Source organism: Gorilla gorilla, chromosome X (genome assembly GCF_029281585.2).
Source record: "Gorilla gorilla gorilla isolate KB3781 chromosome X, NHGRI_mGorGor1-v2.1_pri, whole genome shotgun sequence".
Classification (NCBI taxonomy): Eukaryota; Metazoa; Chordata; class Mammalia; order Primates; family Hominidae; genus Gorilla; species Gorilla gorilla.
Genome location: NC_073247.2, coordinates 58,362,850 through 58,434,338, shown reverse-complemented (window position 1 = coordinate 58,434,338; position 71,489 = coordinate 58,362,850). Strand labels below are relative to the sequence as shown.

Here is a 71,489-nt window from a genome sequence, read left to right as displayed (position 1 = left end):
TGTGTTAGTAGGAATGACCAGCTCAAATAGCCAACAGTGTGGTTCCCATCATCCCCAGATGCCCTGTGTCATGTGTTACCCCATGGGGTATATGTGAAATACTATTTCCAGACATACCTTGGTCAGCAGTAGGGTGTAGATGATCAGGGTAGGGTGTTCCATCAGTGGATGTGTACTTGACACTGGTGAGGGTACGAGCTTCTCAGGTAAGAAAAGGGCACAGCAACAGAGTAGAGGTTAAAGTCAGAGGTCACCTGTGGCCAGGAGTAGGGATTAGAGTGTCCTTTGGGTATGGCTCAAGTGGTATTAGTGGTTCAGAGGTGATGAGTGCATGTCCTGGGTGTGGGGAACAGGTCCAGGTGTGTCCCACGGTACCTTCAGTGGAGGACATGGGCGGCGGATGAGGGCGTCTCTCTCTGCAGATGGTGGCAGGTGGTTTGCTGCTCCACCGGGTGAGGAGACACAGGCTGAGGATGGTTCTAGTGGGTGGTCCTTGTCAGATCCTCATTGGGATTGAAGGGAAGTGGCTCGGCCCTGCACTCTCCAGGAGGCAGAAGGTAAATATGAAAGTACCAGCTGAAAGTTCCTTTGCTGTGGGAACTACGTCAAGGCTCCTGAGTCTTGTGAAAGCCGGTAACTATCTCTGGTGTGGGCGTGTACACCGGCAGGGGTGGCAGTGTCCTGTTGGCAGTCTCCTCATTTATCCTGAATTTCAATATGGTGTAGTTATGGCATAGGCATGTGAAATAATGATCAGGCCTATGGGCAGTATTTTTTTTACCACTTGGTGGGCCATTTTCCTACAGGTTCTCTCAATAGTCCTTGTTTTAAAAGCCCACTGTGGGTGGAGCACGTTGGCTCGTGCTTGTAATCCCAGAACTTTCAGAGGCTGAAGTGGGAGGATCACTTGAGCCTAGCTGGTCAAGACCAGCCTAGGCAACATAGCAAGACCTCATCTACAACTCTTTTTTTTTTTTTTTTTTTTTCTTGAGACAGAGTCTTGCTGTGTCCCCCAGGCTAGAGTACAGTGGTGTGATCTCGGCTCACTGCAACCTCTGTCTCTTGGGTTCAAGCGATTCTCCTGCCTTAGCCTCCCACGTAGCTGGGACTACAGGTGTGCGCCACCACACCTGGCTAGTTTTTGTATCTTTAGTAGAGATGGGGTTTCACCATGTTGGCCAGGCTGGTTGCAAACTCCTGACCTCAGGTGATCCACCTGCATCGGCCTCCCAAAGTGCTGGTATTACAGTCGTGAACCACCGTTCCCGGCCTCCAATTCTAAAAAAAAAAAAATCCCATCATGTCTCTCTGTGATACCTGCCTCTTTAGGGTGATGGGGTAGGTGGAAAACCCAAGTAATGTGATTTTGTAACATCCACTGCTGCATTTGTTTGCGGTGAAGTAGGAACCTTGATCTGATCATACACCTTGTGGCAAATCCAAATGCTGTAAAAGCTGATGTGCTAACCCTGCAATAACGTAAATAGAGGCTGCTACCTTGCATGGGTAAGCCAATAGATGCCTGTGTAGGCATCCACCGCTGTTCAGGCATATTTCACGGTTCCAGCCGCTGCAGGGAGATGCCCAATGGAGTCGAATTGCCAGTTTTAATGTAGCCCTTCTCCTCTCTAAGTGTTTCCTCCCACGAGGTGGTCCCAATGTCTGGATTGCTGACACCTGGTACGGTCCCTGTGACTTTGTTTAAATGTCCCTCCACTGGATCAACTCCTCTCTTAACAACATATTTTCACAACCTCATGGTGCCCAAGTGCCTTGACCTCATGTGTCCATTTGTAGAAGGGGTCGGGTGGCTTGTCTCCAGGGTCTGAGGACTCGCCCTCCTTCGCAGCCCTGCCTGCTTGGCTGGTTGGGTTAGCTCATCTTCAGCATGGTATCGCACCTCCTACACATCTTGTTTAATGTGAGCGGAGGTATGGTACACAACCATGGGCAGAGCAGGGTGAATTTGGCAATTTCCACCCCCGCCCCCGACCCCATCTCTTTATCCCAAATGTCTGGGCCTTGTATTTTCAGCCTTGATTCTGCTAACGCCCCAACTATGTAGTCAGCCCATTAGCCTCTGACCTGGAGTCAGTGAAACACCTTGGGAAAATATTTGCCAAGAGCATGGTCTGTTGCTAGGAGTATTGCACGCAGCTCAGCCTGCCGGCACTGGGGCCCCTCCCCGACAAGGAAAGTGGACTGGTGGCCTGGGGTGTGGGGCTGCGGGTGTCTGGCTCTCGTATTCCCCATGTTCGCTCCATCTGTGAAAAAAGAGCATTGCTTTTCCTGTCTTGAGAGTGCTGTGGCCTTCCTCCCTTTGGCTCCCCTCGAGCAAGGGGTGGAGGCATTTCTAGGGTTTCTCAAGTTCGCGTCACAATCAGGGCACGTGGCAGTTTGCTCATGGAGGTTGTGGCACTCCAGGAGGGCCGAGTTTAGCTGGAGCCAGTGGAGCTCATTTCTATTTTGATCAGGGTTTTAGGGGGAGCTTCTCCCACTGCACGGGGCATACTAGGAATCTCAGCGTGTAGGGTGATCGGCTGTGTCCCAGGAAGGGCTTCCATTTCCAGAAGTGCCCAGGGCGCTGCCAGGTGGTGCCTTTCTCATGGCGAATACCTTTGGGCTGAGGCTGCAGCCGCCTACAGCTGAAGCCCATGGGTAGGTGCTCGCTTGTGCATTTGGGGCAGATGCTCCAGGAAGCAAATTTGGAGGCGGCTGGACCTTCTCACTGTGAGTCCTGCCCTCGGGGCAGGTCAGGGAGCTGAGGTAACAGCCTGCATGCGTTTATGTGGCCTCTGTTGCTCAGGTCCCACTGGGGAGTGGAAGAGGTAAGGGAGACTCCACAGATAGCGCCCAGCAAATATTGGAAGTGGGGGATGTGGTGGCGCCAGAATCCAAATACACCTGCTGCAGTTGGGCGTGTGGGAGGCTGCAGCTCTGGGAGCTTGTCTTTTTTTTTTTTTTTTTTTTTTTTTTGAGATGGAGTTTCTCTCTGTTGCCCAGGCTGGAGTGCAGTGGTGTGGTCTCGGCTCACTGCAAGCTCCACCTCCTGGGTTCAAGCGATTCTCCTGCCTCAGCCTCCCAAGTAGCTGGGATTACAGGCGCCTGCCACCACACCTGGCTAATTTTTTGTATTTTTAGTAGCGATGGGGTTTCACCACATTGGCCAGGCTGGTCTCAAACTCCTGACCTCGTGATCCACCCACCTCGGCCTCCCGAGTAGCTGGGATTACAGGCATGAGCCACTGCGCCCAGCCAGAGCTTGTCTTTTACAGGATCAGGTACAGTTTGCCCTTCTGAGTTCTACACGTTGCCCCCGAATCCAACAGACCCAGAGGGGCCGTGGACCTTTTAGAGGGGCAGTTGTCCATCCCCTCGCAGTGAGGTGCTTGCTCAAGACTGCGACCACCTGTGGGACAGCGCCTTGGTCCCTTTCAGTGACGAGGATGTTGCCAATGTGATGGCAAAGCCGAGCTCTGACGGGGGTGAGGCAGCACTCAGGTCCTGTGTGCAAAGCCCGTGTGCAAATCAAGTGTGCAATCGTGGTGGGGGGCAGCTACTGAACCACCCCAGAGTCGACCAGTACAAGGTGTCTTGTTGGCCCTGAAGGAGAAGGCGATTGTGGTGAGTCTCCTGGGACATTTTCATGGAACAGAACATGTCAGCAGACTCTTCAACTCCAAATTATTTAGCCAGGTTGTTTTGAATGTCGTCTTAAGGCAAAGATGTCTGGTAGAAGTGCTCTAAGCCAGCGGACAGCCTTGTTTAAGGCTCCGTAGTCTGGAGTTAGCCTCACACGTTAGTAGTGGCTTTCAGCACAGCTCGTACTGGGGAGCTGGAAGGTGAGATGGTAGGAGTTCGTTCCCTTTCCCTAACCAAGTGAGCGCAGCAGGACTTGCCTCCGCTGCTATGGGGTGTGTGGAACCCCACACCAGCAGGGGAAGGAGCTTGGTTAACCGGCTCCCACCTGTCAGTGGCAGCAATAGCACAGGACCCTTAGGCCGTTCTCTGAGGTCACCCGCTGACTGAGAGGGCCCGTTCCAGCGATGGGAAAGGGGGTAGATTGGGGACAACAACCAGGACAGAAACGTCTTTTAGCAACCCTGGGCCAACCTGAATAGGGAAGAGGGTGATGATGCTTTCCTGGTTCCTTCTCCCAAGCGGGCCACCTCCTGGGGAGGGCCCTTTAAAGCTTGAATGTTGCCCAGGATGAGGGAGATTCCAGCACCTGTGTTGGCCTGTGGTGTTGATTTGCTAGAGGGCAAACCACAGTTAATATGGAAAAGGCTGATTGTCTGCCAGAGGGACCTGCTTCCATGACCACGGGATCTGGGTGGGGTGGGTCCCTGTCACTGGCAGAGATCAAGGCAGGTGCTGAAGGTGAGGCTGCCTTGGAAGCAGAGGCCTGCCATGGCTGTCCCCTCACCCTGGCTCGTATTGTGTTGTTGCACTGATTTATCAGAGCACATCCAATTTGGGATCCTCTTGTCCCTTGGGGCTCTATACAACCTGTGATGGTGAATTTTACGTGTCAACTTGCCTGGGCTACAGGGTGCCTAAACAATGGATCAAACTGTCCTGGGTGTGGCTGTGTGTTTCTGGGTGAGCTTAACCTTTCTCTGGAAGACTAAGTGAAGCTGATCTCCGTCCTAGATGTGGGGGGCCCCACCCAGCCAGTTGAAAGCCTGAGGCAAACAGGCTGACCCTCCGTGAGTCAGAGAGGACTCCTCCTGCCTGAATGCTGGGGCTGGGACATCAGTTTATTCCCGCCTTGGAGCATGAACTAAAACGTCAGCTCTTCATTGGCCTCAAGTCTGCCGGCTGTCACACTGGACCTGCACCACCCGCTCTCCTGGGTTCCCAGCTTGCCAACTACAGGTCTTGGGATCTGTGGGCCTCTGGGCCCATGTGGGCCAATTCCTTATAATAAATCCCGCATATCTCCACATAGACGTAGACATATCGCCTCCTATTGGTTCTGTTGCTCTGCAGAACCCTGACTAATAGATGACCTCTTCCGTGCATCTCAGGGTTCCCGCTCAACTGGGGGCCTGGCTGGTGGTGGTTTATTTGCACTACGAGGGGGCGGCCTTGCCGGTGATGTTCCTTGTGATTTAGGCCAGGTGGGGCATTGTTTTCATAACTGCAGGCAACACTAGGCTGTGAGTTTGTCCTCCATGAGATTCTATTCCATCCAGGGCAGCCATGGCCTGGTGGATTGTTTAGCCTTAGCCATCGCTGACAGAAATCAGGACTTGTACTTGTCAGGTGCTCCCTGAGAAACTACTGTGTGGGCTCAGCACTCCATTCAGCCTCCTCAGACTATAGAGTCCTCATGCCGTGCCATCTGTCACCAGATAATCCCACTGGAATGTGCAGAGCTGATGGAGGACATCTTTGGCCTTAACTAACGTTTTCCACCGCCATTCTGCCCAGGGGGTTGTGAGGCCTCGTGTAGGGTGGGCAGCTTTCCAAGCCACCAAAATTCACAAAAATGCAAAATTCATACTGACCAGGTGTACATGGACTGCAGTGCAAAGCCTCCTGGGAGTCACTCTCAGCTTCTGCACTAACTGTGCAGAATCCTTTAGTAGGGAAGCCACTTTTCCATACCGTCCTGGGGCAGCCAAGTGCTTCACTTCAGCCCCTGTCAGGTGGAGCTTGCTGTGCTCTGTTCGATACATTGTCTGTAGCTTTTTTCTTTTTTCTTTTCTTTCCTTTTGACGGAGTCTCACTCTGTCGCCCAGGCTGGAGTGCAGTGGCGTGATCTCGGCTCACTGCAAGCTCCGCCTCCCGGGTTCATGCCATTCTCCTGCCTCAGCCTCCCCAGTAGCTGGGACTACAGGCGCCCGCCACCACGCCCGGCTAATTTCTTTTTGTATTTTTAGTAGAGACGGGGTTTCATCGTGTTAGCCAGGATGGTCTCGATCTCCTGACCTCATGATCCGCCCGCCTCGGCCTCCCAAAGTGCTGGGATTACAGGCGTGAGCCAGCACGCCCGGCCATCCGTAGCTTTTTCATTTGGTTCCCTGGCTAGGTCCTTACGGACAGGCAGGGGCTCCGGGTGAGACAGAGGGTGTCTCCTCCTCCAAATGAGAAATGGCCTCTCCTTCTTGACCCTCCCCTGTTGTCTCTTCTGTCTTTTTGACTTTGCTGTTGGTGACTGGCAAAGGAGAAGGTGAAGTTCCTCACTCTCTCATGGTGGTATTGTGCCGCGTCATCCTCTAGAGGGCGCCAGTCCTCTTCTCCGGGGTCTTCTACGCCTTCTGGTCTCCTCTGATGAAAGAAGATTATATGACCACAAGGTGGCGTAGCACAATAAGGGTTATTATTATTCTATGCCCCGATCATAGACTAGAGTAGACAGCCAGGCTTAATGTGGCTACTATGAATAAGAGACCTACCCTCTGGGCCGTGTCCTGGCGAGAAGCGCGCAAGCCCAACATGGGTCCCCTGGTTTGGATTCAAGAGGACAGCCACCTCCTTTGGAGTCCTGGTTGGGACAGCAATATAAACGTCTTTAGTCACGTGAAGTAACAGTTTTGCCCCAACTCAACAAATTTGGGGTCTTGATATTGCTCCGGAAAGGAACAGAAATTATGTCATCTGTAATAGCAAATTCAAATGCGACAAGAACGGAGGCATGCTAGCTGTTTACAAAAGCGCCTCCCCCAGCTGTGCTTAGGGGATCCACGTCAGCCCGACATCGCTGCTTTATAGCCATGTTCACGTGTCATATGCGTCTCAGGGTACCCCAAATCACAGGGCCAACTCACGGGGCTCCTCCTACTCTAGCCAGTCATGGGGTCAGGATAGCCCACCCTCAGTCCAGAGATGTGTACTCCCCCAACCTTTTGTGTTCAGACCCACAGGCCTTATAGTGCCCTGTGCGTGCCCCAGCAGTTCCGTGCCTAGTGGGGCTCCAGGCGGGCAGGGTGACCTCCTTCCCCAGGCAGTTCCATACCTGATCCCAAAAGTCAGTTCTAATGAAGTGGATTCATTCAAATACTGGTGTTACTGCTTGGCCAGGCTATGTGAGGCACAGAGAAAACCCACAAATGTAGAGTATGTGACACAGCACAAAGCAGTCCCATGCCAAACTGATGCAATGGCATTCCAAGTTTAGAGTTCCACCGCTTGAGACCATCCAGGATTGTTTTACCAATTACTTGTCCCACTGTCTCCTATCTATTTCATGATTACCAGAAATCCTTCCCTTTTCCTCTTTGTCACTTACAGGGAGTTTGAGCGATTTAGGGCGCTGATGAAGGAAATAAATGACCACAAGGTGGCGTAGCACAATAAGGGTTATGGGGTGATTCTGTGACAGGTTTGCATGAAGTCCCTCACAGCAGGAGCCTGTACAGAGGTTATGGCCACTGGTCAACTATTCGGAAGGGCAGAACGACAAGGGAAGTGCTGGGGCATCAAGACGGGGGCTTATTTGTCTAGGTGATGTCATTCAGCAGCAAAGAGAAAAGTCTCTGGGTCAGAGAACTCTGAAGGGCAGCAGCAGCAGCTTTGGGTATTTTATGGCCTGGGGCCTAACTTATCTATTCCCCAAAGATGAAAGATGTAGTACCAGGTTTTCTGGGGTATGTAAAGCAGGAAGACTCTCAGTGGCTAAAAATCTATGTGTTTGGGCTATTTATGAAATATTTGGGTATGTAAAAATTTGTTTGGTGCCAGCAAACTTTTGAGTTAAGGGGTCTCAGCCTTCAGTGAAGAAATAAACAACCTGGGGGTCAAACATAGAAGCCATCTTTGGCTTACTTATATAACAGTAAAGGCGTAATTCATTCTATCTGGTCCTTAGAAATTCTGGCATAAAAGTTTAAGGGTAGAGAGTTATAGTAACAAGATAAGGATGCCTACTTTTGTCACTTCTATTAAAGATTGTACTCAAAGTTCTAGCCAGATAAATTTTCAGGCAAAAGAAAGAAATAAGAGATGCCCAAATTAGAAAGAAAGTAAAACTATTTCTATTCCCAGATGGTATGATTTATATATATATGGAAAATCCTAAATAATCTGCCAAAAAAACAACTGTTAGAACTCATAAACAAATCCTGCTAAATGGCAGGATGCAAGATCAACATACAACTATCAATTGCTTTTCTATACACTATCAATGAAAAAGCCAAAACGGAAATTAAGACAACAATTTTGTTTACGATAGGATAAAAAGAATAAAATACTGAGAAATAAAGTTAGCCAAGCAGATGCAAGACCTGTACAAAACATTGCTGAAAGAAAGTAAAGAAGGCCAGGTGTGGTGGCTCACGCCTGTAATCCCAGCACTTTGTGAGGCCGAGGCGGGTGGATAACCTGAGGTCAGGAGTTCGAGACCATCCTGGCCAACATGGTGAAACCCCGTCTCTACTAAAAATACAAAAAAAATTAGCCAGGCATAGTGGCGGGTGCCTGTAATCCCAACTACTCAGGAAGCTAAGGCAGGAGAATTGCTTGAACCTGGGAGGCGGAGGTTACAGTAAGCCAAGATCACACCACTGCACTCCAGCCTGGGTGACAGAGCGAGACTCCATTAAAAAAAAAAAAAAAAGTAAGGAAAACTAGATAAAAGGAAAAACTAAATAAAAAATAAAACTAAATAAAAGGAAAGTGTTCGTGGATAATTAAGGAAAACTTAACATTGTTAAGATGCCAATACTCCCCAAAGCAACCTACAAATTCAATGTAATCTCTAACAAAATCCCAAATCCCTTTTGTGCATAAAGGGGAAAGCTAATCCTAAAATTTATATGGAGTTGCAAGGGTCCCTGGATAGCCAAAACAATCTTGCAAAAGAAGAACAAATTTGGAAGACTCACACTTCCCTATTTCAAAACTTACTGCAAAGGTACAGTAATCAAAACAGTGTGGTGCTGGCACCGGGATAAACATATAGATCAATGGAATAGAATTGAAAGTCCAGGAAAAAAACCCATGCAGCTCAAATGATTTTTGATTAGGGTGCCAAGACCATTTAATGGGGAAAGAATAGTCCCTTCAACAGATGCACTGGAAAAATAGATATCCACATGTAAAAGAATGAAGTTGTACCATGACCCCATACCATATATAAAAGTTAACTCAAAATGGATAAAAGACCTAAATACAAGAACTAAAACTGTAAAATAACTAGAAGAAAATGAAGGAATAAATCTTCACGACTTTGGACTTGGCAATTGTTTCTTAGATATGATACCAAAAGCATAAGTAACAGAAGAAAAATGAATAATTGGACTTAATAAAAATGAAAACTTTTGTGTATCAAATGACATTATCAGGAGAATGAAAAGACAACCCAGAGAATGGGAAAATTATAATCTGATAAGGGTATCCAGAATATATAAAGAACTCTTACAATCTAATAACCAAAAAATCCCCAGTTAACACTGGGCAAAGACTTGAACAGATATTTTTCCAAATAAGATATACATGATATACACATGGCCAATAAGCTCATGAAAAGATTTGTCATTAGTTATCAGGGAAATTCAAATCAAAACCACAATTAGATACCACTTTACATCTGCTAGGATGGCTACAATAAAAACCAACAAAACAACAAGTGTTAGAGAGGATGTGGAGAAATTGGAACCCTAATACACTGCTGGTTGGAAAGTAAAATGGTGCAGCCACTGTAGGAAACAGTTTGGTGGTTCCTCAAAAAGTTAAACATAGAAATACCACATGATCCAGCAATTCCACTCCTAGTTATATACTTAATAAAATGGGAAACAGGTAGGTATTCAAACAAAAACTTACACACCAATGTTCATAGCAGCACTATTCATAATAGCCAAAAGGTAGAAACAGCTCAAATATCTATCAACTGATGAGTGGATAAACCAAATATGGTATAGTATATCCATACAATGGAATATTATTCAGCCACAGAAAGGAATGAAGTACTGTTACTGATTAACCTTGAAGACATTATGCTACGTTAAAGAAGCCGGACACAAAAGACCACAAAGTGTATGATTCTACTTATATGAAATATCCATAATAGGCAAATCTATAGCACCAGAAAGCAGATTAAGTGGTAGCCAGGGGCTGGGGGGAAAGGGGAATAGGGAATGATTGTTTAATGGGGATGAGATTTCCTTTTGGGGTGGTGAAGACAGTCTGGAATTAAATAGTGGTAATGGTTGCACAATACTGTGAATGTCCTAAATGGCACTGAATTGTGCAATGTAAAATAGTTAAAATAGTAAGTTTCATGTTATGTGTATTTTACCACAATAAAAAGAAAGGTGTTTATATGGGGTACAAGATGCGTGAATGGTGGCCATGAAGCAGAATGAATGAAAGAAAATGGCAGTGTGACTGAATGGCGGGAAATTGGGGGCACCGTGGGAGAGAATACATGTTAATGATTGGTAGAGTGGGAAGGAGTAGGAGCCATGAGGGGCAGAGTGAGCTGGAAGGGGAGTGATGCTGTTACTTTATATCTGAGTGGGTCCTGTGCTCCTGGAAAGCAGTCATGGTTACAAAATTCTCACTGCCCCTGGCTCCCTTTGGGGTTCCAGCAAAGGGCTAACTGCAAAAGTCCCTGGATTACCTGCTTGGGCTGCCATAATAAAATGCCACAGACTGGACGGGTTAAACCAGAAGTTTATCTGGCATAGTCTGGAGGCTGGGAGAAGTCCAACATGAAGGGGCCAGCTGATTTGGTTCCTGGTGAGGGTTCTCTATAAAGAAAGCCATAAGGCTTGCAGACAACTGCCTTCTTACTGTGTTTTCACATCACCTCTTTTTTGTGCAAATGGAGAGAGAGTGAGCAAATTCTTGGACGTCTGTTTTTATAAGGGCACTAATCCCATTAGACCAAGGCCCCACCCTCATGACCTCATATAGCCTTAATTACCTCCCAAAGGCTCCATCCTCAAATACCATCACATTGACAGTTTGGGCTTCAACGTATGAATGGGCGGGGGGGGGGGGGGGGGGGGGAAGGGGCGCAATTCAGTCTATAGTAGTCCCTAATGTATTTACACATTCTGAGATAAGACCTATCTCTATCTGTCCTGATGACTCAAGGATGACTCTTTTGCTTACCTGCCTCTATACAACCCGAGGTCTCTTTCCTTGTCTTTGGGATGTTCCTCATTAAGAAAAGTTTTCCCTATTGCAATAGCCTGAAAGGGCTCACCTGTGCATTTTCTTTCAGGTGATCAATTGGTAGAATATGATTAATAGGGCAGAGTGTTTGAGGTCCGGAACCTGATCACTGTCTGTCTCCTGCTTATTCCCCTAGGCCTCAGGGAGGCCTCATAGGACTGGGACCCTGGAATCTCCGCCCTCTCAAATCTCTCTGCAACAGTTTCCCAGGAGGAGGATGGAATGTAGTCCTGGTGGGGTCACGATCAGATCTGTCTTCTCACCTAGTCTCCGACTAATATTCCACCTCACCTGGGCCCCTTTATCCCTGGGCTTATGTCTCCAACTCTCCCTGCGCCTATGTTTACCAATGTCACTTTCTTCACGTTTCTTTCTCCGAGGGCAGATTGCACCACACCTCCCTATTTGCACCAGTGGTATCTCCCACAACGGACTGTACCAACCTGAGCCTTCGCCACCGCTAGCTTAATAGTATCTATCTCCCTACTGTTATTTTCTTGAGAGGACTACCAGCTCCAAACGTTCTCCCCATCTCCCCACTGATACAGACCGGTGGAGGAATGTATTATCACCGGCTCTGCATCCTTTTTCCCCGGTAATAGGTACCAGGGAGGTCCGTACCATTTCAGGCCTCCCCCGTCTCCGCAGTGGTATCTCCCGGCGGAGGGGTCTGTGGTCCTGAACTCAACATTTTTACATACCCGTTCTCTTGAAACCCCCCCTAAACACGCCCATAATTTGCCCGTCACTAGCTTTGCACAAAGGATCCCACTTTTATCGCCAAGTTTTCAAAGTCCTCTCGGAGTTCTATCTTTTCCGAACTTTAAAAGGCATATTACTCTCCTGTACGGAATGGTAAGGGCTGTAAAGATGCCTGCTCCCTTGACAAGCTGGTTTACTGGCACGGCCATTTTTCTTGCCAGCCAAATACGTACAATCATTGCAGTTAAGGAACAAAAAAGTTTTGGTGTTCTATAGCACTGCTTAATAACTATAGTTAGCAATAATTTATTGTACATTTTCAAATACCTAGAAGAGAGGATTTTGAATATTCCCAACGCAAAGAAATGATAAATATTTGAGGTGATGCACATGCTAATTACCCTGATTTGATCATTACACATTGTATGCATGTATTGAAATACCACTCTGCACCCTACAAATATGTACAATTAAAAAAATTTAATCATTAAATTAAAGAAAACCACAAAACAACTTTGGCTGCTAGAGCCGACGGCTTTGGGAACGGTACTGCGCATGAGCAAGTATAGTGACTGGCAGTACCTAATGCAGGATAAAGGTCGGAAAAAGGTGGCTGTCAGAGGAAGTTGTGACTGATTTTGGAAACACAAGGGGACCTTGCCTGAATAAGCATTCGGATCTTAACATCAGAGCAGGGTATGAGGCGGGGCAGAGAGTTTACATCGAACGGAAGTGAGAGGGCTGGTGGTCTGCGGACAGAGTCGTCATTTAACCTCTTTGTGCCTTAGTTTCTCTAACTGTAAAATAGGGATGATGATGTTAATGATAATAATAATAATACCTGCCTTGTATGGTTGTTGTGTAGATCAATTGAGTCAATATAAGTGTTTACAACAATGCCTAGCACATACGTAAGTCTTATATATGAGTTTAATATTATTATTATATTATTATTAATACCATAAAATCGATACATATAAACACATAAAAAGGAATAGGGAAGTAGAGCAAAACCAAGGCCAGGTTCAAATGTCTATATGTAGATCATAGGATTCTACATAATTATGTTGAGCTACAGTTATTTTTCTGAGCTTCCTAGAAGCCACAACATAGAGGGGGAAAAAAGCTCATTTGCTTTATTTATCTCACCCATACAGAGAAAGTAAGCCACTTCCTCAGAAGCAAAGATTTCTTTGATAAGACAGTTCTCTGATGCGTCAGCCAAGTCCCTTATCAGTAATCTTGTGATAAATACAGAGATAGGATTGCTCTGCTGTGACTTAAAATATGTCTGCATGTCAACCAAAGGTGTCCTGCTAAAGCAGAACTAAAAATATGTGACTCTTCAGGAAATCAAAGCCATGTCTGCACAAATAGCTCTTATGTTCTGGCTCAATATATGGACCTTGATCATCAGGAAGAATCAGTAAACCTCATGCCCTTCAAATTCTTTTCTGATCTATATGTAGTTTTTCCACATCTGGGGTTTCCAAACAGCCTGAGCAACCCAAAGGTCTGCCCTTTTCCTTTTTAGGCTCAGAATTCATGATGTCCCTAAGCATGTTCAGTACTTTCCCTTCTGCCCTTTTTAAGAAATTCTATATTATTTTGTCATTTTTTTCTCTTCCTACAGAAGTGATTTAGAAGTGGCACACCAAAAATCCAAACTCTTGAGGAATATACAATCTGAAAGGGGAAATTCACTTATAATCTCATATCACCACTCATTCCAAATAACCAATTTCTGATGAATTTGGTTAATTTCCACCTATACACCTCTCTCTCCCCCTTGTTCTTTGTCTTTATATTTACATACACATATAAATATATACGTATGTAAATGTCTTCCTTTTGCTAAAATCTGCTCATTATGTAAAACTGTTTTGCCATTCCATTTACCCTTTCCAGAATAATATTAATAATGCTCATAGTAGTAATGATAATGATAATACAAATGATAATAACAAAAGTGACACAACAAGAGCTGACATGTAGTGAGCTCACACTGCACCTGACACCATACTAAGCATTATATATGCATGATCACTTTTAATTCTCACAATGACCTTAGGAAGTAGGTACCATTTTTATCTACCTCTTACAGATAAGGAAGCTGAGTACCAGAGTGGATAAGCAGATTGCATGGGCTTGCACAGCTGCTCACTGGCATAGCTGGAATAGCCCCTACTTAATGAACACTTGTTGATGGAAGGTATTTCAGTATCAGGACATAGAGATATTTTTAAGAGATGCTTTTTTTTCTTGTATGCATGTACTACGATTTATTAATCAGCCCCATATTGAAGGACTTCTGTGTAATTTCTGCTACAGTGTGGCAGTGATCTCTCTTGTCGTCTTTTTCTTTAACTTTTATTTTAGGTTCAGGGGTACATGTGCAAGTTGGTTATATAGGTAAACTCATGTCACGGGGGTTTGTTGCACAGATTATTTCATCACCAAGGTACTAAACCCAGTGGTTATTTTTTTTTTCATCGTCTCCCTCCTCCCACCCTCCACCTTCAAGTAGGCCCCAGTGTCTGTTGTTCCTCTCTTTGTGTCCATTAGTTCTCATCATTTAGCTCCCACTTATAAGTGAGAACATGCAGTATTTAGTTTTCTGTTCCTGTGTTAGTGTGTTAAGGATAAAGGCCTCCAGCTCTATTCATGTTGCTGGCCTCCAGCTCTATTCATGTTGCTGCAAAGGACATGATCTTGTTCTTTTTAAAATTGTTATTATTATTTTTTTGTAGAGACGAGGTCTACAGATGAGGTCTTGTTATGTTGTCCAGGCTGGTCTTGAACTCCTGGGCTCACATGATCCTCCCACCTTGGCCTCTCAAAGTGCTGGGATTACAGGCATGAGCCACTGCACCTGGCCTGATCTCATTCTTTTTGATGGCTGCATAGTATTCCATGGTGTATATGTACCACATTTTCTTTGTCCAGACTACCATTGATGGGCATTTAGGCTGATTCCATGTCTTTGCTATTGTGAATAGTGCTGCAATGAACATATGCATGCATGCGTCTTTGTGGTAGAACAATTTGTATTCCTTTGGCTGTATACCCAGTAATGAGATTGCTGGGTTGAATGGTAATTCTCTCTTTAGCTCTTTGAGGAATTGCCACGCTGCTTTTCACAATGGTTGAGTTAATTTACATTCCCACCAACAGTGTATAAGCATTCCCTTTTCTCTACAACCTCAGCAGTATCTGTTTTTTTTTTTATCTTGTCATCTATCTTTGTACACAGTGGTGAGCATTTCTAGAATGTCTGGTTCAAAAGGTGGGCACGTTTTGAACTTTCATAGACATTGCCAAATTGCCTTTTGAAAAGTTAGTACAAGTTGACACCCCCCACTAATAATGAATGAAAATACCCTTTCTAATCTTCTTGTCATGGTTTTAATCCTTGCCATTTTTTTAAAAATTTTTTTAGTATTTATTGATCATTCTTGGGTGTTTCTCGGAGAGGGGATTTGGCAGGGTCATAGGACAATAGTGGAGGGAAGGTCAGCAGATAAACAAGTGAACAAAGGTCTCTGGTTTTCCTAGGCAGAGGGCCCTGCCGCCTTCCGCAGTGTTTGTGTCCCTGGGTACTTGAGATTAGGGAGTGGTGATGACTCTTAACGAGTATGCTGCCTTCAAGCATCTGTTTAACAAAGCACATCTTGCACCGCCCTTAATCCATTTAACCCTTACTGGACATAGCACATGTTTCAGAGAGCACTGGGTTGAGGGTAAGGTTATAGATTAACAGCATCCCAAGGCAGAAGAATTTTTCTTAGTACAGAACAAAATGGAGTCTCCTATGTCTACTTTTTTCTACACAGACACAGTAACAATCTGATCTCTCTTTCTTTTCCCCACATTTCCCCCTTTTCTATTTGACAAAACCGCCATCGTCATCATGGCCTGTTCTCAATGAGCTGTTGGGTACACCTCCCAGACGGGGTGGCGTCTGGGCAGAGGGGCTCCTCACTTCCCAGATGGGGTGGCCGGGCAGAGGCGCCCCCCACCTCCCAGACGGGGTGGCGGCCTGGTGGGGGCTGCCCCCCACCTCCCTGACGGGGCGGCTGGCCGGGCGGGGGCTGCCCCCCCCCCCCACCTCCCGGACGGGGCGGCTGCCGGGCGGAGACGCTCCTCTTTTCCCAGTCGGGGCGGCTGCCGGGCGGAGGGGCTCCTCACTTCCCGGACGGGGCAGCTGCTGGGTGGAGGGGCTCCTCACTTCTCATACGGGGCGGCCAGTCAGAGACGCTCCTCACCTCCCAGACGGGGTGGCGGCGGGGCAGAGACACTCCTCAGTTCCCAGACGGGGTTGCGGCCAGGCAGAGGCACTCTTCACATCTCAGATGGGGCAGCGGGGCAGAGGCACTCCCCACATCCCAGACGATGGGCAGCCAGGCAGAGACGCTCCTCACTTCCTAGACGGGATGACGGCCAGGAAGAGGCGCTCCTCACTTCCCAGACTGGGCAGCCGGGCAGAGGGGCTCCTCACATCCCAGACGATGGGCAGCCAGGCAGAGACGCTCCTCACTTCCTAGACGGGGTGGCGGCCGGGCACAGGCTGCAATCTCGGCACTTTCGGAGGCCAAGGCAGGCGGCTGGGAGGTGGAGGTTGTAGCGAGCCGAGATCACACCACTGCACTCCAGCCTGGGCAACATTGAGCACTGAGTGAGCGAGACTCCGTCTGCAATCCCGGCACGTCGGGAGGCCCAGGCTGGCAGATCACTCACGGTTAGGAGCTGGAGACCAGCCCGGCCAACACGGCAAAACCCCGTCTCCACCAAAAAATACGAAAACCAGTCAGGTGTGGCGGCGCATGCCTGCAATCCCAGGCACTCAGCAGGCTGAGGCAGGAGAATCAGGCAGGGAGGTTGCAGTGAGCCGAGATGGCAGCAGTACAGTCCAGCCTTGGCTCTGCATCAGAGGGAGACGGTGCAAAGGTGAGAGGGAGAGGGAGAGGGAGGGGGAGGCGGAGGGGGAGAGGGAGAGGGAGAGGGATGAGGGAGAGGGAGACGGAGAGGGAGAGGGAGAGCTAATCCTTGCCATTTGATAGTTGAAAATATCTCATTTCTTTTGTGTGTGTTTGTCAATGAAATTGAGTATCTTTTCATATGTTTTTCTTTTTATATTTCTTTTGTGAATCATTCTTTCACAAATGCTACTCTTTTTCCTGTGGGATTTTTACATCTTTCTCTTACTTTTTTTTTTTTTTTTTTGAGACAGAGTTTAGCTCTTGTTGCCCAGGCTGGAGTGCAATGGCATGATCTCAGCTCACTACAACCTCCCCCTCCCAGGTTCAAGTGATTCTCCTGCCTCAGCCTATGAAGTAGCTGGGGTTACAGGCATGCGCCACCACACCCAGCTAATATTTTTTGGATTTTTAATAGAGATGGGGTTTCACCACGTTGGCCGGGCTGGTCTCGAACTTCTGACCTCAGGTGATCCACCTGCCTTGGCCTCCCAAAGTGCTGAGATTATAAGCGTGAGCCCCATGCCCGGCCTTTTTCCTTTTTTTTTCTTTTTTTCTTTTTTTCTTTTTTTTTTTTTTGAGACAGAGTCTCGCTCTGTTACCCAGGCTGGAGTGCAGTGGCGCAATCTTGGCTCACTGCAACCTTTGCCTCCGGGTTCAAGCCATTCTCCTGCCTCAGACTACTGAGTAGCTGGGATTATAGGTACGTGCCATCATGCCCTGCTAATTTTTGTATTTTTAGTAGAGATGGGGTTTCACCATGTTGGCCAGGCTGGTTTCGAACTCCTGGCCTCATGTGATCCACCTGCCTCAGCCTCCCAAAGTGCTGGGATTACAGGCGTGAGCCACTGTGCCCGGCCCTCTTACTGTTTTTTAAAACCTTGTATGGAAAACTAACTTAGTTAAAAATGTTTTGGGTCAGACCTTTTATTGAAGCAGAACATACAGAGAAAAGTGTATAAAGTATATGGTTTAACGAACTTCTGCCAAGTGAAAACACCTTTGTAACCCATACCTGTATCAAAAAGCAGGAAATGACAAGCCACCCAGAAGCCTTCATCATGCCACTTCCAATCACTATCTCTTGATTCACAGCTAACGACTTTCTGATTTCTATCACCATAGATTATTTTTGCCAGTTCTTGAATGTCATATAAATGGAATTATACATTATTATTCTTTTGGGTCTGGCTTCTTTTACTTACCATAATGTTTTTGAGATCCATCCTTGTTACCTTATGTGTCAGTAGTTTGTTCTTTTTCCATACTATTCACTATTCCTTTTGTATAAATATAACACAGTTGTTAATCCATTCCCCTGCTGGTGGATATTCCATTTTAGCTATTACAAATAATGCTTCTGTGAGTATTCTTGTGCATGTGTTGGTGAACATATGTGTGCATTTCCATTGGATATATACCTAAGAGTGGAGTTGCTGGATCCTAGGTTAGGTGTATCATCTACCTCTTGCAGATGAGATAAGTTAGATAAACTAACTTAGATGTTAATTTAGATGTTCAGCTTTAGTAGATTCTACCAATCTGTTAAGTGCCTACACCATTTTACTTCCACCAACAATGTATGAGAGCTTCAGTTGCTCTACATCCGGCCAACACTTGGAAGGAAATTGGAAGGGTAGCAGATCCAGGATTTAGGGGGAGAAAGACTCAAATAGAATGCAAATAGCTGGGCCTGGTGGGGTGGCTCACGCCTGTAATCCCAGTACTTTGGGAGGCCGAGGTGGGTGGATCACCAGGTCAGGAGTTTGAGACCAGCCTGACCAACATGGTGAAACTCCGACTCTACTAAAAATACAAAAATTAGCCGGGTGTGGTGTCGGGCGCCTGTAATCCCAGCTGCTTTGGAGGCTGAGGCAGGAGAATCTCTTGAAACTGGAAGGCGGAGGTTGCAGTGAGCCGAGATCGTGCCACTGCACTCCAACCTGTGTGATGGGAGCAAAACTCCATCTCAAAAAAAAAAAAAAAAGAATTCAAAGAGCCTTTCAGGAAAGCTGAAGGTTGTTGGTCTTAATTTCAGTTTTCTGTTGGCATATAGTGGTATCTCACTGTGGTTTAAGTTTGCCTTTCTCTGATGACTAATGATGGTGAGCACCTTTTCATACATTTATTGGCCATTTGGATATCCTCTTTTGTGAATTACCTGTTCAAATCTTTTTTTTCTGGTTTTTCTACTGGATTATCTATCTATATTTATCTTATTGTTTGTAGGAGTTCTTTATAGTTTCTATAGTATAAAAGTCCTTTGCTATATATAGGTATTGCGAATATCTCAGAAAAGCCCTTTTTGAAATGGTTAAAGAGTAGCTTCTCTCTGAAGAATATTTTCTTTATTTTAAAAAGTATTATCATTTTAATTTTTATCCAACCAATTGAATAGAAGCATTCAGTTACAGGGATCATGTCATTTGATGATGTGTCTTGCGGATTTCACCCAGGAGCGGTGGAATTGACTGGATTCTCCTCAGAGGACCGTGTGATGCTAGAGAAATATAGAGAGATATAGAAATGTGATACTACAGAACTATAGCCATCTGGTCTCTGTGGGTGAGGATGGCTTCTCTGAGTAATTCATGGTATATCCAGTAGAATAACTTTCCACCTCTGAAGTGCTTCAATATTTTGACCTCAGGTTCTAGGGATTAAAGATTCTTAATCCCTCCTAGACTGAACAAGGTGTTTCTATTTTCATCTCCTATGTGAAATTTAGCCTCATGAATATGTGCCTTCCTAACTTTTTGAGGTCCCAAAGCCCACACAGACGTGCCCAAGTCTTGTATCATTTTCCGTTACAGGGTATCCCGTGACCAAACCAGATGTGATTGCCTCTTTGGAGGAAGGAGGACTTTGGATCACAGAGAGAGAAGTCCCAAGTTTGAGTTGTACAGATAAGAAAGAAATGAGCAGGCCAGGCACAGTGGCTCACGCCTGTAATCCCAGAACTTCGGAAAGCCAAGGCGTGTGAATCATTTGAGGTCAGGAGTTTGAGACCAGCTAGGCCAACATGGTGAAACCCCTTCTCTACTAAAAATGCAAACATTAGCTGGGTATGGTGGCCATGCCTGTAGTCCCAGCTTCTTGGGAGGGTAAGGCACAAGAATTGCTTGAACCCGGGAGGCGGAGGTTGCAGTGAGCCGAGATCGCACCTCTGCACTCCAGCCTAGGTGACAGAGTGAGACCTTGTCAAAAAGAAAGAAAGAGAGAAAGAAAGGAAGGAAGGAAGGAAGGAAGGAAGGAAGGAAAGAAAAAAGGAAAGAAAGAAAGAAGGAAAGAAGCAGATGGGAAGTGATGAGAAGGATACTGCAGTGGGTCAGTGAGGGCTGGACATCTTTGAAATATCTTCTTTTTTTTTTTTTTTTTTTTTTGAGACGGAGACTCACTCTGTCGCCCCAGGCTGGAGTGCAGTGGCGGGATCTCAGCTCACTGTAAGCTCCGCCTCCCGGGTTCACGCCATACTCCTGCCTCAGCCTCCCGAGTAGCTGGGACTACAGGTGCCCGCCACCACGCCCAGCTAGTTTTTTGTATTTTTAGTAGAGACGGGGTTTCAACATGTTAGCCAGGATGGTCTCGATCTCCTGACCTCATGATCCGCCCACCTCGGCCTCCCAAAGTGCTGGGATTACAGGCGTGAGCCATTGCACCCGGCCAGAAATATCTTCTTAAAGGATATGAACTTCTGTTGCTAACTGTAAATTGTTAGTTTTGTGAGCTATTCTCTCACAGTAATGTTGGAGTGAGATGGTGAAGAGCTAGCCTCACCACAATCTGGCCTCATCCTTCTGCTTATTCTCTTGGTCACCTCATTTGTTTCCAGCTTTCCTAAAAGGCTCTTTGGGTTCTATTTGAGTCCTTCTCCCCACAAATCGTGGATCTGCTACCCTTCTAATCTCCCTTTCCCCTGCTCATGGCTCCCTAAACCTATTTTTACCTTGTCTCCCCTATTTTATTTTTATTTATTTATGTATTTTTGAGACACAATTTCACTCTGTTGCCCAAGCTGGAGTGTAGTGGCATAATCTTGGATCACTGCAACCTCCGCCTCTTGGGTTAAAGTGATTCTCATGCCTCAGCCTCCTGAGTAGCTGGGATTACAGGTGTGTGCTACCACGCATGGCTATTTGTGTGTGTGTGTGTGTGTGTGTGTGTGTGTGTGTGAGTTATTAGTAGAGATGGGTTTTTGTCATGTTGGCCAGGCTGGTCTCAAACTCCTGACTTCAAGTGATCCACCCGCCTTGGCCTCCCAAAGTGCTTGGATTAGAGGCATGAGCCACCGTGCCCAGCCTCTCCCCAGTTTTAAAGTATTTTTCTTAAACACTCAAATTCACTTATATTTATCATCACTTTCCCATTCCAATTTCTATTAGAGCAACTTGGGTTTGTTTGTTTGTTTGTTTGTTTTCTCAAGCTCAGGGTGTAGGAAAGAAATGTACTCGGAATTTCTTTCTGACTGGTATATAGGCTTGAAAGAAAAGTCAGTCCCACCAGAGACCTACTTCTGACAAAGCTGTATTCACAGGCTAGAGTGTGGATTATTATTATTCTTTCTAGAAGCCTGGCAAGCTGATGACCAGCTAAAGAGGCACCTTTTGTGGCCTTGAAGGTATGAGGGCTGTCAGTTGGAAGCCAAACCTCACCATAAATCTAGATGCAGGTATTAAAGGAAACCCAATTTAATTAATTAAATAAGCATAGTCCTTGGAAATGATACTCAGGAAAAATGTCTCCAGATTTAATACCAAACTCTCATAGAAAAATTAATAAAATCTACTATTATTAAAAATCGCTATTTTGTCATAATGGAGAATAAGTGCCATACAAGAACAAAAGGGTTTATCAAATTATAGGAAGTTACAGATTTAAAGATAGCCATTAAAAAACAACAATTAAAAATATACTTTAGGCCGGGTGCAGTGGCTCACGCCTGTAATCCCAGCATTTTGGGAGACTGAGGTGGGTGGATCACCTGAAGTCAGGAGTTCAAGACCAGCCTGCCCAACATGGTGAAACCCCGTCTTTACTAAAAATACAAAAATTACCCAGGCGTGGTAGTGGGCGCCTGTAATCCCAGCTACTCGGGAAGCTGAGGCAGGAGAATCGCTTAAACCCGGGAGGCAGAGGTTGCAGTGAGCCACCGCACTCCAGCCTGGGTAACAGAGCGAGACTCCATTTCAAAAAAAAAAAAAAAAAAGAAAAGAAAAAAGAAAGGAAAGAAGGAAAGAAAATAAGAAAAAACAAGAAATCAGTACCCAAAGTGTTGGCACCCTTTATGGACCCACAGGGAGATGTGAGATTTGATTACCTAGGCTGGTTGGGGTGCAAGGCGGGGGAAATCCAGTTGGCATTAAGGAAGGGGGCTCCGGCGTTCCTTGGCATGCAGTGGCAGCTAGCTGTTTTCAAGCTCATCTGTGATTATCTTGGTTGAAGTGAACACTTCAAGGTCTCAGGTGCTTGAGTATCCACCCCAATCAAAGAGTACAAAGAACATGAGGGACTGCTTCCTTATGGGGGTGGCTGCTTCCAAAGGTGCTGGCCATTGCAAAGAACGGCAAATTGAAATTCCTAAATTCTCTGATCAAGACACAAAGTGACGCTCTTTCCACAGTCTCCCTCTGATGCCAAGCCGAAGCTGGACTGTACTGCTGCCATCTTGGCTCACTGCAACCTCCCTGCCTGATTCTCCTGCCTCAGCCTGCCCAGTGCCTGCGATTGCAGGCGCGTGCCGCCACGCCTGACTGGTTTTCGTATTTTTTTGGTGGAGACGGGGTTTCGCTGTGTTGGCCGGGCTGGTCTCCAGCTCCTAACCGTGAGTGATCCGCCAGCCTCCGCCTCCCGAGCTACCAGGATTGCAGATGGAGTCTCGTTCACTCAGTGCTCAATGGTGCCCAGGCTGGAGTGCAGTGGCGTGATCTCGGCTCGCTACAACCACCTCCCAGCCACCTGCCTTGGCCTCCCAAAGAGCCGAGACTGCAGCCTCTGCCTGGCCCCCACCCCGTCTGGGAAGTGAGGAGCATCTCTGCCTGGCCGCCCATCGTATGGGATGTGAGGAGCCCCTCTGCCTGGCTGCCCAGTCTGGAAAGTGAGGAGCGTCTCTGCCCGGCCGCCATCCCATCTAGGAAGTGAGGAGCGTCTCTGCCCGGCCGCCCATCGTCTGAGATGTGGGGAGCGCCTCTGCCCCGCCGCCCCGTCTGGGATGTGAGGAGCGTCTCTGCCCGGCCGCCCCGTCTGAGAAGTGAGGAGACCCTCTGCCTGGCAACCGCCCCGTCTGAGAAGTGAGGAGTCCCTCCGCCCAGCAGCCACCCCGTCTGGGAAGTGAGGAGTGTCTCCGCCCGGCGGCCACCCCGTCCGGGAGGGAGGTGGGGGTCAGCCCCTGCCCGGCCAGCCGACCCATCCGGCAGGGAGGTGGGGGGGGTCAGCCCCCCGCCCGGCCAGCCGCCCCGTCCAGGAGGTGAGGGGCGCCTCTGCCCGGCCGCCTCTACTGGGAAGTGAGGAGCCCCTCTGCCAGGCCAGCCGCCCCGTCCGGGAGGGAGGTGGGGGGTCAGCCCCCCGCCCGGCCAGCCGCCCCGTCCGGGAGGGAGGTGGGGGGGTCAGCCCCCCGCCCGGCCAGCCGCCCCGTCCGGGAGGTGAGGAGCGCTTCTGCCCGGCCGCCCCTACTGGGAAGTGAGGAGCCCCTCTGCCCGGCCAGCCGCCCCGTCCGGGAGGGAGGTGGGGGGGTCAGCCCCCCGCCCGGCCAGCCGCCCCGTCCGGGAGGGAGGTGGGGGGTCAGCCCCCCACCCGGCCAGCCGCCCCGTCCGGGAGGTGAGGGGCGCCTCTGCCCGGCCGCCCCTACTGGGAAGTGAGGAGCCCCTCTGCCCGGCCGCCACCCCGTCTGGGAGGTGTACCCAACAGCTCATTGAGAACGGGCCATGATGACAATGGCGGTTTTGTGGACTAGAAAGGGGGGAAAGGTGGGGAAAAGATTGAGAAATCGGATGGTTGCCGTGTCTGTGTAGAAAGAAGTAGACATGGGAGACTTTTCATTTTGTTCTGTACTAAGAGAAATTCTTCTGCCTTGGGATCCGGTTGATCTGTGACCTTACCCCCAACCCTGTGCTCTCTGAAACATGTGCTGTGTCCACTCAGGGTTAAATGGATTAAGGGCGGTGCAAGATGTGCTTTCTTAAACAGATGCTTGAAGGCAGCATGCTCGTTAAGAGTCATCACCACTCCCTTATCTTAAGTACCCAGGGACACAAACACTGCGGAAGGCCGCAGGGTCCTCTGCCTAGGAAAACCAGAGACCTTTGTTCACTTGTTTATCTGCTGACCTTCCCTCCACTATTGTCCTATGACCCTGCCAAATCCCCCTCTGTGAGAAACACCCAAGAATGATCAATAAAAAAAAAAAAAAAAAAAAAAAAAAAAGACACAAACTGACACTCAGGCACTCTGTAAGAAGAAATTATTACCATGTGTGTCCATTGAATGTTTTGCCTACATTCCTGCTCTGTCATTTTAAACTTCAGACTTTGATCATGAAAGAGGGGCTGGGGGCTGGAAGAATGGTGTTATGTGAGAGGATGTGGGGAAATGTACCTTTAACTCCTGATTCCCACTGAGCTTCCTGTGTAAGCACAATCCTATTGGATTCATTCTCCCCTGAAGAGACTGTATCTGCCTTAAATAAAGACCCTTTTTTTTTTTTTTTTTTTTTGAGACGGAGTCTCGCTCTGTTACCCTGGCTGGAGTGCAGTGGTGTGATCTTGGCTCACTGCAACCTCCGCCTCCTGGGTTCAAGCGATTCTTCTGCCTCAGCCTCCTGAGTAGCTGGGACTACAGGTGCATGTCATCACACCCGGCTAAATTTTTTTTTTGTATTTTTAGTAGAGATGGGGTTTCACCATATTGGCCAGGCTGGTCTCGAACTCCTGACCTCATGATCCACCTGGCTTGGCCTCCCAAAGTGCTGGGATTACAGGCATGAGCCACTGCACCCCACCGAGAGTGATTCTTTTTAAGGGAAGCCAATTTTCATCTCTCCCATCCCACTCCTCTATCTCCAAACCTACAACTGTCTTACGTACCAAGCACTTTATGCGTTTTACAAATATTAATTCATTTAATCCTCCCAATAACCCCATCAAGTAGTTACTATTATTATCATCCTTATTTAACAGATGAGGAAACTGAGGCTCAGAGAATTTAAGTATCTCTTCCAAGGCAACACAGCTAGTAGGTGGTAGAGATGGCTTCTGAACCCAGGAGAACAACATGCTCTTGATTCACAACACTATCCTCCCTTCCTTCCCCACTCTGAGTGATCTGGTATTTCTTAATTAGAGCTTTGAATATATGGAGGAAGTGAGGGAATGAGGGTACCTCCAGGCATTGAATAAATGAAGAGAGTCAGACATCAGAGCATCTTTTGCATTGTTTATAGATACCATCCTTTATTAAATGCACAAGAGAAAGAAATGAAAGGAAGATAAAATCTGTCTCTTCGAATCTGAGTCATGGATGAATTTTTGGATCAATTTTCACATGCATATCACACCCCTTGAGCCATTCAGATAAATCATGGCCAGAACAGTGTAGCCTCCAAGAAGTCCTGGGAAATGAAGGAAAGGAGAGAGGATGAAGTGGACAGGTTGATGGGGTGGCAGTGACACTATCCCTGGCTGCCCATGGTCTGGGCCATCCCCATGAACTTACCAGGCAGACAGCCCATTCTGTGAGGACACAATCTGCTTAGCACACCTGATGTCATCCAGAATATGGCGATTGAGCAGGTCTGAGGGGGAAGAGAGGGACATGGTGATCTGGTGCATTGGGGATAGGATAACAGTGAATGGAGGGCCCAAGGGTTTTGGGTTCCTTGGGGCCTGAAGAACCTCAACCACTATGTTGACTGATTCTTGATGACCTTGATTCTCTTGTCAGTTGGTTATGAATGATCTTAATCACCATGTTAACTGGTTCTGTACAACCTTAACTCATGTTGACTGATCCTGGATGATCTAGATTGTCATGTTGGCTAGTTATGAATAACCCCAACCTCCATACTGTCTGGTCCTGGACAACCTCAACCTCCATTTGGGCTGGCCCCAAATAACCTCAGTCTCCATTTTTTCCTGTCTTGGACAACCTCAACCACCATTTTGGCCAACACTGAACAACTTTAACGGCTATTCTATTTTGTCCTCAACAACACCAGTCTTATCTGGAAAGTTCTGTCATTTCTGCATGGAGGTTATCTGTTTCTGTTTCTAGAACCAGACACTCTGCTTCTTTCCTCGGGGCCTGGGTAACCTCAACCCCAAATCAGGACAGTTTCTAACTCTGTTCCACATGGAGGTAAGTTTCCTGTTTCCTGAGTCTAAGAAAACTGCAGTGTCCATTCTGGGTGAGGATTGGGAGCTCTGAGCTCTTCTGTCCTAAACAACCTCTCAGGATAGTCTGGGTAGGGATAGAGGATGGTGTCTTTAATAGCTCAGGCAACTTTTCTCCTTTTCCCATCATTTTTCTCTTGTTGCAGGAGATTATGGCTTAAACAACCTTGCCCTCCATGTGTGGGAGAGTAGGGCCCAGCAGGTCTTCAGTGGGTCCCCAGTGCTGACTTACCATGACAATCCATGTGGCAGAGGTTCTTGGTGGGTGTAATGCCATTGTCACACCACCAGGCAGAATTCAGTTGGAAAATGCCATATTCACTGCTGCCATCAGGATTGTGGTCCACGAAGGCGGTGTCAAAGCCACTCTCATAATGAGCCATGCACAGCCCTGGGGCAGGGAGAAGGGAGGCAGGGAGTAGGTATAGAGCCTGGGAATAGGGAAGGATAGGATGGGGGGAGGACAGGGATGGTTGTCATCTCAGTTGTGAGGGTGGTGATCTTGGTTTAGTGGTGGTGATGTTGGTGATTCTGGTGAGACATCAGTGATGGTGGTAGCGATGGTATTCATGATGGTGACAGTGGTGATGATATTGATTGTAGTGATGGTGTTGATGGCAGAGATGGAGGTGATGGTTGTGAAGGCAATAATGGTGGTGGTGTTAGAGTTAGTTAAACTACTCAGCATAGTCAGTCAGGGAGTGACTCAAGGGATCATGCCCAGGCCTGGAGAAGTGATAAAGGACAAGAGGGGGCCTGGGTCTGAATGTGGTGGGTGGCTCAGGGTTTGGATGGGATTTGGGGCAACTGGATTCTCACAGTCTCCAACGCCGTAGCCCTTGTAGCCGTTCAGCCCTGCTCTCTCCAGTCTTGCCGCCAGCTCGCAGCGTTCATAGATCTTGGCATCCACAGTGACAACCATCAGCGTGGCCAAGGTCACTACCACAGTGCCCCAGGCCTTCATTATGGCACCTGTAAGCCCTCCCAGGTGACTTGCTCCAGACTCACCCTGTGGTGTTCGGAATTAGGGGCATTCTGGAACTCTGGGCTCTATGAGCAAAGGTCTAAGTGGTAGATTCTGGAACACGCAACACAGAAGCCTAAACATCACCCAACACTGTTGCATTGGGGATTAAAGGCCCCACCTCCCAACACTGTTGCATTGGGGATTAAAGGCCCCACCTCCCAACACTGTTGCATTGGGGATTAAGTTTCTGACATCCGAATTTTGGAAGGCACACATTCAAACCACAGCACTCATCCTTGGTACCTTGTTCACCTCTCTGCACTTAAAGTGCTGTTCCATCCTAATTTACTGGAATGTGCCCCACATTTCATATTACAAATGGCATATTACCTATACATCCTTATGCTTGACTGCTTTTTCAACTTCATTCTCATTCTGCCTTTTGTTCCTCCATTCACTTACACTGCCTTTCAGCCACTTATATTCACCCATACTGGGCCTCATATTATCGCAATTCCCCACAGTCTGCTTAGCATTACCCAAATTCTTTCATGTCATATTCCTTTTTCACCCCACTCACTCTCACTCAGACTCATTTCCTATCTTTGCCTCTATTTCCCGCCCCTGCATCAAATGACTCTGGCTTACTCGCACGTGGCCCAGCCTTCAGCTTCTTTCATTGACCCGGGGCCTCATTATTTCCCCCCTTCACTCCCCTTCTGCCCCTCCTTCACCTCTATTCTCTCAGATGCTGTCCCAGGAACACCCCCATTTCCTGGAGCTCTGTCCCTATTACTCCCAAACACTAGCTGAAGTTACCCACATATACTTAGCCTACGCTAAGTGAGCCAAGATCGCACCACTGCACTCTAGTCACTGTTCTTTCTCAGTTTTCTCTTCATTGTTTCCATTTACTCTTACTCTGCCTCTCACTACCTCATTCATTTAAATCTATTCCCATTGTAACCCCTATCACCCTCTTCTTGCTCATATTCTGCTCCTGATTCATGGCTGCCATTCTGCCTCCCAGTACCCGCATTCTGTCACACTGTGCCTCAAATTCGTTACTTTTGCTCACATCGGGCTCCCCATGTTTCCTCGCTTTACTCACCCGAGGCCATGAAGCCTTCATCCACTCTCTGCCTCACAATACCCACATTCACCCATCCTCTGCTCTTCACTTTCATTCCCTCTCACTCTGCCCAACATCACCTCCATTCATGCACACTCTTCAGCTCATTCACATTTGCCGATTCCCACTGGGATCCCTGTGCACCCACATTCCTGGGCTACTACCCTGTATAACGCCCATCTAATCCCAGTCATCTCTAGTCATCCTTCTCCCTCGTAGCACCCACACTCAAACTCGGCCTGCTTCACATTCTACCATGTATCCATCTCCACTCTTTTATTCTGTCCCTCCCGCACCCCATTCTTCCCTTTCCATCCCACATTACCCCCATTCACTCCTACTGTCTCCCTAAATTCCCCTCTCTTCATTCATCTTGTGCCTCATAAAACCACCATTCACTCACACTCTAATCCTTAGTACTCACATAAACTCCACTCACATTCACCCCCTTCAGTTGCCCCATTCATTCAGAGTCTGCTCCCACTTTCACCTTTTTTCCGCTGAGACTGTGCCTCATTTCCCATCATTTACTTAATCTCATCATAATCTCAAATTCATTCATAATTGAATGCATGCATAGTCATTCCCTCACTTTGGCCCACATCCACTCCACTCTGGTGTTCATTCACCTCCATTCCATTGCCCTTTGCCTCTCCTTGCTCCCATTTACTCCCAATTTGCCCTTCAGTCACCATTATTCATGCCCCTCACCCACCAGTCCCATGTATCTCCTGTTCGCTGACACTCACATTGGCCAACACAGAAGCATCTGATGGATTGCTCAGGATTTGATTTGGCTGCACGCACCAACCCCACCACAAACACCAGTGGCTTCAAGAGGAGGGAAGCAGATTCCTCTTTTGGAGGCAGGTAATCCAGGGCTAGTGTGGTAGCTCCAAGGTCACCAGAGACCTGGCTCCTTCTGTGCTGTTGCTCTGTCAACCTCACCTGCTGCTTCTGGTCCAAAATGACTGCTCACAATTGGCAAGGCTTTTGTGGTCTTGATAAAATGTATCATAAGAGCAATTGTAATGATGACTCGCCAGCCACGTGGGGGCTTCTCTCATTGTCTTTGGGTGGGAATGTCATATCGTGCAGACTCTGTGGTGGGACCAGCCACCTGTCAGCTTCTCACTCTCCTTCACCTAGCCACCTGCTGCTTAGGTTACTGTATGAGGAGGTCACACCTGTAGGGAATGATGGTAGAGGATACCCAGGACAGAGAGTGGGAGTCCTCGCTCTGCAGCAGCAAAGTTAGCCTCACATAGCTTGTGCATGCACACTGTGGGCCCTCGGATAGTTTCTGAGGGGCTGTATCACTGGCTCCTCTGCCCCCCAACTCCCACCGACCCTAAAAGATTTCCTCCTTTGTGTAGGTGTGTGTGTACAAGGTGGTTGGAGATGACGTTTAGGTGCTAGAAGGGGCGACACTTGATGGGCCCTAAAGGACCAGCCCTTTCTATTTTCTACCTCCTAATGCATTGAGAGAGTGGATAAATTGTATACCCAGGAGGTGCTGATGTGTCAGGGAGCAACAGATGTGAGTTCCTTTTTTACTTTCTTTCTTTCTTTGTCTTGTCTACTGGGAAGCTCCATTCCTTTTGTTGTTGTTGTTGTTTGTTTGTTTTTTGTTTTTGAGATGGAGTCTCACTGTGTTGCCCAGGCTGGAGTGCAGTGGTGTGATCTTGGCTCACTGCAACCTCTGCCTCCCGGGTTCAAGCGATTCTCGTGCCTCAGCCTCCAGAGTAGCTGGGATCACAGGCGTGCTACCAAGCCCGGCTAATTTTTGGTGTTTTTAGTAGAGACGGGGTTTCACCATGTTGGCCAGGCTGGTCTTGAACTCCTGACCTCAGGTGATCCGCCTACCTTGGCGTCCCAAAGTACTGAGATTACAGGCGCACGCCACCGCACCCAGCCCAATATATGTGTATTTTTAACGTTACTATATAATGCTAGATTGCTTCAGACTGGTCTTTACAAATCGGATCCTTCTTATGGTTTCCCATATGTCCAGAATGAAATATGAGCTCCCTGGCCAATGAGGCCCTACAGCACCTGGCCCCAGCCTACACCCCCTACACTCCCAACACACTGACACTGTCTACTCATCCAGAAAAAGCAACCTGTTAGCCACCACTTAATATACCCCTTCACCCCCGGTGTGTGTGTCCCACATCGCCATTTATTTTTCAGCTTGTTTGTCTGCATACCGACCCACCGTCCTTCAAACGCTACAACGTAAACTCCCAGTCCTGGCCACTGGATGAAGCCAGTGGCTTTTCCCTACCTCCTACTCTTTGTGCACGCAGAGCAATTTAGCCACGCATCCCGCCTTCCCGTTATTTTACACCTGCAACCCTGTTGCTGCCCTCCAAGTTCAAAGTGCGAAATTGCCGCCTGCTAGAATCTTTTCCTTAGTTGGGCACTTCCCCTCCCCGCCCTGCCGTAAGAAAACTGGTGTCTGAAGTCTTAGGAGTGCCTGCCTCTGCATAACTAAGTAAACAACCGCTTTGCGACGCAGCCCCAGCAGCAAAAAGACACGGTGGGCACGGCCATCTCGCCTGGAGCAGTGACGTCACCGGCAAGGCTACCTTCTCTCTGCGCCTGCGCGGCGGCCCCATGTTGACTATTGGCGGACGGGGGTCTCAAAGGCGCCACTGAGCGTGCGCAGAACCGACCCCTGCAGCCCTTTAGGCTGCGGTGCCAAAGAGTCGGTCCCGAAGCGGAAGTGCTTGTTGGGGCCAGGCTTTGTAACGGTCTCCTGAGCAGCGAGCAGAAAATCTGTTATCGAGAGAGAGTGACGTTGAGGGGGCAAGTGCTAGGGGTCGTGGGCTGAGTGATGGGGAGTTCTGTGGGATGAGTGAAGTGGGAGTTGGGGGTTGAGTGATGGGGGACCGAGAGGTCAGTGGACGAGGTTCTAGGGGCTCACTGGTGAACAAAGTTATGGGGGCTAAGCAGGATTAAATGGGGCTTATTAAACTTTGACTTTTACACATTTTCCAGCACAGTGACCTGCCCCTAAGGGTTCATGCGCATCCCTCAGACCCCTCTTTAGACGCGCCCCGCTTCTCCCTCTGCCCTCTCCCCTTGCCCAAGCTCCGAGGTGGGGGCCTGGTGTGAATGCTCCGGCCGAAGTGAACCTGCACCCCCGCACCCGAAGGCCTCTTTCCGGCTCCTGGGCAAGGCGGCCCCGGTGAGGTGAGCAGAAGGAAGGAGAGGCACCTGCGAGGTCTCACCTGACCCCGGGCCTCGCCCAGAGTTGGGGGCCTGGGAGGAGGGGTAGGTGCGGGGTCTGAGGGAGATGGGGGTAAAATGTAATTGGGATAATAGTTTTAGAGTGTAGTTTTTTTTGGCATTTAATAAATAACATTTGAATTATAGATTAATTCTGAAATAGAGAAAAAGAAAATCAAAAGGAACTAATTCTTCCCCCACACATTTAAATGTCCGTTTTTAGACATTTTTGGTGTGTATAGGGGTATGCCTTTTAAACATTTAACATATAACTTTAAAATGGATTCCCGCAGTTTTAAAACCTACTTTGTAATTCACCTTAAGATTTTTTTGTACACCTTTTAAAAACGTTTAGTTGAGATACATATACCACAAAGTGCATAGATACTGTACAGTTCCATATAACGCTTTTAACAGCTTTGTAGCATTTTATCTTTTATATTTTGTTATTATTAATCACTTATGGGTCATAGAGGATCGTTTAAGTTTGGCATTATTGAAATCAATGCTGAGACGTGGGTACGTGCAGAGAAATTATGATACATTATGATAAATTATTTCCTTAAGGAAAATACCTACAAATACACTTTATGGGTCAGTACACAATTTAATATACGTGTATATAAAACCTTTTGTGTTCAATGTTCACATGAAGAGTGAATAATACACAGATTGTTAAAATCACATGGTTGCCCAGACTCTTCCAGAGAGCAGTCTGATGGCCAGCTGATGTGAGGGGATTGCTAGGCAGCTAATTCTGGGCACTGAAAGTCTGATGGGGTCTCCTCATCTGCTGTACTCTTCTCCACTTGTTCCAGCTCGGCCGTCACACATCTCTGCTTTTTCCAAGAAGAGCAGGAAATGGCCAAACCCCAGGTGAGTATGTTGTCTGTTTCTTCATTCCTCTATTTTACTGTGGATGTGACGAAATATGTGGAAATCCCTGCCATAAAATAGGAAAGTATTTATAAATAAGGATTAGGATCAGGCAAAATAAGAGACAACAGATCAAGACCAAGTTAGAATGTAGAGGTGTGCAGGACTCAGGGTGTGACAGATATTGATGTTGGGCTGTCAGTTTCTCTTTGAGCCTTCTGGTAGCCAAAGGGAAACATAACCAGTATCTTGGCTCACCTTACTCATCAGGAGAGAGCACACAGCCTTCATGGGAAGTCAAGGTTGCCTGGAATTGTGTTTAAAGGTATTTCTTTGCTGGGTCTTCATGTGAATAGTGCAGTTGCCCTCAACCACAGCCTGGTGACAAATGCTTTCCTGCAGATATGTGCTATAGCTTTCCTCAGTGAGCTGGAGACATCATGTCAAAATGTAACTTGGGAATGAAATCTCTTAGGGAACCTGCTTGTCTTTCCAATGATTTTCCTGAAGCAATTTTCTTAGTCGGACTTTGAATTATCTTTTGTCCAAGAGACAAAAATTTTTCCGATACCTGCAGCCCACCATATTTTTTCTTTCACTTTAAACATTTTTATTTTTTAAATTAACATACAGTGAAATTGGTTTTTGTTAGATTGGTGTAACTAATCTATAGGATAGATAATAGTTTCATCACCCCAAAAAAACTCCTTCATGCTACTCTGTTAATAGTCATATCTTCCCCAACCTGTAACCTCAGGCAGCGGTAGGTCTGTTCTGTGTCACTGTAGTTTTGTCTTTTCAAGGATGTCATATAAGTGAGGTGTCATGTATTATGTAACCTTTTCTTTCTGAGATGATTGATTTACATGCAATTGAAAGAATAATACAGAGAAATCCTGTGTACTCTTTTCCTAGGTTCCCCCAATGATAACATCCTGCAAAAACCATAGTACAATATCAAAGTCAGGATGTTGACATTGATATGGTCAAGCCCCATCATCGCAAGGATCCCTCAAATTGTCCCTTATAGCCACAGCCACTGCCCTTCCTCCCCCATACCCATTCCTAAACTCTTGGCAGCTACAAATCTGTTTTCTGTTTTGGGAATTTTGTCATTTCAGGAATGTAATAGAAATGGATCGTATGGTATGTGACCTTTTGGGATTTTTTTGTTTGTTTGTTTCCACTCAGCACAATTCCCTGGAGATTCATCAAAGTTGTGTGTGTCAGTAGTTGTTTCTTTGTTATTGCTGAATAGTAGTCCATGGTATAAATGTACCACAGTGTATTTATCCATTCACCTGTTGAAAGACATTTGCGTTATTTCCAGTTTTTGGCAATTATGAGTAGAGCTACTTTAAACAATCATGCACAGGGTTTTGTGTGAACATAGGTTTTCATTTCTGTGGAGTAAATATTGGATTACTAGGTCATATGGTAAGTGTGTGTTTAACTTTTTAGGAATCTGCCAAATTATTTTCTAGAGTGGTTGAACCATTTTTCATTTCTCCCAGCAATGTATGAGTTCCAATTGTTCCATATTTTTGTCAGTACTTGGTATTGTCAGTATTTTTTATGTAGTCATTTATCTCATAATGATTTTAATTTGCATTTCCTTAATGGTTAAAGATGTTAAGCATCTTTATATAAGCTTATTTATTTTTGGTCTATCCTCTTGATGAATGAATGTCTGTTCAAAAGTTTCCGCCCATTTTTCAGTTGGATTTTCTTGCTGTTGAGTTTTAAGAGTTCTTTATATATCCTTTATACAGGTCCTTTGTCGGATACATGGTTTGTAAATGTTTTCTCCAAGTGTATTGCTTGTCCTTTTCCTCTCATAACATTGTTGTTTGCAGAGCAAGAATTTTTAATTTGGAAAATTTCCAATTTATGAATCATTTATTTATGGATCATGCCCTTGGTGTCATGTCTAAGAACTTTGCCTAACACTAGGTCATGAAGATTTTCTCCTATTGTATAATTTTATAGTTTTAGATTTTACATTTAGATAGATGATTCCTTTTGCATTAATTTTTTTTTTTTTTGAGATGGAGTCTCACTCTGTTGCCCAGGCTAGAGTGCAGTGGCGCCATCTTGGCTCACTGCAACCTCCACCTCCTGGGTTCAAGTGATTCTCGTGCCTCAGCCTCCCGAGTAGCTGGGACTACAGGCATGTGCCACTACACCTGGCTAATTTTTATATTCTTAGTAGAGACAGGGTTTCACCATGTTGGCCAGGCTGGTCTTGAACTCCTGACCTCAGGTGATCCGCCCACCTCGGCCTCCCAAAGTGGTGGGATTACAGGCGTGAGCCACTGCGCCCGGCTCTTTTGCATTAATTTTTGTATGAGGTATGAGGATTAGGTCAGGTTTCATCATTTTGCATGTGGATTTCCAATTGTTCTAACCCCAGTTGTTGAGAATTTTTTTTTGCTTTATTATTTTATTACTTAATGTTTTAAGTTTTTTTTGAGATGGAGTCTTGCTCTATCGCCTAGGCTGGAGTGCAGTGGTGCGATCTCAGCTCACTGCAACCTCCGGCTCCCAGGTTCAAGCAATTCCCCTGCCTTAGCCTCCTGAGTAGCTGGGACTACAGGCATGTGCCACCACGCCTGGCTAATTTTTGTATTTTTAGTAGAGATGGGGTTTCACCATGTTGGGCAGGCTGGTCTCGAACCGCTGACCTCAGATGATCTGCCTGCCTCAGCCCCCCAAAGTGCTGGGATTACAGGGGTGAGCCACTGTGCCCAGCCTTATTATTTTAAATTGACACATAATAATTATACATATTTATGGGGTATGCTGGGATGTTTTGGTAAATGTCTACAATGTGTAATGATCAAATCAAGATAATTAGCATATCCATCTCAAACATTTATTTCTTAGTATTGAGAACATTAAAAAATTTCTAGCTATTTGAAAATATGCACTAAATTGTTGTTAATTATGGTCACCCTACAGTGTTGTCGAATGCTAGAACTTATTCCTCCTATCCAGCTGTATTTCTGTATCTGTTAACCAACCTTTGGCTACCCACCCCCCAACCCTTCCCTGCCTCTAGTAACCACTGGTCTTCTATGAGAACAACTCTACTTGTATGAGAAGAATTTTTTAAGCTTCTGCATATGAGTGAGCACATGCAGTATTTATCTTTCTGTACCTGGCTTATTTTACTTAGAATAATGTCCCCCAGGTTCATCCATTGTTGCAAATGGCAGAATTTCCTTCTTTTTTTTTTTTTTTTTTTGAGATGGAGTCTTGCTTTGTCACCCAGGCTGCTTGGCTCATTGCAACTTCCGCCTCCCAGGTTCAAGTGATTCTCCTGCCCCAGCCTGCTGAGTAGTTGGGATTACAGGCACCTGCCACCACGCCTGGCTAATTTTTGTATTTTTAGTAGAGGCGGGGTTTCACCATGTTGGCCAGACTGGTCTTGAACTCCTGACCTCAGGTGATCTGCCTGCCTTGGCCTCCCTAAGTGCTGGGACTATAGGCATGAGCCACCGCTCCTGGCCTGAATTTCCTTCTTTTTAAAGGCTGAATGATATTCCATTGTGTATATATGCCACATTTTCTTTATCTGTTCATCCACTGATGGAAACTGAGGTTGATTCCATAACTTGACTGTTGCAAATAATGCTGCAATAAACATGGGATTGTAGATATCTCCTTGACATCCTAATTTCAGATCCTTTGGATGTATACCCAGGAGTGATATTACTGCATCATATGGTGATTCTTTTTTTTTTTTTTTTTTTTTTTGAGACGGAGTCTCGCTCTGTCACTTAGGAGTATAGTGGTGCGATCTCGGCTCACTGCAACCTCTGCCTCCTGGGTTCAAGCAATTCTTCTGCCTCAGCCTCCTGAGTAATTGGGATTACAGGCGCCCGCCACCACGCCCAGCTAATTTTTTTGTATTTTTAGTAGAGACAGAGTTTCGCCATGTTGGGCAGGCTGGTCCTGAACTCCTGACCTCAGGTGACCCACCCGCCTCAGCCTCCCAAAGTGCTGGGATCACAAGCGTGAGCCACCACACCCGGCCTCCTCTAAGCACGTCTTTAGCTGCATCCCACACATTTTCATATGTTGTATTTTCATTTTTGTTCAGTTTGAAGTATTTTCTAATTTTCTTTGAGACTTCCTCTTTGACCAATATATTATTTAGAAGAATGATGTTTAATTTTCAAGTACCTAGGGATTTTCCTGTTATCTATTACTATAAACAAATTCATTATGTTCTAAGAACATATTATCCTTTGCATGATTTCAGTTCTTTTACACTTGTTAAATTTGGTTTTCCGACTCATGATATGGCCTTTCTTGGTGAATGTTCCATGTGCATTTGAAAATAATGTATATAAAAAATTAGCCAGGTGTGGTGGCACGTGCCTGTAGTCCCAGCTACTTGGGAGGCTGAGGCAGGAGAATTGCTTGAACACAGGAGGCGGAGGTTGCAGTGAGCCAAGATCACGCCATTGATTGCACTCTAGCCTGGGCGACAGAGCAAGACTCTGTCTCAAAAAAAAAAAAAAAGAAAGAAAAGAAAAGAATGTATATTCTGTTGTTTTATAGTGGCGTGTTTTGTATATCTCAATTGCATACAGTTGGTTGATGGTGTCTAGTTCTATATTCTTGCTGATTTTCTGTCTACTGGTTCTATCAGTTACTGAGAAAAGGGTATTGAGTATACAGTTATTATTGCAGATTTGCCTGTTTCTCCTGTCAGTTGCATCAGTTTCCCTTCATATATTTTGAAGCTCTGTTGTTAGATGCATACACTTTTAGGAGTGTTATATCTTTTTGGTGAATTAATTAATTTTTTTTTTTTGAGATGGTGTCTTGCTCTGTCACCCAGGCTGGAGTGTAGTGGTGCAATCTTGGCTCACGGCAACCTCCCCCTCCCGGTTTCAAGTGATTCTCCTGCCTCAGCCTCCTAAGTAGCTGGGATTACATGCGCCCACTACCACGCCCAGCTAATTTTTGTATTTTAGTAGAGACGGGGTTTTGCCATGTTGGCCAGGCTGGTCTTGAACTCCTGGCCTCAAGTGATCTGCCCACCTCGGCCTCCCAAAGTGCTGGGATTACAAGTGTGAGCCACTGTGCCCGGCCAGTGAATTTTTTTATCCTTATGTCATTCATTATCCTGGATGAGTTTTGGCTCTGAAGTCTACTTTGGCTGTTATTAAATATGGTCACTCCAGTCTTCTTTGGTTAGTATTTCAATGGTGTACTTTTTTCCATTCTTACTTTTATCCTACCTGTATTGTTATATTTGAAGTATGTTGTGTTTTTTTTTTTTTAGCAGGATCTCCCTCTCTCACCCAGGCTGGAGTGCAGTGGCATGATCTCAGCTCACTGCAGCCTTGACCTCCCGGGTTTAAGTGATCCTCCCACCTCAACCTCCCAAGTAGCTGGGACCACAGGCACACACCACCATGACTGGCTAATTTTTTGTAGAGATGGGGTTTTGCCATGTCTCCCAGGCTGGTCTCGAACTCCTGAGCTCAGGTGATTCCCCTACCTCGACCTCCCACAGTGCTGGGATTACAGGCGTGAGCCACCGTGCCCGGCCAGTATATTCTTTTAGACAGCATGTAGCTGGGTATGTTAGTCTGCTCGGGCTGCCATAACAAAGTACCACAGATTGCGTGGGTTAAACAACAGAAATTAATTTTCTCACAGTTCCAGAAGCTGGGAAGTCCCAGATTAAGGTACTGACTGATTTGGTTTTAGCCTCGGTCACTCTTTCTGGCTTGCAGATGGCCACCTTCTTGCTGTGCCCTCCCATGGCCTTTCCTCTGCTCACACACACAGAGAGCAAGCTCTGATGTCCATTTCTCTTATATGTACACCAGTTCTGCTGGGTTAGGGCCCCACCCTTATGACCTCATTTAACCTTAATTGCCTTTATAAAGGCCCAGTCTCTAAATACAGTCACATTGCAGGTTGGGGCTTCAATGTATGAATTTGTGGAGTGGGAGTACAATTCAGTCCATAACAGTTGGGTAATATTTTTTTAATCCATTTTGAAAACTTCTTCCTTTTAATTGGAACATTCAGTCCATTGACATTTAACGTAATTATTGATACTCTTGGATTTGGGTATTTACCACTTTATTATTTGTTTTCTGGTTTTTCTCCCTTTTTATTCCTTTGTTTCTCATTTTCTGCCTTCTTTTGGGTTATTTGAACATTTTCTTAGATTACATTTTTATTTGTCTATTGTGTTTTTTACTATATCTATTTACAGAGTTACATAGTTTTTTTTTTTTTTGGCGGTTGCCCTGCAAATTACCATATATATTTAAGTTTACACAACATGCTTAGCATCAATATTTTACCTCTTTAAATGGAGTGTGTGAACCTTACCATCTTATAAGTCCCTTTTCCCTCTCCCCTTTATGTTTTTGTTGTCTTATGTATTAATATTACTTTCACATACATTGAAATTTCTACCAGAAAATGTTATTTCTCTTCCAACTGTCAAATGTATTTTAAAGAACTGAAGGATAATCTATTCTATTTACCCAGATTTTTACCACTTTGATGTTCTTCCTTCATTGTTCACAATCTTAAGTTTCCTTCTGATATCAATTGCCTGTTATGAAGAACTGCCTTTGGCAGTTGTTTCAGAGCAAGTCTGCTGGCAACATAGTCTTGGTTTTCCTTCCTTGAGAATGTCTTCTTTCACCTTCATTTCTGAAGGAGATTTTTACTGCATATAGATTTTTCAGTGGACTGTTGTTTTCTTTTGGAACTTTCACAATGCTGTTCCACTTCTTCTGCACGCCCTGGTTTCTCATGAGAAATCCACAGTCATTTAAATAGTTGTTCTCCTATAAATAATATGTTGTTTTTCACTTGTCCTTAGTTTTCAGCAGTTTGGTGATAATGTGTCTGAGTGTGGATTTCTTTGGGGTTATCCTGTTTTGGACTTGCTGAGCCTCTTGAACATATAGATTTTTGTCTTTTGCCAAATTTGGGGAAGTGTTCAGGAATTATTTCTTCCAGATATTTTTCTGTACTATCCTCTTTCTCCTCTCCTTCTGGAACTCTGATGGCATGAATTTTGGACCTTTTGGTATTGTCCCACAGGTCCCAGAATCTGTTCATGTTTCTGCAGTGTTTTTTCTATTTTTGGGATTAGGTAATTTTTATTGGTTTACCTTGAAGTTTACTTGCTCTTTTCTCTGATATCTCTGTTGTGTTGGGTCCATCAATTGGGGATTTATTTCAGTTATTATCTTTTTCAGTTTCAAAATTTTCATTTGGTTCTTTTTTTTTATTTTTGAGACAGCGTCTCGCTCGGTCGCCCAGGCTGGAGTACAGTGGTGCAATCTCAGCTCACCGCAACCTCTGCCTCCTGGGTTCAAGCGATTCTTCTGCCTCAGTCTCCCAAGTAGCTGGGACTACAGGCGCGTGCCACCACGCCTGGCTAATTTTTGTATTTTTAGTAGAAACGAGGTTTCACCATATTGGCCAGGCTGGTCTTAAACTCCTGACCTCATGATCCTCCCACCTCAGCCTCCCAAAGTGCTGGGATTGCAGGTGTGAGCCACCGCACCCGGCTGGTTGTTCTTTGTATCTTCTGTTTCTTTGGTGAAACTTTCTGTTTTTTTGTTGGTTCCCAGAGTGTTTGCCCTTACTTCTTGGGGTGTTTTTATAATAGCTACTTTAAATACTTTCTCAGATAATTCCAACGTCTGTGTAATCTCAGTGATGGTGTCTGTTGATTGTTTTCTGTCATGCAAGTTGAGATTTGATTGGTTCTTTGTGTACCATGTAATTTTGGATCGTGTCCTGGACATTTTGAAGATGGTGTTATAAGTTGGGGTTATGTTTAAATCCTGAGGAGAAAGTTGATGTTTTTGTTTGTGATAGGCAGTCAGCCTGGTTGAGTTCAGGCTGCAAGTTCTAATCAACCTTCTGTGGTTTGTGGTTTCAATGTCAGTTCAGTTTTCAAACCTGTGCAGTGCCATTCAGACCTGTCCTGTCTGTGTGCGGCCCTGTGGCCATTCTGGGATCTAGGCAGGCAGCGGTTTGTCCCTTAGTTCAGTTCTCAAAGTGTTCGCTTTTCTGTTTAGGATTGGATCCATCCATGCACAGCTTGAGGATGAGCCTGGGAGTGGATAAATGATTTTATGGGTGAACTCCTCCTCTCCATGATTTCCTGTGTACTTTTTGGTTCTCTGTGGCCCTCCTTGTCTGTCCTCCTGACAGAAAACTGAGACTCCACTTATTGTGCTATGCTGCACACTTCCCCCAACTGTGCCCGGTTCTTTTTACCACTCTTGAAGCCAGATCCAGAGGGCTGCTTCTTGAGCTCTCTCTCTCTGCGTCTCAGTGCTCTCTTCTTGGTTTGATAATGCCTTGATCCTGGGCCAGGAGATACCAGATAATAAGTGGCAAACTCACAGTCCATTTAGTGGTACTTTAAATTATGATGTTTTCCCATAATCTACCTGCTCCTTTTTTTTTTTAACTTTTCAGAGTCATCAAACTGCTAGTTCATGCATTCTGTCCAAGTTTTGTTTTGTTTTGTTTGAGATGGAGTCTCGCTGTGTCGCCCAGGCTGGAGTGCAGTGGTGTAGTCTTGGCTCACTGCAACCTCCGCCTCCCAGGTTCAAGCGATTCTCCTACCTCAGCCTCCCAAGTAGCTAGGATTACAGGTGCCCACCACCACACCTGGCTAATTTTTGTATTTTTAGTAGAGACGAGGTTTCACCATGTTGGGCAGGCTGGTCTCCAACTCCTGACCTCAGGTGATCTGCCTGCCTCAGCCACCCAAAGTGCTGGGAATACAGGTGTGAGCCACCGTGCCTGGCCTTTGTCCAAGTTCTATACTTGTATTCAGTGGGAAAGACAGGGTAGAATGTGCTTCCTCCACCTTGCTTGTGCCATCCTGCACTGCCCATGGGACCAAGATCTCGGGTACATACTTGTGTGCTCCAGCTGCCTAGCACCAGCCAGAAGGCACTGTACCAAACCTGTCTGCCATCTCAGCTGCTTTTTACCACCATCACTGTGGGCCTTTGACAAACCATAGTTGCCATACTGCTGAACTGCCAGGCAGACTCTGCAAGCAGTTGGAAGGTTGGCTGTGCACTCACATATCTTTTTATTGTGGTTTCATTGTGGGATTTTTTTCTCTTCTGCTGGTCTTTTTTTTTTTTTTTTTTTTTTGAGATGGAGTCTTGCTCTGTTGCCAGGCTGGAGTGCAGTGGCACGATCTTGGCTCACTGCAACCTCCGCCTCCCGGGTTCAAGTGATTCTACTGCCTCAGCCTCCCGAGTAGCTGGGACTACAGGTGCACACCACCACACCCAGCTAATTTTTTTGTACTTTTAGTAGAGATGGGGTTTCACCATGTTGGCCAGGATGGTCTCGATCTCTTGACCTTGTGATCTGCCCGCCTCAGCCTCCCAAAGTGCTGGGATTACAGGCGTGAGCCACTGCGCCCGGCCTCTTCTGCTGGTCTTATAAAAGAAATGGAACTCTTTCTCATTGCAGATGGAACAGTTGCACACAAACTACTCAGGAATCTAAAAAAAATGTGAATATAAAAAGGCACAATTGGCCAGGCACAGTGGCTCACGCCTGTAATCCCAGCACTTTGGGAGGCTGAGGCAGGTGGATCACCTGAGGTCAGGAGTTCAAGACCAGCCTGGCCAACATGGCGAAACCCTGTCTCTACTAAGAATACAAAAATTAGCTAGGTGTGGTGGCAGGTGCCTGTAATCTCAGCTACTCAGGAGGCTGAGGTAGGAGAATCGCTTGAACCCGGGAGGCGGAGGTTGCAGTGCGCAGAGATCGCACCACCACATTCCAGCCTGGGCAACAGAGCGAGACTCCATCTTACACACACAAAAAAGTATGATTGGTTAAATCACCCTCTGGAGAGAAGGGGACTCATCTTCACAGTTTGCTAAATGTCCCTAGGGAAGTTTGTCTCTCATTCTTTCTCTTTCCACCCCTTCCTCTGATTCCCTTTCTCCTCCCTATGTATTTATATCGAATTGGTCATTTTTCTGCTCTGTTGTTCCCGGTTCTTTCTTGGTGCTTTGAGATTCATTCTTTTATCACTTCCCTTGTGTTAGAAGAACTTCCTTTAGGCATTTTCTTAAGAGTAGGTCTGCCAGAGACAAATTCTTTCAGTTTTCCTTCACCTGAAATGTCTTAATTTCCCCTTCATTCCTGAAGGATAACTTTGCCAGATATAGAATTGGTGGTAGACTTGAAAAATATTATGCCACTTTTTTCTAGCCTCCATGGTTTTTGTTGAGAAATCTGCTATCATTCAAATTGTTTTTTTGTTGTTGTTGTTTATTTTTTGTTTTGATTTTTTACCTATAGGTAATGCATTGTTTTTCTCTGGTTGCTTTCAAAATTTTTTCTGTTTCTGTAGTTTTCAGAAGCTTAATTTTGCCATGTCTTGGCATGAATTGGGGATTTGGTCAGCTTCTTGAATCTGTAGGTTTATGTCTTTTGCCAAATTTGGGAAGTTTTCAGGTATTATTTCTTCAAATACTCTTGTTACCACCTTCTGTTTCTCCTCATCTCCTTCTGGAATGGCAATGATATGAATTTGGATCTTCTGTTATAGTCCCATGTATCCCTGAGATTCTGTTCATTTTTTTTTTCAGTTTTCTTTTTCTTGTTTTTCAGATTGAGTAAATTCTATTGATCTTTTCTCAGGTTCACTAATTCTGTCCTTTGTCATCACCACTAAACTATTGATCTCATTCAGTGAGTTTTTATTTGCTTGTTGTATTTTTTGGTTCTATAATCTCCATTTTGTTCTCTGTTTTATAACTTCTGTTTCTTTGCTGAGATTTTGTTTTTATCTCAGAAGAACTTGTAATCATGGGAGCATTTTTGTGTTGGCTGCTTTAAATCTTTGTAAATTGTTACTGGGCTGAATTGTGTCCTCCTCAAATTCCTACATAGGTACCAGAATTAGTGCAGAACCTCCAAGTTAAGGGCTCATTCCCACAAGACTACCTCCACTTCAGATGCCAGCCACGAGTGGGGTGCCCAGGCTACCTGCGTTTCTGCCTGGTTGACTACAAATTCAGAGATTCTCATGTACCCTTCAGGTTCAGTAATTTGTTAGAACAACTCACAGAACTCAGGAAAGCACTTATGATTATTAGTTTATTATGGTGGATACAACTCAGGAACAATCAAATGGAAGAGTTCTACAGAGCAAGGCATGGGAGGGTACAGGGTTTCCTTCCGTGCCCTCTCTGGGTGTGCCACCCTCCCAACACAGTGTGTTCACTGAACCAGAAGCTCCCTAACCCTGCCATTGAGAGGTTTCTATGGCAGTTCCATAACATGGGCATGATTGATTAAATCATTGGGCATTGGTGATTAACTCAGTCTGTAGCCCCTGTTCCTCCCTAGAGGTCTGGGGGTGGGCCTGAAAGTTCTAACCTTCTAATAATGTGCTTGGCTTTAAATTCTAACCCCATCCTGGTGGGGCTCCAGGGAATGTGGTTGTGGGTGTTTACAAATGTGCCTTTCAGAGAATTATTCTTTATTCTGGTGAGCAGCTTAGTGCCTGTGTCTGACCCATGACCAGGTGTCCCTCTCCCAGGAAACCTGTTTATTCTGGCAGACACCCTTGTGGCTCTTGTCTGATCTGGGTCAAGCTTATTCCTACCAAGATAGCCACTCTCTAGGAGAGCCCTGACTGGGAGAGAAGTTAGGTTTGGGTGTGTGGGGCAGGTGAGACACAGAGGAGGCAACTCAACAGAAAACGGAAAGTCACGGAGGTAGCACATTCCTCACAGGTCCAGACGGAAGAGGGCAGCATACCTCACAGGGCCAACGGGACACAGAGAGCTGACCATGACACATGTGCTCAGCCAGCGAGTGGGGACAGAGAGGGGCACGGGGGGACAGACCTGTGGGGTGAAGCCTTTTCATGGAGAGTTTTAACTGATGGGTTTAGAGCAAGCAGGTGCAAGTTCCATGGAGTCACGCTGTGACTGGAAGGTGGTCAGTGCCGCATATCTGTGCAGTCCATGTGGGGTGTGGGGATCAGAGGGGCGAGTCAAGTGGGTTGTGTCTAGCTGTCCCCTAGGGAGGTGGTCACCAGTAGGTGGTTGTATAAGGCTGATATCTGAGTCGACCACATTTAGGAACAGGGAGGAGATGGAGGACTGGAGACTGTGTCAAGGGTGACTGAGTCCTGCTTCTTGTACGAGAAAGTCCAACTTATATCCAAAGTGGATGCTAAAGCAACATAAAATTCCAGGAATTCACTACACAGGGGACAAACAGTGCTTCCTTGGCTGGGTGCCTGTTGTGTCCAGATTTTCCCCTGCTGCATCTGCATGGTGTCTGTTCTTTGGGTGAGAGAGCCAATTCTTTGGCCAGCAGGGATGAAGAGCATTTCCTGGCTGGGTGCTTGTTGTGTAGGGATCCTCCTGCCGTCCTACCTGACTGCCAGGTGTCTTGAAGTGGAGAGGGAGTGTCTAGATAGGGGAAGGAAGTCTCAGGCTCAGTGGAGAAGAAGAAGCACTTCCAGTGGCTGCTTATTGTCAGCAAGGCTCCAGATTAATCTCCTTTGCTGGTGTCACAGGCTTGTCTGGTGTTGTTGGAAGGACTCCTGCTGATTTGGGGGAAGACAGAGACTACCTAGGCTGTGTTCTGTTGCTAGGTTGGGGGTTTAGAGACACAGGCCTGGGTTGCCTTCCGTTGTTGGGGTGGGGGGATCATAAGATGTCCTGCCACTGTTTAAGTCCTTGGGTCCCTAACCTGTGTGCTTTCCACTTTCCTCCTTTCAGAGTCCTCTTTTGGTTGTCTCTTGCATCACTTTCAGGGTTTATAGTTGTACTTAGTGGGGAAGAGCAGGGAAAGAGGAGTCTCTGCCATCATGTCAGGACTAGAAGTCTACCGTTTCTATCTAATATCCATTTATATGGAACAAGGAAGGCTTGTAAGTATAGTTTGCCACCTCGTGGTTTTCACTCAGTGTGGTAATTTAACAAATAACTCATCAAATGAGTAACCAAAGTGTGGTCACCTTTTCCTTCTTAACAGTTGCAGAAGATTATTGTATTAGTCATTTCAGGCTGCCATTACAAAATACCAGAGATTGGGTGGTTTAAACAACAGAAATCTGTGTTCTCACAGCTGTGGAGGCTGGAAGTCCAGGATCAAGGCACCAGCAGGGTTGGCTTCTGGTGAGGCTGCTCTTCCTGGCTTGCTGAGGGCTGTCTTCTCGCTGTGGCCTCACATGGCCTTCCTTCTTTGGGTGCAGAGAGAGAGAGAGAGGGAGCTCTGGTGTCTTTTTCTCTTCTTATAAGGACACCAGTCCTCTTGGATGAGGAACCTACCCTTATGGCCTTATTTAACCTTAATTACCTCCTTAAAGACTCTCCCTCTACATATAGTCACATTGGGGGTTAGGATTTCAACATATGAATTTTGGGGGGACATAATTCAACCCATAACAATTATAATTCAAGCATAAACCATCATTTTTCTTTTATTTGTTCCCTTATTGATAGAATTTTGGGGTGCTTCCACTTTTGTTTTATCACAGAGAGTTAGGAAGGGAATGAATGTGCATGTCTGTATTCTTGTGGAGACATTTCTGTAGGACAGATTCCTGTAACTGGAATTTCTGAAATGAAGAAATTGTTTTAATTTTTAAGAGGACTTGCCAAATTCTCTTCTAAAAGGGCTTAACAAGGTCATGCTGTCACCAACAGTGCAACAGAATGCTTGTTTCTGAATATTGTCCCCACAAGCATATATTATCAGTGTTTTTATACCTTGCCAATCATATAATTGATGGATGATTGCTCATTTTCATTTATTTATTAATGAGGTTGACCAAATTTACACATGTGCTAGCCACTTCCTGTAGAGAAGCTGCGAGAATAGTTCAATGAATGATTATATAGCTTTCATCTAGATTCACCAATTTTTGACCTTTTCCCACATTTATTTTTACTTTATTTCTGTATGTATATGTGTATGTGTGTGTCTGCATACACACATATGTATGCATTTATTTTGGGGGTGACAGTTTGAGAGTTAATGGCAGACACAATAGCATAATGACAGCTTACTCCTGCTACCCACTTCAGATAGTCTTTATGTTAGTCATCACTGTGCAGACCCTAATGGGGCTGTATGTTGAGCCCTGTGTAGCCCAGTACCTGTCCATTAATTTTTTAGTGAGAAGCCCATCAGTCTCTTAGAGACCCCGTTATTGAGTAACCAGATCCAGATTTTTGGAGGAAGGCTCTTGCCCATATTATTTAGGGGAGGGTGCCTGATTTGTATTTTTATTGATATTGTAGATATCAACAGAAATATATTTGTAGATGTTGGTAATTAATTTTTATTATTTTGTCAGTAGCTGTTTTTTTTAATGCCTGAGAATTTGTCAGCTATGATTTGGATTTTGTTGTGGACTAGTTGACCTGACCTCCTGATGAAGGCTACTCTGGCTCAATAATCAGCAGGAGTGGCATGAACAAACCTAGAAATTTGAATTAATGATCATCATTCTCCAGTGAAGGTGCCTGGCCTAGGAATACAGATATTTGTAAGAGTGGGGCTGGCCAGTCTCTTTAGAGATTATAACGTCTTGGCTATATATTCCAAGTCTGATGTGGGGGCAGATTTCTCCTACAAAGCCTGACAGCTGAAGTCTTTGTAATTGTCATTGGTCAGGCCTTAATAATTAAAAATCACACACAGAGTTTTAGCCAGGAGCTGGCCTCCTCAATTTCTTAAGAGCAAGGACATTCTCCTATATCATTAAATTACACTGAACACACTCAGAAAGTTAACATTGATATAATACTATTATGCAGTGTATATTCTTTATATTTTAATCTGGAAGACTTCCTCAGCATTTCTTTGTTTTTCATGTCTGTGACATTTTTAAAGCACATAGGCCATCTGTATTGTAGAACGTCCCTCACTTTAGATTTGTCTGATGTTTCCTCATGGTTTGATTGAGGTCATGCATTTCTGGTAGGAAAAAAATGTAAGTGATGTATCCTTGTTGTATCACATCAGGGGCATATGATGTCAATTTGTCTTTTTTTTTTTTTTTTTTTTGAGATGAAGTCTCACTCTGTTGCCTAGGCTGGAGTGCAGTGGCGCCATCTCAGCTCACTGCAACCTCCACCTCCTGCATTCAGGAGATTCTTGTGCCTTAGCCTCCCAAGTAACTGGGATTACAGGTGTGAGCCACTGCGCCTGGCTAATTTTTGTATTTTAGTAGAGATGGGGTTTCACTATGTTGGCCAGGCTGGTCTTGAACTCCTGGCCTCAAGTGATCTGCCCATCTTGGTTTCCCAAAGTGCTGAGATTACAGGTGTGAGCCACCACACCCAGCCCAATTTGTCTCATTTTTTATGATATTAACTTTGATCACTTGTTTCTCTCACTAGCCATGTTTCTGTGCTGTAACATTACTATTTTTCCTTTGTAATTAATAACTAATTTGTGGATGATACTTTGAGGTTACATAATTGTCCCATTCTTCATCAGACTTTTCACTGATTAGTATTATTATCCATTGATTAATCTTGCCTGAATCAGTTATTGTGATGGGTGCCAAATGACAATTTTCTAACTCTTATTATTTCTTCTGTATTTATTGTCATTTTACTATGAGGCAGACCTTCTTTATCTCCTTTATTTATTTATAATCTGGTATAGAAAATTTTTATTTTTATGGGTTTTTATTTTAGTCAGTGAATATTACTGTGATTATTTATTTCGATGCTCAGTTGTCCCTGAGTTGGCCAGTGAGAGTCCCTTTAAGCTGGCTTTTGTGTCATTTTGAGACATCCCTATAATTTTCTGAACATTTTCTTTAGAAAAAAAAAGTTATAAAGAAAAGTGGTTTATTTGGCTCACAGTCCTGCAAGCTGTACAAGAAGCATGACACCAGCATCTGCATCTGGTGAGGCCTCAGGAAGCTTCTACTCATGGCAGAAGGCAAAGAGGGAACAGGTATGTCACATGGCAAGAGTGGGAGCAAGAGTGGGGGAGGGAGGCACCAGACTCTTTAACAACCGGATCTCGTCTGAACAAATAGAGTGAAAAGCCACTCATCACCAAAGGAATGGCACCAAGCCATTCATGAGGGATCCATCCCCATTACCCAAGCACCTCCCACCATGCCCTCCCTTTAACACTGGGGATCATATTTTTTTTTTTTGAGACAGTCTCTCACTCTGTTGCCCAGGCTGGAGTGCAGTGGCGTGATCTCAGCTCACTGCGACCTCCGCTTCCTGAGTTCAAGCGATTCTCATGCCTCAGCCTCCTGAGTAGCTGGGATTACAGGCATGCGCCACCACTGCCAGCTAATTTTTGTATTTTTAGTAGAGATGGGGTTTCACCATGTTGGCCAGGCTGGTCTCAAACTCCTGACCTCAAATCATCCACCCACCTCAGCCTCCCAAAGTGCTGGGATTACAGGCGTGAGTCACCACACCCAGCCAGGATCACATTTTAACATAAGATTTGGAGGGAGAGATAGCCAAACTATATCAGTCCTGAAAGTGGAATTTTAAGGCTTTGGTAGGTTTGGTCCATTTCTGAGCTCTGAGCGTTTTCTTATTTTCTGGCACAAGATGTTCCGGCCTTCATCTTTAACTTTACTTGCCCTGGAATCAGCCATTTCTGCAAGGAGCTCTGGTTCCTGTTAATGGATAATTATATTTAGAAACCAAAATCTGGGTGCTAGCTGTGCTCATTGCTGCTGGGGCATCGTTACTTCTAGGCCCTTTCGGTGAACAGAGATGTGTGTATGTACATATATATCTACATCTGTATGTCTACATCTATATGTGTACACACATACACCACACACACATACATACATACTTTGAGTTCATACAGCATCCTGGGAATCTTAGTCATCCCTCGTTGCATATTTGCATCTCCCTTCTTTAACAGTGAGAGCATTGGTTCCTAGCATCAATAATTCACTCATTTGTTCAGTCTACAATATACAGAAAGTAGAGTCAGAATTGCTGCACCCACGTCACTGTGGAAAACCAACCTACTGAATATAATACACAATTTGTTTGTATGCCTTTTATCTTTAGACTAAGGATAATGTCAGGATCTCAACCTCTGCTTTCTTATTGTTTCCATTTATTTGTCTGGTTGACCATTGCCTATCCCTTTACTTTTAGCCTTCTCGAATCAGTTTGTTTTAGTTGTATTTCTTGTATACAACATACAGCTGGATCTTGCTTGTGAGTCAATCTGGAGATCTTCTTTTAATAAGCCTTCTTAAGGCCTAATAACATTAATTGATTTGGCTGGTATGTTTGGTCTAAACTCTGACATGTTGTTTTATTTTATAATCATTATGTATATTAAGTTGCAATGACTTCTGTATTAGTCAAGGTTCTCTAGAGGGACAGAACTGATAGGATAGATGAATATATGAGGGGGATTTTATTAAGGAGTATTGACTCACACGATCACAAGATGAAGTCCCACAGTAGGTTTTCTGCAAGCTGAGGAGCAAGGAAGCCAGTCTGAGTCCCAAAACCTCAAAAATAAGGAAGCCGACAGTGCAGTCTTCATTCTGTGGCCAAAGGCCCTGCCAAACCACTGGTATACGTCTAAAAGTCCAAAAGCTGAAGAACTTGGAGTCTAATGTTTGAGGGCAGGAAGCATCCAGTATGGGAGAAAGATGAAGGCTGGAAGACTCAGAAAGCCAGCTCCTCCCATCTTCTTCTGCCTGCTTTATTCTAGCTGCCCTGGCAGCTGATTAGATGGTACCCACCCAGACTGAGGGTGGGTCTGCCTTTCCCATTCCATTGACTCAAATGTTAATTTCCTCTGGCAACACCCTCACAGACACACCCAGGAACAATACTTTGCATCCTTCAATCCAATCAAGTTGACACTCAATATTAACCATTATAAGTCTACCCCTTGTCAACTTAAAACTGTACACATCTCCTGAAATCACACATAAATCTTCAAGTAAAGACAATAATAAGGTCATAATTACACCTAACATAATACAGCTATCCCTCGTACAACTGGAAGCACACTAATTCTTAGCCTAAATGCTGTTACGTAAAGTTAACACCTAAGTGCTGATATGAAGTCAATAAATCTTATGTCACATGATAAAGGAAAAAGGAAATAACATGAAGATATTTTCTTAATACAGGTGTAAACATGCACAGACATATTTTTAACAAAATAAGGAGGAAATCCTCATGACAATTACAGTCCTCGTTTCTGCAACTGCTCATGTGGTCATAGCTGATATTGATAACTACCTTCTTCTACTATCCATTCTGTATTCCCCTTGCCTTCAGCAAACACCTCAATGGATTGTGGTGTTTTACCCAGTAGAGTGACCCAAACCTTCTTTCCTGAAGAGTCTGGGCCATTTGTAATCCTGCCTGGATTGGGTTGGTGTAGTTTCCCATTGACCTTAATCACAGGGCATGGTAATACTAAGAGACACCCTAAGGGATCTCCTGTATTCCACACATACTCTTCTTTACCTCCGTTGTGGAGTATTAGACTGATTTCATCTTGATAGTGTGGGTCAGTCACCCCAGCCAACACTATAACTCTCATTGTAGCCTGTTGACTTACACGTAGGAGGAGCCCAAAGTAGCCAGGTGGCAGTCTTAACTTCCAGTTTAATGGAATCATTGTTGTGTCTCCTGGTGGCAGCATTCCTCCCTCTGGAACTAAGATCTCTAGGCTGGCAGAACATAATGTTGCAGGAACAGGAAGCAAAAATTTTGCTAGTGGGTCACTAGGGGTGATGGTGAATGGTGCCACTTCCACTTCCACACCTTGATTCAACTTAAGGGTTCTCGGTATACACTCAGGTTTAATAATTTGGTAGAATGACTCATATAACTCAGAAAAGTACATACTTATGATTACAGTTTTGTTACAGCAAAAGGATACAAGTAGAACCAACCGAAGGGAGAGATGCATAGGGTGAGGTCTCAGAGGGTCCCAGCCATGAAGCTTCTGTTGTTCACTTTCATGTCACCCTCCCAGCACATTGAGATGTGACAATATGCACAGTATTGCTGACCAGGGAAGCAGTATTGTTGACAAGGAAAATATAGATATATTTTCAGTCTTTGTAGTTTTTATTTCCCATAAATGTAATATATAAATGTAATCATGCAGTATGCAGCCTTTTGAGTCTGGCTTCTTTCACTTAGCATAATACATTTGAGGTTCATCCATGTCGTTGCATAAATCATTAGTTCTCTCATTTTTATTGCCAAGTGGTATTACATTGTATGGAGGATTCCAGGTTGTTATCCATTCACTGGTTGGAAAACCTTTTATATGTTTCTAGATTTTGATCATTAAAAATGTAGCTGCTATATAAATGTTCATGTACAGGCTTTTGGGTTTACCTAAGTTTGCATTTCACTGAGGTAAATAAACGTGGGAGTGGGATTGCAGGGTTGTATGGTAGATATACATACATATGCATTCCTGCTTATGACAGGAGAGGTGCAGTTGCTCTACATCCTCACCAACACTTAGTATTGTCAGTTTTTTCCCCATTCTAATAGGTGTGTAGTAGTATCTCATTGTGGTTTTAATTTACAGTTCCTTCATGCCTAATGATGTTGAGCATCTTTTTATGTGCTTATTTGCCATCTGTTTATCTCCCATGGTGAAGTATCTCTTTTGCCCACTTTAATTTTGAAAGTTTTTTTAATATATTCTCAATAAAAATTATTTGCCAGATATTTGATTTGCAGATATTTTCTTCCATTCTGTGTCTTTTTAATCTCTTAACAAGTGATTTTTGAATTTTGGTGTCACATCTAAGAAATATTTGTCTAACCCAAGGTTAAAAAGAGTTTCTTCAATCTTCGAGTTTCGAAGCAGGTGAACCTGCTTCACAACATGCAGTTCATTCATTTTCATTACTATACAGCATTCCATTGAATGATTGTGCCACAATTTACCCATTCTACTGTTGATGGACATTTGGATTTTATCTGTGATCTAGTATTAGAAATAGTGCTGCTATGAACATCCTTATATTTGTTTTCTAGAGCACATATGCCTGATTTTCTCTAAGACGTGTACCTAGGAGTAGAATTGCTGGGTCATGGTATATGCAAACCATTAACCTTTGTAAATAATGCCAAACTGTTACCAAAGCGATTATACCAGTTTATATTCTTGCTAATAGTGTGTAAGAGTTCTCATTTCAACACAATATTATGTTATTTTAGTCTGTTTAATTATAACCTTTCTTGTGGGTGTATAGTGGTGTCTCAATGTGGCTTAATTTTTCACTTACCTGATTGCTAATGGGGTTGAGTACATTATCTTGTGTTCATAGATCATTTGGTTTTGCTTTTCAGTGAAGTACCTATTCACTTCTCTTATCCATTCTTTTGTGTGTGTTTCTTATTGATTTGAAGGGGTTATTTTATATATTCTACATACGATACCTTTATCCCTCATGAATATTGCCAGTAATTTCCCCATCTGTGGCTTGCCTTTTCATTGTAGTACTTTTGATCTTGTAACACTTGTCTTTTCCTTTATGAGGAGTGCTTTTCATGTTTTGTTACAGAATTCTTTCCCTACTCCAAAGCTTATGAAAACATTTTCCTGTATTATAGACACTTAATTGGTTACCTCTCACATTAGATTTACAATTTACCTGTAGCTGATTTTTATGTGTGGCTAGAGGGGTTAAATTTCATTTTCTCCATATAGATATCTAATAACCCATCCACATCTATTGAAAAGGTCATCTTCTCCCTACTGCTTTACTGTGCCAACTTTGTCATAAATCAGGTGTCCATACATGTTTGGATTCTCTTTTTAGTTCCACTGGAGTGTTTGTCTGTCCTTGTGCTGATAATGACATTGTCTCAAGTATTCTCTTACTTAGTTTTTTTTAACCATGATTTGTGATTCTCCCACAAAGTAGATCACTAACTTGATATGAAATAGACATCCAGTATTGAGTCATCATGATGAACCAGGAACCCAATCAGAAGTTCCCGTGCATTTTATCCTCATCATCTAGTGGTCAGCATTTTAAAATAAAAGGAATGTACCATTACAGGGGCTAGTGACATTTGAAGATGTAGCTGTGGATTTCACCCAGGAGGAGTGGCAGTACCTGAACCCACCACAGAGGACCCTGTACAGAGACGTGATGCTGGAGACCTACAGCAACTTGGTCTTTGTGGGTAAGAATAGCTTCCTTAGGTAATTTTGCGGTTTATGATTATTGCATCCAATGGAAGGCATTTCCTTTCTCAGTTCCCCCTTTTCTCTCCTGAAAAACTGTTTGTGAGCTCAAAATGCAGGTTAAATGGTTTGACTTTACCATTATGTCAAGCAATAGATTCCTTGTGCTGCCCCCAATATGTAACTTCTTCTGTCTCAGAGGCTCTGAAAGCCAAGGAGGTATCACTGTCATTTCTCATCGACAGGGCAGCAGGTTACCAAACCAAACCTCATCCTCAAGTTGGAGGTAGAAGAATGCCCGGCAGAAGGAAAAATCCCATTTTGGAACTTTCCAGGTAAGTGGAATTTTGACCCAGGCTCTGGGGACATGAAGTTCCACCCTATTAGTCAGAGGTGAGGCCCTCTGACAGGGCTTTCAGGAATATCTTAGGAAAAGATTCTGGCCCTTGGCACTGTTGGAGGACAGGGACATGAACACCTCAGACACAAAACTGACACTCCCGCTGTCCCCCATACACCAGGCCACTCTCCTTAAGTTGGTGCTTACCTGCAAGTTTCTGCACAGTTCCTTTTGTCCCATATGAAAGAGTCTTTTAAATGCCACAACCCCCTGGCCTTGCCACTTTCACGACTCTCACCTGTCATCGACTTATCTAAAGCCAGGCCCACATTAGTCACAGGCCTGGACTCTAATGCTCTAATTTCAGATTGAACAACCTGAGTCCAGTCTTCTCGTTCAGTTTAGATATTTGTCAGTTTTGCTCTCCTAAAACATCTTGATTATCTATTTTTTAAAAGTAGCTTTATTGAGATATAATTCACATATCATAAAATTCACCCTTTTGAAGTACAGAATTCAGTAGTTTTTAGTATATTCACAGAGTTGTACAACCATCACCACTACCTAATTCTAGAACGTGTTCATCACACTGAAAAGAAGCCCCTACTCCCTAGCAGTCATTCTCATCCCTCTTCCCCTCACTCCCTGGCAACGACTGATCTATTTTGTCTCTATGGTTTTGCCTGTTCTGGACATTTTATTTAAATGGAATCAGACAAAATGTGGCCTTTTATGTCTGGTTTCTTTCACTTGGCATGTTTTCAAGGTTCATCCGCATTGTACCATGTATCAGTACTTCATTCCTTTTTATGGAGGAATAAAATTCCATTGTTAGGATAGAACACATTTTGTTTGTCCATTCATCAATTGATGGAAATTTTGCTTGTTTCAACTTTTTGGTTATTATGGATAATGGTGCTGTGAACATTGATGTACACATTTTTGTGGTGATATATGTTTTGTTTCTTTTGGGTAGATACATAGGATTGGAATTATACCATGTGGTGGTATAAAAGGAACTGTATGTTTAACGGTTTTTTTTTTTTTTTGAGACAGAGTCTTGCTGTGTTGCCCAGGCTGGAGTGCAGTGGTGTGATCTTGGCTCACTGCAACTTCTGCCTCCTGGGTTCAAGCAATTTTCCTGCCTCAGCCTCCCGAGTAGCTGGGACTACAGGTGCGTGTCACCACACCCAGCTAAATTTTTGTATTTTTAGTAGAGATGGGGTTTCACCGTGTTAGCCAGGATGATCTCGATCTCCTGACCTTGTGATCCACCTGCCTTGGCCTCCGAAAGTGCTGGGATTACAGGCGTGAGCCACCGTGCCTGGCCCCACTGGAATAATTCTATAAAGAGAAATTGCTTCTTATCTATTATTTTGCTACCATGAGTTACATATTGTACAGAAAAGACAGGCTCAGTGATTGAGCTTTTCCATTTATTTACTAGTTTTCAAAATAATTGATTTTGTAGCATCATCCAAAGGTGACCACTAAGTTATATCTTTTTTGTGAATCATTTATGGACTTATGGGTGTATACATTTCTATGTTTTAATCCATTGTCTTATTTTCCATGTTACACATGACACTGTCCCATCTTTGGCCAGTGGAATCTCCTTCAAGTTGGCTCCTGAGTCTTTGGTAGCTTCCTTGCTTTCTGGTGTTACAACATGTCCCAGGCTCCTTTTGTATATTTCCTGCCTCTGACCTAGAATTGGTGATTTCTTCAAGGGGCTCTGGTTCTTTTTAGTGGAAAATAATGTTTTAAGCCCACAATTTAGAGGTTAGAGAATTGTTTTGAGGCCTTTTCATTGACAAAGCTAGGAACTATTATGTATACATTTTTTACAGAAAAAATATCTCATGTTCAAATTAATATTTCCAAATCAAATTTTGAGCTTAAAGGTTTTTAATTTATGAATCTTACATCTGACAGTAGTATTGTTAGTATTCTTCTTGAGGCTGTTGCTTGTGTATAGCGAGTTGAATGAATTGAGGTAATCATTTTGGTGCCATTGAGAATCAAGACTTTCCAGCATGGTCATTAGGAAACGCAGCAGAAAGAATATTTACTATTATTAAGGAATCCTTTTATGTTCAGTTTTGCTTTATGATTATATAAAATAGTTACAAAAGATATATTGGTTCCAAAGTCCAACACAGAAAACAAGGTATATTCAGAAAAGTCCAGCTTCTTTCCCTTTCCATTCCATTCCCTTCCTTCCTTCCTTCCTCATAGGTAACCTTTATTAAAATTTAAAGGTTTATTCTTCCATCACTTTTTACAACATGAGCCTATAAGAATATATATTTATTCGTTTCCTACTATGCACAGTTTTTTAAACATTTTAAAAAGTTTTAGTTGACACATAATTGTACATATTTATGGAGTATGGTGTGATGTTTTGATACATATATACAGTGTGTCATGATCAAATTAGGGTAATTAGTATATTCATCACATCAAATATTTGTTTCTTTGTGGGGAGAACATTCAAAATCTTTTAGCTGTTTTGAAAGATACACTATATTGTTAACTATAGACACTCTGCTGTGCAATGTAACATGGAAACTTATTCCTCCTATCTAACTATATCTTTGCACCCATTTACCAACCTTTCCCTATCCTCTCCTCCCCTCTTCACCTCCCAGTGTCTGATCACTATTCTACTCTCTACTTCTATGAGAGTAACTCCTTTAGCTCCCATATATGAGTGAGATCATGCAGTATTTGTCTTTCTGTGCCTGGCTTATTTCACTTAACATAATGTCCTCCAGGCTTATCCATGTAGCTGCAAATGACAGTATTTAATTCCTTTTTATGGCTGAACAGTATTCCATTGTGTAAATAGATGACATTTTCTTTATCCGTTGATATTCCTTGATGGACGTCTTAGGTTTGATTCCATGTCTTATAACACCTTTATTGCTTCCTTCAAACCTCCACTCCAAGTTGTTTTTCCCTCTCTTTTAGCAAATGATCTCATCTCATTCCTTGCTATAAAAGAAGCAAAGTGTTGAAATTTATACCATAACACACACACACACACACACACACACCCCACACACACACTTTAAAAACCCTTCAGCTTCCCTCTCCTATGGCTCAAAATAACCTCCAGCATCACCCAGTTTTTCCCTTTGTTTCCTGCCTCAGGTAACAGTGTATGCACAGTTTTATTCACCGTTTTTCACTTAATATTCTAGAACATGTTAAATATATAAATATACTCTTTCTTTTTACAGTAATGTAGTGATTCTTAAAAATCATAATAGTAGTAGTTGTAATAGTAGTAGTGGTGGTAAATGATTTAAAGTACTTCCTGTGTACCCTGCAAGCCCTGTTGTAAGTAATTTAATTCTCTCAATATCCATTTGGGTGGGCACTGTTATAATTCCTTTATGGGTTGAGAAGTAAGATACAAATAGTTTAGATCACTTGCCTGAGGTCATAGACCAAGTGAAAGGTTGAGCCAGGATTTTCTCCTGGGCTAGAGAGCCCAGGACCCTAACCACATGGGCCAAACTGCTTCTTACCACCTAAGAAGGTTCAGATTCAGCAGATCTTTGGTGGAGCTTGGGTCCCATGGAGAGCATTTTGTAAAAAGTTCCTCATGTGATTTTGTGTTCATCTCTGGTTAAGAACTAATGCTTAGCTAGCCAAAGAAAGGAAGTCACAGGAAGAAAAACCACAGCTGCACAATCCATGTTAAAATTCAGTATCACTATAGCAAAATGTTAACACTATTGAATCTAAGTGGTAATATGAGTAGTTACTGTACTCTTCTTTCAACTTTTTCTATGCTTGAAAATTTTCATGTAAAAATTTGGGGAAAAGTAAGAAGAAAAGTAAACTATAAAAAAAGATTTAAAATTCACCATATGTACAAAAAGTACTTGCCATATCTTATTAACTTCAAGATGCCATAGATTTAAAGACATACCACTAAGAAAGAAAAATTGCCACCAGTTAACCTATGACATTGATTGTAAGATGCATCTGGATTCAGAGATGTTAAAATGTGAAATAATGTGCTGCTTGCAATTGATGAAATTAAAGGCAAAGCTTTGCAATTTTAACTGTTTAAATGAGTGATACAGATGATTGACTACTTTAGAAGTTAATAAAAATTTAAGTTATATAGGAAGATCAGAGTAAGCTTTTTAGAAAAGACTGACCTGCCTCTTGAAAGTTATCTAGATTCTGAATATAGCAAAATATGGAACACAGGGCTATGTGGGTGATGGAACATGAAGAAGGGTTTGGAGTACAGAATAGGCAGAGGTTTTAGTGGAAATAGTATAGGCAGGAGCAGAGAAGGTGGTGTTGAAGAACTATGAATGCAAGCTTTGATGGATACACGGGTGAACCCAGACTGGGCAAATATTTTTAGCTTTTTGTTTTTGTCAAGCTAATCATTCTGTATTTTTCTTTCATTCATTGAGAATGTGGATTCAGTGTTAACTAGTCTGAGACATGAGTCTGGGAATCACGCTGTTGCATTTCCACCTAGACAGAAATTCTGTAAGTCAGGTACAGTTAAGACTTCATATGATACTGGCCTGGTGTGATGGCTCACACTTGTAATCCCAGCACTTTGGGAGGCTGAGGCGGGAGGATTGCTTGAGACCAGGAGTTTGAGACCAGCCTGGGCAACATAGTGAGACCTTGTCTCTACGAAAAAATACAAAAATTAGCCAGATGTGGTGGCTCGCGCTTGCAGTCCCAGCTACTTAGGAGGCTGAGGTGGGAGGATCGCTTGAGCTCAGGAGGTCAAGGCTGCAGTAAGCTGTGATTTTGCCCCTAAACTCCAGCCTGGCAACAGAGCTGAGATCCTGTCTCTTAAAAAAAAAGTTTATATGATAACTGAAGATCAAGGGTATAAGTTTTGCAGAGTTGATGGAAGTCAGGTATGACGTATAAATAGAGGTAAGAAAGACTGAGGTGTCAGGGTAAGATTGTTCTTGGTAACAAAAAGACCAGCAGGTGGGAGTTTAGTAAAAAACTCTCTCTCCAGGAACTCTGATAAAATGAGATTATAGTATCAGCTTTCATATGGCAGAATAATTCTAAAGAAGGTCTGCTCCATAATGTCAAAGCATAAAGGTGGTTTATTGTACTTCTTTCTAGAAGTCTGTCACGTTGATGAACAGATTGAGAGGCAACATCAGGATGACCAAGATAAATGTCTGCTGATGCAAGTTGGATTTTCTGACAAGAAAACAATTACCACCAAGAGTGCTCGTGACTGTCATGAGTTTGGAAACATACTTCATCTGAGTACAAACCTTGTTGCTTCAATACAAAGACCCGATAAACACGAATCATTTGGAAATAATATGGTAGATAATTTAGACTTATTTAGTAGAAGTTCTGCAGAAAATAAATATGATAATGGATGTGCAAAATTGTTCTTCCATACTGAGTATGAGAAAACAAATCCTGGAGTGAAGCCCTATGGCTATAAAGAGTGTGGGAAAGGTCTTAGGCGAAAGAAAGGCCTTAGTCTACATCAGAGAATTAAAAATGGAGAGAAACCCTTTGAATGTACTGCATGTAGGAAAACCTTCAGCAAGAAGTCACACCTCATTGTACATTGGAGAACTCATACGGGAGAGAAACCTTTTGGATGTACCGAATGTGGAAAAGCCTTTAGCCAAAAATCTCAGCTCATTATACACTTGCGAACTCATACAGGAGAGAGACCCTTTGAGTGTCCTGAATGTGGAAAAGCCTTCAGAGAAAAGTCAACTGTCATCATACATTACAGGACTCACACAGGAGAAAAACCTTATGAATGTAATGAATGTGGAAAAGCCTTCACTCAGAAGTCCAACCTCATTGTCCATCAAAAAACCCACACTGGAGAGAAAACCTATGAATGCACTAAATGTGGAGAATCTTTCATACAGAAGCTTGATCTAATTATACATCATAGTACCCATACAGGAAAGAAACCCCATGAATGTAATGAGTGTAAGAAAACTTTCAGTGATAAGTCAACTCTCATTATACACCAGAGAACTCATACGGGAGAGAAACCTCATAAATGTACCGAATGTGGGAAGTCTTTCAATGAGAAGTCAACCCTCATTGTGCATCAAAGAACTCATACAGGAGAGAAACCCTATGAATGTGATGTGTGTGGGAAAACCTTCACGCAAAAGTCAAACCTTGGTGTACATCAGAGAACTCATTCAGGAGAGAAACCCTTTGAATGTAATGAATGTGAGAAAGCCTTCTCTCAGAAGTCCTACCTCATGCTGCATCAGAGAGGTCATACAGGAGAGAAACCTTACGAGTGCAATGAATGTGAAAAAGCATTTTCACAGAAATCATATCTCATTATACATCAAAGAACTCATACAGAAGAAAAACCCTATAAATGTAATGAATGTGGCAAAGCCTTCAGAGAAAAGTCAAAGCTCATTATACATCAGAGAATTCATACAGGAGAGAAACCTTATGAATGTCCTGTGTGTTGGAAAGCTTTTAGCCAGAAGTCACAGCTCATAATACATCAGAGAACTCACACGGGAGAGAAACCCTATGCATGCACTGAGTGTGGCAAAGCCTTCCGAGAAAAGTCAACATTCACTGTACATCAAAGAACTCATACTGGAGAGAAACCCTATAAATGTACAGAATGTGGGAAAGCCTTTACCCAAAAATCAAACCTTATTGTACATCAGCGAACCCATACAGGAAAGAAAGCCCATGGAAGAGGCCACACTCGGAAGTCAAAGTTCATGGCACATTAGAGAGCTAATCAGCAGTATCTATTATGGACACTGAAAGAAAGTTGTGTCAATTTTACTCACATTTTAAAAGTATATTTTGACTTGTGGTTTAAATATGGGAGTAAATTCAGCCTTTCTTCTTTTCATCTCAGTCATAACCCAAAAGCTACGGGAGAAAAAGCAGAAGTGTAATCTCTGTATCTGACAAAATTAGGAGACAGCTACAACCCTGATGAGAGGGCTGCCACAGGCAGAGGAAATGAAGCACTGGTGCAGGAGATTTCAGAGTGAGCGTGCTCAAGGCTGCAGATGCGAGACACCACTGGTAAGGACTGTTAGCTGAGGTTCGGGATATACCCCGAGGCGCGGAACCATAGATATAACAGTGGTAACAGTGCGTGGGCAGGTAGGAGGTAGGATGTTTCCTAGACCATTTGGGGTCTGAGGAGAAACAGGCTGGGGCCTCGAGAAGGAGTCACTCAGACAAGCCATATTTGTAGAAAGTAGTCTACTGATGGGAGCAACAGTTATGGCGTGCTGGGGGAAGAGAAGGGACTTTTCCTTGTGAAGAGCCCTACAGCTGCCCCTATTTACTGACTTGGGAGAAGTAAAGTCAGAAAGAACGAACAGCTGTGGGGGGAAAAAATTCTCAGTTGTCAAAAAAAAAACTGATCTGCTTAGAATGTGGCCCTGGTTTATTTTCCCACATGAACCTCCAGCAAATAGCAAGTCCAGGAAAAACTCTTCTCATTCAAAGAGGAATTATTCAAAAGTAATCAAAACCACAAATGCATTTGGTTTTTGGGCCAGCAATTCCACTTCTAGGAATGTACATACTCACACATGTACAAAATGATGAACATACAGAAGTATTCATTAATGCACTGTTTGTGAAAACAAAAGATTGGAAGCTGTCTAAATGACACCATATCAGGGTTCTGGTTCCCTAAATTGTGGTATCTTCATACAGCCTACTCCTGGGTAGACAATGAATAAATAAGGAGAACTTGGAAACCATTTATGTAGTGATGTGGGATAACCTTCAGTTTATGTTATTAGGTAGGAAAAATAAGGTTGAGGACAGTGAGTATAATACACTGCCATTTGTATATAAAAAGGAGAAAAATGGTAAGTACATAATTGTGAATTCATAAGTTATCTCTGGAAAGAGACATGAGAACCTGGTAACCCTGATTACCTTGGGAGGGGAAGGGGCAGTGGTGGCTGGGGGGATGGAATTGAAAGGGAGACAACTGTATCCTTTCATAGCTTTTGAAAATGTGGGTGTACTATGTACTATGTGGATGTACTACCTTTTCAAAAATAAAACATTTAAAAAGCTATTTTGTTTTACTGTTATAGTAAAGTCACAGTCTAGGTACAGGATTTTATAACATTTAATATAGATATGCTCAATGTAGAGTTTATTTTTGGTGAATAAATTGAAGAACCAAGCAGATAGAACAACAGTTATTCAATCAATTCCAGAGGCACATAGGCATTATTTTCCTGAGGTTGCCAAATGAAGTGATTCTCCGGTCAGCTGGGACCACATTAGGTAACTAAAATAATTGAGACTGGAACATGCACAGTGAAATCTGTGAAAAGATCCTGTACTAAAGCCCACCGAGGACTTTCCATATCTTAACGAAATGATTTTTATTACATAATTCATACAAACGCTTTTTACAAGTGCTGCAAAACACGAATCCATAGAGAGGTTGAATAACTTGCTCCTCTAAGGTTGCTCTAGTGCTGGTGATACATATTTTCCAAGGTGAGAGACAGATTGAGAGTGATGGTTTGAATGGACATAGCCAAAGACCACATAACAGGACATTTGCTTCAGAACGAGAGGTCCTGCTTGTGAATTACTGTATTTGTGGCCCTCATGCTTCTGTGGCTTTTCACTGGGGCCATCTCTTTGCTGGAACTGGACAACTTAAGCTGTGAAAAACTAGGGATGGGCAATGTTTGGATTTATCAAAATGGGTGGGTGAGTTAGACCTGAGACCCTGCCTGTGCCCTTTCGGGCCTTCTTTTTTCCCTGAGTAATCCTGCAAGGAAACAAGCCGTGGGCTCACTTTATGAACTATTTAAGGTAAACCTATCACATTCAGTGCCTTTCCAGGGAGAGGAAACGTGGGGCAGACTGGCTTGCTCCTGGTGCAGTCTCCTTGAAAGATGCCCAAGGGCACTGGAAATAAAGCTATTTTTCCTTTCTACTTATAGAGAATCTTGCTAGGGTTTCAGGTCCATTGAAGGCCATCCTGTAGTGGGGTGGGGGTGAGGGTCAGATCTCACCATTTCAGGTAGATCTTGGACTCCTGCTTCCTGGGACACAAATGGCAAGCTGATGGCCCACATGTGGGTGAATGGAGGTGAGTGAAGCACAGACAGGGGAATGGATGGAGATGAACATCAGCATGTGAATAAAAGGATTGGGATTGGAGGAAGAGAGAGGAGGGTAATGAAGGGCCAAGTGGGGAGTGAATGGAGTAAAGAGGGGCAGAAGGGTAGTGAACAGGGAAGAGTAGGGCGAAATGGGGGAAATATCCAGTGTTGTGAATTACTGGAGAAGAAACAGTTGAGTGTAAGTAAACATGAGTAGTGTTGGGGAGAGAAGGAGGGAGTAGAGTGGCAGTGAGTGGGTGCAGAGTGGAGGAAATTGGGAGTGATATGAGGCACAGTGTGAATGACAGTGGTTAATGGGGTTGGGTGAAGAGCAGTGCAGGAAAGTGGCAAAGCATGGCATGACGCTAATGAGTGAAGAGGGGAAGAATGCCAGGCAGTCAAGGTGGGAAGACTGTGCTGGAATGGGAGGCACTCTGTGAGGTGAGTGATGGGGATCTGTGGTGTCAGAGGTTACAGGGTCTTGGGGTCTCAGTGATGCATGACCTTGCGTTGGTAGCGATGGGGAGTTGGGTGGAGGTGGGAGGTGATCCCTGGGGTTTCTGCACAAAGAGGAGCTGCGCTGAAGACCCTGTAGTGACCACAGGTGTATGGGATGGGATCAGCCTGTGTTCTGGACACAGTGCTCAATGAATGTCACTTCTGTGTTCCATTCCTGATGTGGTTTGGATCTGTGTCCCCATCCAAATCTCATGTCGAATTGTAATCCCGTGTTGGAGGAGGGGTCTGATGGGAGGTGATTGGATCTTGGGGGTGGAGTTCTCATGTATGGTTTAGCACCATCCCGCCTTGGTACCATATAGTTAGTGACTTCTGGTGAGATCTGGTCGTGTAAACGTGTGTAGCACCTTCTTCCTTTCTTCCTCCTGCTCCTGCCATGTAAGATGCCTGTTCCCTCTTTGCCTTCTGCCATGAGTAAAAGCTCCCTCAGGCCTCCCTGGAAGCAGATGCTTCCATGCTTCCTGTACAGCCTGCAGAACAGTAAGCCAACTTAACCTTTTTTCTTTATAAATTACCCAGTCTCAGGTATTTTAGCAGTATGAGAACAGACTAATACAATCTCCTTGCCATTGTTACTTATATATACTCAGAGGGGGAGAGGGCCCACTGCAAGAGGTGTCCCTGACACCGCCCCCAAATCAGCTCTGTTGTGCCCCTTGGCCAGCCCTAAGTCCCACCCCCACATTATTTATGCCAGTTACTTAATTTGTCTTACTGCTTTAGCTAAAATGTCTAAAATAAAATTAATTATGGTCCTTCTTCACCTTGTTCTTAGGGCTCCCGAAACTATCCTGGATTCCTAAGATCAGCCCTGTGTCCCTTGATTGACCCTATAACCACCCAGATCAATACTGGGCCCCCAATATTTTAGCCAATTATTTCGTATTATTGTCCTATTTCTTTAGGTAAACTCCAAACTTTGAATTATGATCCCTTCTCACTTTATCCTTTGGGGTCTGTTAATGTGAGAAGTTCCCTTGATACAATGATAGTCTTCAATATGCGACCAGGCAAGCTACCCTAGAAGTCTCAGAATAGAAAGGCTCACAGACCAAATTAAAATGCTTTAGTCAGGCCGGGCGTAGTGGCTCACGCCTGTAATCCTGGCACTTTGGGAGGCCGAGGCAGGTGGATTGCTTGAGGTCAGGAGCTCAAGACCAGCCTGGCCAACATGGTGAAACCCCGTCTCTACTAAAAATACAAAAGTTAGCTAGGTGTGGTGGCACATGCCTGTAGTCCCAGCTACTCGGGAGGCTGAGGCAGGAGAATTGCTTGAACCCAGGAGGTGGAGGTTGTAGTGAGCCGAGATTGCCCCCAGCCTGGGTGACACAGTGAGACTCTGCCTCAAAAAAAATAAAATGAAATGAAATGGTTGAGTCACATGGCTTATTAAATCAATTTTTTTGAAAAATGCAAATATATATACATATCCATACACACGTATATGCATATGTATACATATACACGCGTGTATATGCATATGTATACATATACACGCGTGTATATGCATATGTATGCATATACACGTGTGTATATGCATATGTATGCATATAGGACAGATATGTATACGTATACATACATATATGTATATATATGTGTATATATATACACGAAGAAGCAAAGAGATGGAGTAAGTTGACAGACTTAGGAGAGGGTACAAACAGGATGAAGGACTACATTTCCTGAGTCCTGTGTTATGCAATATTCATAGACCCTGCCTCTGTCTCTGTCTGTCTCTGTTCCATCAGCCTTATTGGTTACGAGGACCAGAGTTGAGGTTTGAAAAAGGGCCCCATTCAGACTGAAGGTGCTCAAGGTCAATGACATACCTTGCTTACCTCAGCTTATAGCTTACCAATTAGCCTGAACAGTGATGGATTTTATCTGTGTTCAGTGGAACAATACTAAGTGTCACCAGTTGGTGGTTAATTTAAGTATAATATAACCAAGGTGGTAGGATACCTTATGAGTTGGTGTTCCTGTCCCTTTCTATCTATAAGTGATATCCTTGTTTGTTCTATCATATTCTATGTATTCTATTTATCTTTAGTACATCTTACAAGTTACTTGCTTGCTAACTATAACACATCTTATGAATTTTGCCTGTCTCAAAAGCTACTTGTTTACTTATCTATACTTCACACATCCTGTGCATTTTCTTCATGTCTCATAAGTGTCTAGCTTACTTACTATCTATGCTTAGCACTTCTTGTGAGTTTCCTCCTTCACATTTGTTTTCATGACCTCTAGAGGACAAACAATAGCAAAAATCAAAGCTAGTTCTCTAAAAAGATTAATATATGCAAGAAACTCTAGACTGATCAACAAATAAAATACAAATTTTCAAATGTCCATGATAAATGTCCATCACTACAGATTCTATAAACATTAAAAGGACAGGGAATTATGAAAAATATGCCAATAAATTTTAAAATGTCAATGTAATTAATAGGTTATATGATCTTTCTTAGAGATCATATAACCTATTTTAATGATATTGTGTTGAATGTATATGAATGTATGAATTCATATATTCATAATAATAAATTATATAATCTTAATTTCTCTAAAGAGAAAGGGATTTGAGAAAATTCAGCACAATATAAATTCTTAGCAAACTAGAAGTAGAAGAGAACTTCCTTAGCCTGATGAAGGGTGTGTTTAAAAGAAGCATGGCAAAACTTAATGGTAACATGGAAAAAATTTCCTCCTGAGATTGGAAATGAGACAAGGACACCTGGTATGCTCACTTCTAATCAGCATCGTACTGGAGGTCTGAGGCAGTGCATTAACGCAAGAAAAAGAAAACGAGTAATGACTGGAAGTGAATAAATAAGGCTTTCAATTTCTGCAGATGATGTGTACATAGAAAAATCCAAAGCATCTATAGATAAATTGTTAGAATTAATAAGTGAATTTAGCAAAATTGCTAAATATAAGTTCAAGCTGTAGAAATTGTTTTTCTTTGCATCAGCAACAAACAACTAGAAAACAAAGACAGCTGATATGTTTTGAATTTATGTCCCCACCCAAATCTCATGTCGAATTGTGATCCCCAGTGTTGGAGGAGGGACCTGGTGGGAGGTGATTGGATCATGGGAGTGGATTTCCCCCTTGCTGTTCTTGTGATAGTGAGTGAATTCTCATGAGATCTGGTTGTTTAAAAGTGTGTAGCACCTCCCCCTGTTCTCTATTCCTCCTGCTCCAGCCATATAAGATGTGCCTCTTTCCTCTTCGCCCTCTGCCATGATTGTAAGTTTCCTGAGGCTTTCCCAGACATGCTTCTTGTACAGCCTGTGGAACTGTGAGTCAATTAAACCTCTTTTCTTTATAAATTATCCAGTCAGTTCTTTGTAGCAGTGCGAGAGTAGACTAATACAACACCATAACTTCAGTTTGGGGGAACAGAGAGAAACAACTGATAGGGCCACCTAATGGAGATCCTTGAAAGGAGGAGTTTGGGGTGGGGTGGAATCTGGTTGTATAACACAAGTAGAAAACACCTGAGCCTTTCACAAGAATGAGAAAAGGAAGTAGAAGTACAAGTCGCAAATTTGAAAAAGGACAGATCTATAAATGTCTGAGTGCATAAGGAGTGGACTTGATGACAAGTGGCTGGAGGGAAAGTGAAAAGGGTTAGAGAAAGGGAGGATGACCTAGAAAGGCTTGCTCCAGCTGAAGGAGGCAGGGATCAGATCCTGAGGACAAGGAAGAGAAGCAGGGTTCTTTCTCAAAGCTAAGCAAAGAATGAGGGGAGACGTGGAGATGTCCTTTCATCTGAGGAGCTCATATCCATGTCCTGTAACCACCAGAGACCCACTTCCTTTAAGAAAGACATGGTATGTCAATGGCATGCCAAAGGGGTCAACCTAGACACAATAATCATAAATACCAAATTACCTTCCCTCCCCAGATACCAGCTGACTGTAATTCTCCAGTATCACGTCTGCACACACAGTCCTCTGAGCAGTGTCCAAGTGCCACTGCTGCCAGGTGAAGTCCTCAGTCTCATCCTCCAATGTCACTGGTCCCTGCATCAACACATGATGGCCCACTGCACACTGAGGCTTTGAAAGCTACCTTCATTCCTCATCCTCCAATGCCACTAATCCTGCAACAACACATGATGGCTCCATCCCTGGGTGATAAGTAAAAGATATATGGGAACTTCTTTTTCTTCTCTGTTCACACAAAGGATGCTGCACTCAAACTGGGTTTTGTTACATGTTGGAGGAGAAACAAAAATCTTATTAGAGAAACTTCTTTTGGTGATGACAGACAAGCTCTTGGCATACCAGTGTTCCTACTGAGAGCAACTGGATAAAAGACAAAAACTATTTGGAGGCATCAGAAAGCTGCTGAGGTACCTGAGATTTGAGAGCCCAAGAAGCCAGAGAATTAAAAGACCAAGGTTGTCAGAGCAAATGAAGACTAAGCCTGACTACAGCATGTGCAACCCTTAAGAGTCATAGCTTTTTTCAGTGCTATCCCCAAGTCGGGGCTCCAGTCCCTGTGCAAGGGCCTGCCTCTAAGTTTTCTAAGTCTCTCTCCAGTGCCTAAGACTAGCTTGGGCCGTTGCCATCTGGGTAGGTCACTGGACCTGGTTCTAGTACTGCAAGAAGATTGCTCTTGCTGCATGTCCCATATTTCATAGGATTTTGTGAAATTAAGCCACCAGAATGGTGCTCATGTGCCAAGTTGGGGTGAGGCTCACATTGAGCACAGGATATGTTTTGGGCTTATTATAAAGGGTCTGCCACCAATCCTTGGGCTTGAGATATATGTGTGGGCTCATGTATTGGCTCATCTGTTAACGTTATAACTGTAGTGCTGCCTTGATCTCCAGCATCTGAGGACAGCAGGGTGCCTTTATTATGAGTACACAAAAAAGTAGAGAGCAAAGATGGCGAAAGATATGTTACGCAAAGACTAACCTAAGAAAGTAGGTATGTTTATACTAATATCAGACATGGAGAAGTGAACCTCCAAATTCAGGATAACCATGAACTCTATGGAGAGAATGAGGCGAAAGAAGGAAGGTGTATACAGGGAGCTTCAACTGCATTTATCTATAATGGTGTGTGTATATCTATATATGTATGTATGTGCATATATATATATGTGTGTGTGTGTATATATCTGAAGCAAATATGGCAAAAAATATATAAAGATCTATCAACACTGGGCAGAGAGAACCTGTCTTAGTCAGCTTATGCTGCCGTAACAGAATACTATAGATTGGGTGGCTTAAACAACAAACATGTATTGCTCATAGTTCTGGGGACTGGGAATTCCAAGATCAAGGCACCAGCTGATCTGAAGTCTGTTGAGGGCCACCTTCCTGGTTTGCAGATGGCATCATCTCGTGTGTCCTCACATGGCTAAGAGAAACAGCTCTAGTCTCTTTCTCTTATAAGCCCACTGTATTAGTCTGTTTTTGCATTGTTGTAAAGGAATACCTGCAGCTCGGGTAGTTTATAAAGAAAAGAGGTTTGGCTCATGGTTCTGTAGTCTGTACATGAAGCATGGTACTCACACCTGTTTCTGGTGAGGACCTCATGATGGAAGGTAAAGGGAAGCCAGTGTGCCACAGGGAGAGAGGAGGAGGTATCAGGCCCTTTTCAACAATCAGATCTTGCATGAACTCATAGAGCAAGAACTCACTCATTATTGCAAGAATGGCACCAAGCCATCCATGAGGGATCCACTTCCATGATCCAAACACCTCCCACCAGACCTCATTTCCAACAATGGGATTACACTTAAATATGAGATTTGGAGGGGACAAACATCCTAACCATATCATTCTGCCCCTGGCCCCCCAAATCTCATGTCTTTCTCACATTGCAAAATACAACTGTTCTTCCCAATAGTCCCCCAAACTCTTAACTCATTCCAGCATTAACTCAGAAGTCCAAAGTTTCATTTGAGACACGAGGTAAGTCCTTCCACCTATTAGCCTATAAAAATCAAAAACAAGTTATTTACTTCCAAGATACAATGGTGGTACAGGCATTGGGTAAACATTTCCATTTCAAAAGGGAGAAAGCAGCCAAAAAAAGGGGGCAACAGGCTCCACACAAGTCCAAAACCCAGCAAGACAGACATTAAACCTTAAAGCTCCAAAATAACCTTCTTTGACTTCATGTCCTGCATCCAGGGCACATTTGTACAACGGGTGGGCTCCCAAGGCCTTGGGCCACTTTGCATCTGTGGCTTGGCTGCGCTCACAGGTTGGAGTTAAGTGCCTTCAGGCTCAGGGTGCAAGCCACTGGTAGTTCTACCACTCTTGGGTCTGGGGGGCAGTGGCCCCATTCCTACAGCTCCACTAGGCAGTGTCCCAGTGGGGACTCCGCATGGGGGCTCCAGCCCCATATTTCCCCTTGGCACTGCACTAGTAGAGTCTCTCTGTGGGAGTTCTACCTTTGTGGAAGGCTTCTGCCTGGCCATACAGGCTTTCCAATACATCCTCTCAGATCTGGCTGGAAGCTGCCAAGCCTCCTCCATTCTTGGATTTTGTGCACCTACAGGCTTAACACTATGGAGAAGCCACCAAGGCTATGGCTTGTGCCTTCTAGAATGGTGGCAAGAGCAGTGTCTGGGGCCCTTTGAGCCAAGGCTAGAGCTGGAGCAGCAGGGATGTGAGGAACAGCCTCCTGAGGTGGTGCAGGACAGTGGTGCCCTGGCCCTGGCCCTGGCCCATGAAACAATTCTTTCCTCCTAGCCCTCTGGGCTTGTGATGAGAGGGACTGTCCCGAAGGTTTCTGAAATGCTTTTGAGGCCTTTCCCCCATTGTCTTGGCTATTGGCACTTGGCTCCTTTTCAGTCATGCTAATCTCTCTAGCAAGCGGGTGCTCCAAAGCCCACTTGTATTCCTCTCTTGAAAATGCTCTTTCCTTCTCTACCACATGGCCAGGCTGCAAATTTTCCAAGTTTATTTTTGTTGTTGTCTGTTTGTTTGTTTTTGAGACGGAGTCTTGCTCTGTCACCCAGGCTGGAGTGCAATGGCGCGATCTTGGCTCACTGCAACCTCTGCCTCCCAGGTTCAAGTGATTCTCCTGCCTCAGCCTCCCAAATAGCTGGGATTACAGGCACCCACCACCACACCCGGCTAATTTTTGTATTTTTAGTAGAGATGGGGTTTTGCCATGTTAGCCAGGCTGCTCTCGAACTCCTGACCTCAGGTGATCTGCCCATCTCGGCCTCCCAAAGTGCTGGGATTACAGGCATGAGCCACCATGCCCGGCCAAATTTTCCAAGTTTTTATGCTCTGCTTCCTTTTTAGATATGAGTTCCAACTTTTAAGTCATTTCTTTGCTCCCATATCTATCCATATGCCTCTTTTTGAATGCTTTGCTGCTTAGAAATTTCTTTTGGAGGAGGTGGAGGTTGCAGTGAGCCAAGATCATGTCACTGCACTCCAGCCTGGGCAACAGAGTGAGACTCTGTCTCAAAAAAAAAAAATAACTAACTAAAGATCACATATGACTGAGAAAATATTTGTCATCTCCTTCGATCATATTATCATATTATTTGCTCTTTTTTTTTTTTTACTTTTAACTAAAAAGTAAACTTTAATGTTGAAAATGCAAACTTGGGGAAGACAGAAAAGATCACACACAAGGCTGTCACTTCACACTTGGAAGGTTGCACAGCAGCCGGGCAGAGGCGCGCCTCACTTCCCAGACAGTGGGCAGCTGGGCAGAGGCACTCCACACTTCCCAGACGGGGCAGCAGGCTGGGCAAAGGCGCTCCTCACTTCCCAGACAGGGCGGCAGCCGGGCAGAGGCGCTCCTCACTTGCCAGATGGTGGGCAGCCAGCCAGAGGGGCACCTCACTTCCCAGACGGGGTGGCCAGGCAGAGGCGCTCCTCACTT

The 71,489-nt window shown here is 44.3% G+C and overlaps 2 protein-coding genes across 6 annotated transcripts; one reads left to right on the top strand and one right to left on the bottom strand.

Annotated features, from left to right (window-relative positions):
* Window positions 1-25,223: 25,223 nt before the first annotated feature.
* On the bottom strand, window positions 25,224-27,336 carry SPACA5 (sperm acrosome associated 5). Its single transcript, XM_004064091.4, has 4 exons — window positions 27,011-27,336; window positions 26,424-26,582; window positions 25,515-25,593; window positions 25,224-25,410 (listed from the first exon to the last, which is right to left on the bottom strand). The coding sequence occupies exons 1-4, from the start codon at window positions 27,153-27,155 to the stop codon at window positions 25,314-25,316; spliced, it is 480 nt and encodes a 159-aa protein (XP_004064139.1). The 5' UTR covers window positions 27,156-27,336; the 3' UTR covers window positions 25,224-25,313.
* A 2,475-nt stretch (window positions 27,337-29,811) lies between these two features.
* On the top strand, window positions 29,812-62,042 carry ZNF182 (zinc finger protein 182). Of its 5 annotated transcripts, none has more exons than XM_055375686.2 (6): window positions 29,812-31,101; window positions 31,294-31,569; window positions 32,343-32,400; window positions 53,492-53,618; window positions 53,865-53,954; window positions 59,090-62,042. In XM_055375686.2, exons 3-6 carry the CDS (start codon window positions 32,386-32,388, stop codon window positions 60,718-60,720), a joined length of 1,863 nt encoding a protein of 620 aa, XP_055231661.1. In that variant the 5' UTR covers window positions 29,812-31,101; window positions 31,294-31,569; window positions 32,343-32,385; the 3' UTR covers window positions 60,721-62,042. The 5 variants fall into 5 exon arrangements, with proteins under 5 accessions (XP_055231661.1, XP_018874340.1, XP_018874339.1 ...); XM_019018795.3 differs by having other exon boundaries at window positions 29,813-31,101; window positions 31,294-31,488; XM_019018794.3 differs by lacking the exon at window positions 29,812-31,101 and adding an exon at window positions 48,297-48,390 and having other exon boundaries at window positions 31,116-31,488.
* Window positions 62,043-71,489: the final 9,447 nt, after the last annotated feature.

Coding starts and splice junctions, on each gene's coding strand:
- ZNF182 (XM_019018794.3), top strand. CDS start 48,319: ATGACACCAGCATCTGCATCTGGTGAGGCCTCAGGAAGCTTCTACTCA. Junction 48,391..53,491: donor AGAAGGCAAAGAGGGAACAG/GTATGTCACATG, acceptor GTACCATTACAG/GGGCTAGTGACATTTGAAGA. Junction 53,955..59,089: donor CCCATTTTGGAACTTTCCAG/GTAAGTGGAATT, acceptor ACTTCTTTCTAG/AAGTCTGTCACGTTGATGAA.
- SPACA5 (XM_004064091.4), bottom strand. CDS start 27,155: ATGAAGGCCTGGGGCACTGTGGTAGTGACCTTGGCCACGCTGATGGTT. Junction 26,583..27,010: donor GGGCTACGGCGTTGGAGACT/GTGAGAATCCAG, acceptor TCCCTGCCCCAG/GGCTGTGCATGGCTCATTAT. Junction 25,594..26,423: donor CTGCCACATGGATTGTCATG/GTAAGTCAGCAC, acceptor CTTCCCCCTCAG/ACCTGCTCAATCGCCATATT.